The sequence below is a fragment of the Podarcis vaucheri genome (genome assembly GCF_965113315.1).
Source record: "Podarcis vaucheri genome assembly, chromosome: 1".
NCBI classification, from domain to species: Eukaryota; Metazoa; Chordata; class Lepidosauria; order Squamata; family Lacertidae; genus Podarcis; species Podarcis vaucheri.
In genome coordinates this window covers 114461920-114534008 of record NC_138759.1, presented here as the reverse complement: position 1 = coordinate 114534008, position 72089 = coordinate 114461920, and the positions used below count along the sequence as shown (strand labels likewise).

Here is a 72089-nt window from a genome sequence, read left to right as displayed (position 1 = left end):
TGCACGGATCACAAGAATCTGGAGCACTGGCGCACGGCTCAGTTCCTGAACCAGAGGCAGATACGTTGGGCGGAGTTCTTTGCTGACTTCAATTTCCGAATAGAGTACGTCCCAGGCGACACCAACGTCATGGCGGATGCACTGTCCCGCAAACCGCAATACCTCGAAGAGGCGACGCCAGCGGCAGCCATGCACATCTTCGCGCCAACAGCGTGGGCGTGCGCTTCAGCCACAGTAGACCTGGATGCGGTGCGGCGGGCGTTGCAGGACGACTCCTTCGCGCAGGCGAAGATGGCAGAGGTGCACAAGGGCACGGCGAAGGGCGACGAGTTCCAGATACGAGACGGCTTGCTCTTACGTAAAGGGGCCATCTACGTGCCGGGAGACGAACTTCGCGCCAGGGTACTGCAGCAGCTGCACGACGCACCCACGGCCGGGCACTTTGGCACGGAAAAGACGGTGGAATTAGTCGCAAGGGACTTTTGGTGGCCCAGACTGAGAGGGGAAGTCGCGGACTACGTGGCGAGGTGCGACACCTGCCAGAGGGCCAAACCGGTGCACAAACCACCGGCGGGACTGCTGGAACCGCTGCAAACGCCGTTTGAACCGTGGGAGAGAGTGGCCCTGGACTTTGTTACGGATCTACCCAGCTCGAGAGGCAAGACAGCTGTACTAGTGGTGGTGGACTTGTTCACCAAGATGGCACATTTCATTCCGTGTGCGAAGGTGGCCACGGCGGAACAAACCGCCAAACTGTTCATAGATCACGTGTTCAAAGTGCATGGTCTGCCGCGGTCTATCCTGTCCGACCGAGGGCGCCAGTTCGTCTCGAATTTCTGGCAGAAGCTGATGAGTTTTCTAAATGTCAAGGTCGATCTGGCATCAGCAAGACACCCGCAGACCAACGGGCAAGCAGAGAGGGTCAATGCCATCATGCAGCAGTACCTGAGATGCTATGCCAATCAACAACCTGCGACCTGGGTGGATTACCTGCCGCTCGCCGAGTTCGCTTACAACAACACGAAGCACGTGTCCACAGGGGTGACGCCGTTCTTCGCCAACAATGGGAGGCATCCCAGAACCTTCCCGGGACGGGAGAGAGTGGGGGACGGAGAACCACAGACGGCGGACGCGTTCGCGTCAGAGTTGCAGGCGGTACACGATCAACTCAGACGGCAGCTGGAGCTAGCTAAGCACGCCTACAAGGTGCAAGCTGACAAGCACAGGCGGGTTGGCGAAGAGATCCAAGTGGGAGACTGGGTCTGGTTAGCAGCCCACGCAGTGCCGACCAGGTCACTAGCCAAGAAGAAGTTGGGGCACAAGCAAATCGGTCCGTACCAAATCGAAGCACAGATCAACCCGGTAGCCTTCCGACTGGCGCTGCCGGAGGGTTCCAGAATGCATCCGGTGTTCCACAGGTCGGTGCTCACTCCCTACAAGGCACCTCACAGATTCCAGGAGCCAGGGACGGCACCGAGTCCGTTCCGGGAGCGGACGGAGACGCGAGGGGTGACGCAGCAAGACCCCATCAACGAGGTCACGGAGATTTTGGACTCCAGATGGGGGGAAGAGGGAGTCGAATACCTCCTAGCCAGAGAGGGCACCCGGGCCAGCGCCAATAGCTGGGTGCCAGACTACGCTTTGGAGGAACCCCTGCTCAAGGACGAGTTTCATGCCCTTTTCCCACACAGACCCATGCCAGCGAACTTCTTCGACGACTGGCTGTTCACGCCCACACTTTCTTCCAGCACGTTCCATGGATTCGACTCGGACGGGGAACCCGCACTGAGCACCCGTTCCCCAGAAGGATCGCCGGCGGGTTCGGCGTCAGACACCTCGTATTGGTGGGACGATCGACCGGAGGAGCAATGGCGCCGGAAGTGGCTGGAGATGCCAGGTCGAGCGACCGACGCAGAGACTGACATGGACGTGTTCGGGGAGGACCTTGGGTTCGAGCACGGCGGTACAGAGATGGAAGCGGAACAGGTCAACGTCGACGACCGCGAGGAGGAAGACTCGGAGGTCTTCAGTTGGCGGCCAACCACGGGGAGCGAACTGTATCCGGCATTCCCTCCCGTGATGATGGAGCACCCAGCACTCACACCTGAAAGCGGGGAGGGGGGAAGGGGGGGCTTCGAGGGGGGGATGGATGTCAGGGGTTCAGGAGCAGAGACGCAGAGAAGGGAGGAAGCAGAGAGCGAGGGGGAGGAATCCGAAGGGAAAATGAGTGATGACGACGACCCGAGATCTCCAAGCCTAAGCAGTGAGTCAGAGGACTCCCAAAAGGGAGCCCCAGTGAGCAGAGCAAGGGGGGGATCCGGGGGGACACCCCAGGAGGAAGGGAACAGAGGAGATTCAGAGAGTAGCAGCTGGAAGTCGGGACCCACGCTCAAGACTGAGAGCAGCAGGGAGGAAGGTAGCCAGGCATCGGGTTCCGGAGGCTGTCAGCAGGAGGGAGGGCACGAGTCAGGGGTGGTCACGCCCTCCTCAGAGAGCGAGGCAACGGTTAAGAGGAAAGTAGAGAGTTGGGCGCGCGCGCCAAGTTCAAATGCAGCGGAAGCTGGAGCAGTAAGCAGCCCGGAGAGTGAGCCAGGTCCTAAAGCCCGCCGCAAGGAGGCAGAAGGATCAGGGGGGTCAGCGTCAGAGGAGAGTAGAAGGGAGGAGGCCCAGGGGGGCAGAAGGACCCAGAGACGTAGGGAGAGGCGAAGGAGGTGGAGCAAGGCTAGGGTATTAAGCTGGTGTGCAAGAGGCGGGGACTCAGACGGGTCTTCGCCGACCTAGGGCAGAAGGTGTAGAGCTGCACGCTGCAGTTCGGAAATGAAACCTGTAACTTAATAAAGACTCTTATAAAGTGAACGCTGGCGGACTTGGTCCTATGTGAGCTGGGACTGGGTGGCAGCTCTGACAGTTTGTTATATATATGTAGATTCCTCCGTGGTGTATCTAAGGTCTTTTGCTGGTTTGCCTTGAAATCCCACAGATGTTTCACTTCAATCTTCACTTTAGACAAAATTCAGCGGCAACTCCAGATAGGATGAATGGAAAAGCATGGGCAAATGAGGTGCTTCAGGAATCTTCATGTTAGTCATTTGCAGAACACCAGCAGCAACACTTTAGCCCTCTCCGAGAAATCTGTGAGTGTGTATAGTAAACATCTGAGGGTGGGGACAACAGGAATGAATGTGTTCCCTTTGTTCATCTTCATTGTTGTTCTTGCTGCCTCCTATGAGATGGTGCACAAGTACATGAATTTTAGACCTCATTTCATACTGATGCCCTCCAGCTGAAGGAGGAGAAACAGAACAACAAGGGGGGTGGCCTCAACCAGCATGCTCATTCATGATGCCTCCTCTTTCAGTAGCAGCCTGTAGGGTGGGATGCAGCCATCCTCTTGTCACAAACTTCCCAATGCCTTACTTGGACAGGGCTGGGGCATTGCAGGGTGGTGGCGAGCTCACAATTCCACTGGCACTCTGATGGAGCCATTCCCAATGGTGTACTTGCACAGCCCTGACCTCACCACCACCCTGCTCCATCCAGATAAGCCGCAGCAATGCCAGTGTTTGGAAGGTGTTTCAGGAAGAACTACTCTTACAGGCAAATTCAGAATAACAGGAGCAAGTGGTTCAAAGCCAGGTGTGATGTAATGTTATATGGAAAGTCTACAAAATTTTGGATTCATTTCTGTAATGTTTCAAATGTATATGTAGAGGCCAAAATGTTGTGTCCTGCCATATATACTAGATATCAAGATATTCTTTTTTTCCACTTAAACATAATGAATTTATGGTTGTGTTCCCGCACCAATTTCTAATCTGTGAAAGAGCAAGATCGCAATCTGTAAAACTGATCCTGTGGTTTTATTTCAATGTAGTGGATCATTATATGACTTAATTAAAGTCAGCACCTTCCAATAACCTCATCTTTCTAAGACATATATTCTAATGCTCACAGAGCAGTCTAATTGGCTTTCAAAACTGCCTCAAAGCAGCCATTCAGCAAATGATTCATATATAACCTCTTAAAATATTTAAGCTGTTTCGAGCCTTTGAAATATAATCACTTCTGTAAACAGAATAAATCTCAAGATACTTCCTAAATATATTATGTTTCATTATACAAAAAAGTAACTTTTGCTCTGTAAAATATACGCTGTAAAATATATGCAGATTTATATCTATGCTTGCTATTTAAATGAAATTTAAGGGTTGTTCGCCGCCCCCCCCCCCCTTGACTTAGGCCCACAAGACTTTAGTTTCTACACAATAACTCTACTAGGCTGTTGGTTGTTGCAAATAGGCTCTCCCCCCCCCCCAAAAAAAAGAAAATATAAAAATGCAAAAATATACACAAAACAAAAAGCAATTAGAATATGTAAATGATGCAAATCTGTTTACACTTGCAAGACAGCCCTTTTTGCTCTTTCTCTCCATGCAATCATTCTTAACCATGTCTGGCTACCCCTTCATGTGGAGAAATGCAATGTGTATAAAGGCATATATTGAATCATAAATCATCTGTTGTTTAAATTACAGAGAACCAGTTTAAATTGTTTGCGGTGCAATCCTATACATTGTCTACTCAGAAGTAAGACCAGTTTAGTTCTTTCTGGAAAGTGGGTATAAAGCGTGTTCTCATAAAAGAGAGAGCACGTGTTGCGGATGGGGCCGAACAAAACCCCCAGTTAGTGACCAGGCCATTGATGGCAATGGGCTGGAGCAGATTGGAAGAAGTTGTTACTGGGGCAAAATTGATGTTGCCAATTTAGGGGTGGGGTCAGACCCCTTATATAAGCAGGGTCCACAGCTTTCTCTTTCTCTTTCGCTGTGGACATCGGATCACATGGAGCACTTGGACTGTCTGGAGGACAGTGATGCAAACTTCTCATTGTCTGGTTACATTTCTTTATTTCCCCCTTCTTTTAATCCTCTTTAGTCCCTTAAATAATTTAATTCCCCTTTTTCCTGTTCAATTTCCCACTCCACCCCTTACCCTGCCCTGTGAGAAGATTCTCCCTGTATCTGTGGCTTGCCTTTCTTTCGCAAAAAGGTTTCCCCCATTTCTCCTGTTGTAAATTGTGGGGCTAGTCAGGGCTGTTCCCAGCTTAGCTGGAATCACTTTCGTTTATAGCACCCCGAAGGTTGGCTTTATTTGAGTGTGTGCAGCGCTGTTGGCCAAATTTTAATCTAGCCTTGGGCGGGAGCACTATTTTGAGTTCCTTTAATATTGCTATGAGACTAAGATTCTCAAGAGCAGAGGCATGGAGCCCTATTCAGCCTGTGCATAACTTCCGAGCCTAAGTATGCTACAGGTAGCAGTTAATTGTTAAGTCTCTGACCTCTCTATAAGAATGTACCTGCTTGCAGGCTCAGTTGCCGCTAATGTATATCTGAGGCAGACAGAGGGCGGCAGAGGCTCTCTGTGCCTCCAATGACTATGAGCACTCCGTATATGCTCTTGAACTATGCTGTTTCTGAACAAGTTTATTTTCTTTAAGTTTGTTTTGCCCTGATAGTGGCGACTGCCATTTTAGAGGCGAGCCATTGTGGTTTAGTGGCTAAAGTGTAGGACTAGGACCTGGGAGACAGGGTTCATATCCCCCTCTTAGCCATTGTTATAACAAAACAAAACAAACTGCTCCTTTTGGGCTATTCTGTTGCTGGGTAGTTCGGCCCATTTGTGATAAAAGAACTTTGGGTTTCTTGAAGGGGTGCTTCCCTCTAAAAGGGCAAGCAGGGGTACCTGGACAAGCTGTGGGCTGCCTCAACTCTGCTATTTCACTGGAAACATTTATGCCTGGCCTAGCAGGTGATCCTAGGGCTTTGCCCTAGAATTCGATGGCCTGGAAGCATTTCCTGCCTCAATAGTGTCCCCATGTGGTCCATGAAGCATTGGTTTCACCGGTTCCTTACATTGTTTAGTTTTTACGGACTATGACTGGGCTTCTGCAAATGCCTCAAGAGCTTGCCTCTCCTGCAGGGGATGACTTGTGGACGCCCCAGGTGTCTTCTTCCAGAAGGAAGCATCTTCGAAGGCTGCAATCCAGGAGGAGGGCAAAGAGGAGCAGGGATCATGATTCAGACATCACCTAGACCTCTACAGGGGTCAGGGTGAGGCTGTCCTGGGTCTTTAGGGATCATCCTGGATAGCTCAGCTGGTCAGCGCATAGTGCCGGTAATGCCTAGGTTGCAGGATTGGTTCCCTATATGGGACAGCTGCATGCTCCCCCATTGCTCTACCTGGACACTTAGGTCCAGTCTCGAGGGCCTTTTGGTGGTTCCCTCACTGCGAGGGATGTAACAGGCGCCACGTTTGCAATATGCAAGCGGGAGAAAGCACCTTTGTGTGCCCGCACTGCAGTTTGCTCTGTGTGTTGCAGGGCTCAGCGCTGCACGGGCTGCATTTGCATTGCATTGCGTGAGAGATTTGCATTTGCATTGCACGGAGGTTGTGTGCATTGCACAGAGGGTGTGTGTGCATTGCACAGAGGGTGTGTGTGCATTGCACAGAATGTGTGTGTATTGCACAGAATGTGTGTGTATTGCACAGAGTGTGTGTGCATTGCACGGAGGGTGTAGTGGCATTGCACAGAGTGTGTGTGTGTTTTTTGTGTTGTTGTTGTTGTTGTTGTTGTTGTTGTTGTTGTTTTTGCATTGCACAGAGAGTGCATTGCACAGAGTGTGTAGTTGCATTGCATGGAGGGTAGTTGCATTGCACAGAGTGCGTTTTGCATTGAACGGAGTGTGTAGTTGCATTGAACGGAGTGTGTAGTTGCATTGCATGAAGTGTGTAGTTGCATTGAACGGAGTGTGTAGTTGCATTGCATGGAGTGTAGTTGCATTGCATGGAGTGCGTTTTTGCATTGCACGGAGTGTGTAGTTGCATTGAACGGAGTGTGTAGTTGCATTGCATGAAGTGTGTAGTTGCATTGCATGGAGTGTGTAGTTGCATTGCATGGAGTTGCAATGCGTTTTTTGCATTGCACGAAGTGTGTTTTTGCATTGCACTGAGTGTGTAGTTGCATTGAACGGAGCGTGTAGCTGCATCGCACGGAGTATAGTTGCATTGCTTGGTTTGTGTGTGCACTGCACGGAGTGTGTTTTTTGCATTGCACAGTGTGTGTCTGAAAAGGAAGCTGGCTCGGCGGCAGTTTTGTCGGGACTTTTTTAGGGGTTCTGGCCAGCGTCGGCCCTGTAAATTTACGTATTATGATGGCAGCACAAGATGCCCCCTGCCCAAGCGGGGCTGGAAGCTGGCAAGCAATAGCTCAATACCTTTTGCCCATATTCCATTTTATTTAGGGATCCAGTTGGATATCGTTGCTACAACATACCACTTGCCTATGGAGAAGCTGTCTGCCTTGAAGGAAGTTATTTTGTAATACTTCCTCTGTAGCAAGTGATGCTTCATCAGATCCGATCTTGCTGGGTCACTTAATTAATCTTGCATGCAGAGTGGTTGCCCCAGGCCGCCCCTTCCCTTCCCACTAGGCCAGGCTGCCTGCGGCCTGAGGTCCCCTTACCTTTCTCATGCAATGGTTGCAATTCCTAAATGTTGAGGTCCCCTTACCTTTCTCATGCAATGGGATCTCATGCAATGGTTGCAATTCCTATATGTATGCAATAGTAGTTGGCCATGGCAGGATACTTGCACAGGGATTTTCAGGTTCATGCTGATGCTGCTGGATCTTTGCCCTTTGGTTTTTTATTTCAGGGGCTGCTGGTGTGCAAAGCTATGGCCTCAAGCCCGGTATGGTGAGGCAATCATGTGACCTAACTTTTGAGTTTTCCCCATTGTAGTAGCAGTTCACATGTGGCCCACGGAGTTTCAGTGACCATTGGATCTGCTTTTGGTCTGATAACCAGGTAGTGGTGAGCGTCTTGGCTAAACAGTCCTCACGCTCCAGCAGAGTCTCCGCCCCTCCACTCACGCTTTTGAGCTGCACCGCTTAAGGTTTAATATTGTGCTTTCTGCTCTCCTGATTACGGGATCCTCTAATGATGTCTCTGACACTCTATCCCATTTTCAGATTGAGCGCTTCAGATCCTGGGCTCCAGACACTCAGCTATTGCCAGACTTTTCCAGACCACCTGTGGCATTTTGACAACAATTAGTAATTACAGAGAGCAGCAGCTTCCATTTCCCCTTCTGCTTTTAGCTCTTATGGGAAGGCCTGGATGGATTTCTTAGCCTTAAGCTGGCAGTTCTCGGCCATTCAGATGAACTGGCCCCCATCCTCTGAGCAGATCCTGCAGTATTTGGTCCACCTGCCGCAGATTGGGCGTGCTGTTATAACTATAAGAATTCAGTCCGCTGCAATGTCTGTTATACAGAAGCTTTATTTTTCAGAGACCCTTGCATAAAGTTTGTAATGCGCAGGGCCTTGGAAGGTTGGAATAGGCTCCAACCTCATAGGACAGTGGGCAGGAAATCGGTCAATTTTACCTATGCAGGATCTGCAACAAGTTAAAACTTGTCTGCTGGTAAAAGATCAAGGCGAGACTCCTTTCAGTATTCCATTGCATTTTGGGCACTGAGGGTTGGGGAAATGATTGTTGGAGCCAGCACAGGGCTGAGAGTCTGAAGGCTTATTGCTTCAGGACTTTTCCTTATCTGCTTTGGAGCTTGTCATTAGAGTTGGGAACTCTAAAACAGACTTAGTGGGCAGGCTTCCCATTACAGATGAGGAGGGCCCTTGCACGGTTATGGATACCAGAAAAATTTGGCTTTTCATTCCCCTGGGGGCTGGCCCACTCCTAGTGCATGAAAATGGGTTCCCATTAGCCAGGCATCAATGTGCTTACATCGTGCACCAGTTATCACGGCCTGCGGCTTGCCTACCACTGAACACGCCTCATTCCTTACGATTAGGTGCTGCTGCAACGGCTGCACACTGGGGGCCTGTCAGTAGACAGGATTTTGAATACGGGTCATTGGAAGTCTGACGCTGACAAGGGTTATATCAGGAAGTGTCACAATGATGTCTGTGCTGATGCTTGTCTGTTATTTCCTTTTCTCATAGGAGCAGCTGTGCACATTTGGGCCACAGCATTGTAGACTGGGCTGGCAAGCGCGCTGACAAGTCTGGACTGGGGCGCCATCTCAGTCTTCCTGCCCATGTGAACATAGGCTGGATGTCCAGATGGGGAATGCTTTGGGAGGACGTCCTTCCTTTGGTGCGGTCGAGTGTGACCTGTGCAGGTCCTCCCGCAGTGCTGGTGGTACAGCTAGGCGGGAATGATTTGCCGTCTTCCTCCAGCATAAGTTTGCATTCCTGCATGCAAGAGTGCTTGGTTTGAGTTGATGGCAGCTCTCCCTGGACTCAAAATAACTTAAGGCATTTGGTTCAAGGTGGTCTGGAAGGGGGGTTGGAGCACCTGTCCCCTCCAATGCGCAAATATATTCCATTAAAGGAAACCAAGGATTTGCCATGCTTTGTCAACCCCCTTTCGAGGGGTAGGGCCACGCAAGAGTCCCTGGGAGCATTTGGGGTGAGCTTGAGTCTGATCCTGGTTCATTGCTCCCCCATGCTGTTTACTCGTTCTGACGATATGGTGGGGCCCAGTCGTCAGTGCTGCTCTGCTGAGGTCAGATGCAGCTAGTCGGGAACCAATGCCTAGACAAACTACCACCGAGCAGGCCAGAAAGCATGTTAATATGGCGGTGGAAAATAAAATAAAATAAATAAAGTAAATTAAATTAAATAAAATAACATATAAAATAAAATAACAAATAAAATAAAATAGGTCCTTGCTTTAGGTGGTTCTGTGATATTGCACCCTGCTATTTTCTTCAAGACTGTTCCCCTCTTTGGGGCAGATGGGGGGTGCATCTTTCCCCTATGGGGAACGACACCTGGCGGGATGCGATTGCCTTGGGATTCATTGCTCCCCCACAATGTTGCTGGTACTGACGATATGGTGGGGCCCAGTCGTCAGTGCTGCCCTGCTGAGGTCAGGTGCAGCTAGTCAGGAACCAGTGCCTAGACAAACTACCACCAAAGAGGCCGGTAAGCATGTTAATAAGGAAGTGTAAAATAATAAAATAAAATAAATAAAATAAAGTAAAATAAAATAAAATAAAGAATAATAAAATTCTTCAGGTCGGGCTGCTATCCGTATCTGGATAGTAGGGCACAGTATTGTGCATTGGGCTGCGGACAGAGCTCGTCAGTCTGGACTGGGCGATGGCCTGGGCTTTCTGCAGCACGTACAGGTGTCCTGGATCTCCAGAAGGGGGATGCTGTGGAGGGAATTCTTACCTCTCATGCAACGGCGTGTCCTACGGTTTGGCCCTCCTTCGGCGATCATGGTGCAGCTCGGGGAGAACGATATGGTTTCCTCTTCCTGCTATGGGCTGCGTGCTGCCATATTACAGGACCTTGGAGAGCTGGCGGCACTGGTGCCGTCAACTAAGCTAATTTGGTCACAGCTATTGCAACGCCACATTTGGCGAGGTAGTCCTTGCCCAGCCGCCACCGAACGTGTAAGGAAGCGGATTAATTCTGCGGCAAGCAAGCTGGTGGTGAATCTGGGCGGGTCTGTGATCCCTCACCCTCTGATTTCATTCAAGGCGATTGAATTTTATAGGGATGACGGGGTTCATCTCTCGCCAGTTGGGAATGATGTGTGGTTGGATGCTATGGTGTCCAGGCTGAGGGTGTGGCTTAATTTGTGAGTGGTTGGCGGCGAGCGTAAGGGCTCGAATGGCGGTTAGGCATTGGTTAAAATTGGTTGGTGGAGGGGTATGGATTGGCTGTGCCTGCCCCTCCAATGCTGCTGCAGACGGGTATTCCGTTAAAGGAATTCTGAAGCTTACCATCCCCCTCGTCCAAACCCTGACGGCAGGGTGCGGGCCGTGTAAGCTTCAAGGAACATGCGCGGAGCAGTGAGAGTCTGTGACGCAGCTCCATCTGACTCTGACCATGTTTCCTCCGGGACTGGCTACGGAATCAGTGCTGTCCCCCCAAGGCGGGGGGGGGGGACAGGTAGTCATAACCAATGCCTAAGCAACCACTCTCAATTTGTATAAAAATAAAGTTGTGGCCAAAATTATGCCAAAAACCTTAAACAAAAATTACGTGTGATGTCTGAGTTATTGGGGTAGGGGTTTTGGGGGACCTCAGCACGCAAAGCGTGTTCTCATAAAAGAGAGAGCACGTGTTGCGGATGGGGCCGAACAAAACCCCCAGTTAGTGACCAGGCCATTGATGGCAATGGGCTGGAGCAGATTGGAAGAAGTTGTTACTGGGGCAAAATTGATGTTGCCAATTTAGGGGTGGGGTCAGACCCCTTATATAAGCAGGGTCCACAGCTTTCTCTTTCTCTTTCGCTGTGGACATCGGATCTCCCGCCCGCCCTCCCTTGATTTGGGCTTGCGCTTTGACCTTGCTCTGCCTGTCATGGGATCGTTCGCCTTGGTGCGGGGGCCCAGTAGGAATTTGTCCAATTGGCTGATTAGTGCGTGCCTTTTGGGTTTTGCCTACTGCTTAGCAAATCGTCACAACTTGTAAGGTTGGCGGTTAGGCATTGGTTAAAATTGGTTGGTGGAGGGGTATGGATTGGCTGTGCCTGCCCCTCCAATGCTGCTGCAGACGGGTATTCCGTTAAAGGAATTCTGAAGCTTACCATCCCCCTCGTCCAAACCCTGACGGCAGGGTGCGGGCCGTGTAAGCTTCAAGGAACATGCGCGGAGCAGTGAGAGTCTGTGACGCAGCTCCATCTGACTCTGACCATGTTTCCTCCGGGACTGGCTACGGAGTCAGTGCTGTCCCCCCAAGGCGGGGGGGGGGACAGGTAGTCATAACCAATGCTTAAGCAACCACTCTCAATTTGTATAAAAATAAAGTTGTGGCCAAAATTATGCCAAAAACCTTAAACAAAAATTACGTGTGATGTCTGAGTTATTGGGGTAGGGGTTTTGGGGGACCTCAGCACGCAATAGCATTGCATTTGGAAATTCAATTGTATGGGCATAGTTGCCTCTGTTGTAAGTAGTGTCAGTTTCTTCTGGCCCTCTGTTTCCAATTCTTCCACCTGATTACAGGAGCAGTCTTCTTACCCCGTGACGATTAGGCTCAGCAATGAACATTTGAGAAGAGGCTCAGTCAAAAGTGTTTGGGAAGTCCAAGTATATCACAGAATCATAGAGTTGGAGGGGACCTGAGGGTCATCAAGTCCAACCCACTGCAATGTAGGAATATGCAGCTGTCCCATACGGAAATCGAACCTGCAACCTTGGCATTATCAGCACCACGCTCATCATACAAGGATGGGGAACCTGTGGTCTTCCAGAAGTCATTTGACTCCACCTCCCAACAGCCCCAGTCAGCATGTCCCATGGCCAGGGATGATGGGAACTGTAGTTCTACCAACATTCTAGAGAGCCACAATTTCTCTGTCCCTGGTATAATATCTAGTGGATTATATCCACATGCCAGTTACACCCTAAAAGACAATAAGGCAAGTAAAGCAAGACTGCTCATTGCACAGTCTACATGGATTCACCCACAATATGGTTTGTTCTTGTGTGTTTAAACACTCTAGCTTAAATCAAACTTTCTACCAATTTACCATGGACAGAAGTTAAGCTGACAAGTCAGCAATTTGTCGCACACCCTCTGCGCCTCAGATCCTTTCTTTGAGGAAAAAAATGGTGTAACATTGGCATCCTTCCAGTCTTCTGGCAAGGAGGCTGAATTTAATTACGCTGAATATTTTTGCTAAAACAGTCAGCAATTTCCCATTTGAACTCCTTAAGCACTCTTGGGTGGATGCCATCCAGTCCCAGTGACTTGTTCATTTTGAATTTTGAGCTCTAAAACTCCATCCTTGGCCACCCCTTTCCAGCTCCCCAATCAGTAGATTCAAGTATGACTATCCAACCAGGGCTTAGCTGAAATTCAATTTTTCCTCTTCTTTGAGCTCTTACTAAACTTTTAGAGAATTTCAGTTCTCCCCTGAAGGAAGCAATGGGCTTTCTCCCCTTTTCTTCCAGTTTATCTCTATCAATTCATGTCTTCCTCCATATACCAACATGAATTAGCTATAAAGTTTCAATCAATTATGAGCGAGTTAACATATCACAGAATATCATTTTTAAGGGGGAAAACCAATGTTGAATCCAATGGGCAAAGCAACCCCTCTTATGTCAGGCTCTGCATGTATGGATTGGGCAGAAACAACTCTGTTGGCCAAGTAAGCCTCCAACTGGCTGCCAACTAGATAATGATGTAAGCATTACTCTGCCATTCTACAGCTTCTGCTTCCACCCACTGAAAGTCAAACAGAAGTGTCACTGGCAAGATCCCTATCAGTGGAAGGCCCTGGAATGGGGCGGTTTCTGGAGACAAGGAGGAGCTGAGGCAACCCAGAATTCCTTGGATCCCAAGCCCTACTGCCATCATGGGATAGCACTGGGCCCAATAGCTGTGCCAGATCCAAACTGGTACATTGATAATCTTGTATTCTGGCCACATCGGGGCCAAGGATGTAGCAGTGGTCTCACTGGTCTGTAAAGCCCCATTGGATATGACTAAGTCCACTGAGTTCAGTAGATGTACTTACTTGGAGACAACCTTTGGAGAACTTTTATCCCCACACCACAGGGGAGCCAACCATAAGAGGCTCTAGGTGCCCGAGCACCCCAAAAAAATTGTTGTGGATGCTCAGCACCCACACTGCAGGGCCCCTGACACAACTTTTGGTGCTTCATGAAGTCACGTCTAAGGCCTCGCAAGACCTCGGAATCCAGGTTCCGAGCCTGGGATGCACGTATGACATCATGATGACACATTGCAACATGACATCATGATGTCATGCACACTGGGCACCCATAAACTGGGGTCCAGGTTGGCTCCTCTGCCACACCATGAATATTCAACAAAACAATCCCATCCCCAATTTGCTCTTCACTAATAAGAGAGCAATTCTTCTACAATTCTTCATTCTTCTACAATGAAGATCAATGAAAAAGAAGAAGAATTCAGCTTCTCAGCAATCTCCCTGACATCCTTCCTCACTCCTTCCATTGTACATGGCTGCAATCTTTTGCTTAGTAACCTGGTAGGAAACGCCCCTGAAGTGCTTGCTGAGACTTATTTATGAGTAAACGCATATACATAGAAGTGTTCTGTAGAAGTCCTACAACCGCCTTGGTTGTTCTTGTCCCCTAACCCCTGCTCTTTGTATTTTTAAAGAAATGTTTGTTTTCATGCTTCTAGTATAGTGGTTTTAAATCACCTCCAAGTTCAATCCTCCTGACTCTTCCCTACAACTTCTTCATAACTTACGTCTTTATTTCCGAAGCAGTCCCTCTCCTGAAATTAAATGTGACTGCACTGGACTTCCTAGACAGTTTCTCATTCACGTAAACATTGGATTTCATAGTGTTGTGGGCACTCTGCCCATGCTGTTTGGCAACTCTCTGCATATATAAGAACATAAGAAAAGTCCTGCCGGATCAGACCGAAGATCTACTGAGTCACATTGGTCAACCAGATGCCTATGGGAAGCCAGAGAGCAGGATCTGAGCATGGGGCATAGGTTTGTACTGTTTGTCATGAGTCATCATGACGTTTTCCACTAAGTTGTCTTTGTCAACTAAGGCCCCATCTGCACTGTACATTTAAAGCAATATCTCTTTAAACTGTCATGGTCCTTCACTCCCCACAGTATTATGGGAGCTGTAGTAGCTGAGGCTGGGGCAGTTCCAATCTTCATTTAATTGTTGAGCTCTGATTTTTAAAAGTCCAACAGCAAGCTGTTTGGGCACTAGGTAACATCACCACAGACTGTTCTGACTGCCTTGATTATGTCCTCAACTGTGGATGCTGAAAGTTGTAAGGGGACTCCTATTCCCCATAGAAATCTAGAATTCCCAGAGTTCCCTGGGAAGAGGGACTGATTGATGCTGAGGATTATAGCTCATTGTTGTAATCATTTTCAGTTTGATGTGCAGGTATGCACTAGCTGAGTAAGCTACAGTTTAGGGCCTCAGAATATGTGGCTCATCTAAACGCACACTTGCACTGAAACACACAAACATATCTTCGCTGAATTTCAAGTTTAACATAATTGGATAAAAAGAAAAAAGAAAACAGGGAAAACAGACTCTATAATAGACATTATCGTTCTGAAAAGAAAAAAATATACTTAATGGCTACAATTATCTGTCATATTAAATTCATAAATCTGTGCAGTAAAACTACAATATCATTTTCGTGTATGCTAAATAAGAAACCGTGAGGTATTTTCATTTAAAGGTATTTCTTATGCAAATAGGCTAATTGCAAAAGATATGTTTTAGCTAGATGGTTAGGTTTTAGTTGCATCTTCACTGGTGTTTTTTTTTAGTACAACTATGGGCCCTCTTAAACTTGGCACAGCCTAGGACCTCAGCATGTCTTAACCTGGCCCTGAGTGCAATCCTATGTATATTTGCAAACAAGGATGTCGCACTGTGTTCTGTGAGGTTTAATGCCCCCTAGTGAGTGGAGGGGTGTTTCCAGCCCAACTAGGCACAATGATTTGTTTCATTGTATCTAAAAAGTTCATTTATTTGTGTGAATGTACATTTACACAGACAATAGGAGAGGACATGCTCTTTCTTGTAGCTTATTGCAACACTGCCATCTAGAGTAATCCTTTGATGGAAGAAGCACATGGCCACAGTGGATATTGGGGCTTTGGCCCCCAGACCAGCTCTGCTGCATCAAGGAGTTACCTCATCAGCTTGCTTGTGTAGTTCATTTGTCAAGTTATTGCCAGAAAGGCATGGGAAGGATGAACAGGAGAGAGGCCTGGATTCTGCTGGGGGAATGTATGTACAGTGTTCTTCTCTGCAAAGAAATATGTGAGCACAACTATATTCATGGTGGCTTGGACATTAAGGGAAAACATGCACAGTAAGCTGATGTTTTTCATGTTCTAAACGGTCAGGTTTTTATTTTACTTCTACACACTGTCAGCTTCATGGTTTTGATATGCTGATTTAAGACTTTTGGACTTTTGGGGTTAAAAACGTTGTTGTTGTTTAGTCGTGTCTGACTCTTTGTGACCCCATGGACCAGAGCACGCCAGGCAGTCCTGTCTTCGTTAAAAACATTAAGGACACTGAAAACCATTTAAAAACTAGCCCCTTACCATCAAGGAAGATGGTGTGGAAGCTATAGCTAGTGCACAATGTCAGGGTCTGGATGAGTTTTGCTTCACTGGCTGTACCACATACATATAAAGTCCTAAACAGCTCTGGAGCAGGTTGTCTGAAAGACAGTCTTCCCCTCCCAGAGTCTGGTAAGGGTGTTAAAATCATCAAATGGAAACCAGTCAGTTTTGCCTAATGATTATGAACCTGCAAAGGTGGAATTTTTTACTAGTAGCACCAGGAATATGGGACACTTTCCCTGCTGAAATACAAGACATTCCACCTTCTCTTGTACAGATAGGCATTCCTCTAATCTCCTGACCCAAACCTCCTGATCTAATTGTTTTAATTGTTGCTTTAACTGTTATAATGCTATAATGGGCTTGTATTATTTTACATTTTAATTATGGATGTTTTTAAACTGCCAGTGATTTTTATTGTGCATTTTAATTATGTGTTGCTTGAAAACCACTTTAAAGACATTTTGGCAAGTCACTGGGATATAAATAAATAAATATAATAACAAAAAGATACGGGGGAATCTTGGCCATCTCATCTAAATTAAGGTAAATCCTCTCTCTCTCTCTCTCTCTCTCTCTCTCACACACACACACACACACAATTATGAAAATGTTGCCTGCCTCCTATATAGTTGTCGTTGTTACATAAGTATATCCCACCTCTCTTTCAAGGAGCTCAAGGTAATGTTCAAGGTTCTCTCCCTCCTCATTTTATCCTCACAGAAACCCTGTGAAGTATATTAGTCTGTGAGATAGTGACAGGAGAAGGTGACAGGTGAAAGATAACAGGAAACCACACTGAGCAAGCTGGAACTAACTCTTCATTAGCAAAAACAGTATCTGCATAGGAGTGTCAGGCCTAATGAGCACAGCAACTCTTCTCTGGCAGGTCTGGCCCCCATGAAGCAGTTATGGGGACTGATGGTCCCTGCCTCCCCACAGATGCCTAAGTCCCCTCCTCTCCAGGGTTTCCCCCAAGCAATCTGAGATCATGCCTGCGTGAAGCTAACTTCTCCTCCACCCTTTTCACACCTCTCCTGGTTCTGGGAGACTAGGGAGGAGAGCAGCTCATTGCTGCAAGAGGGGGAGACACCCATGCCTTTTCACTAGCTGGATTCATCTCTGTCCCTTGGCCTCCTTCCCTTCCTGCTTCAGCTTTTGCCTCGGAGTCTGGACTGCTCTTTGCCACAGACCCACCCACTGGCACACTAAGCCCTGTTAGTTCTTCAGCATCTGACACCCTCCCCCCGTCTTCTCCCTCTGACCCCTCATCATCATTCCACCACCAACCCCCCAATTCTGAGCCTTCTTCCCTTGTGGGTTCCCCAGGTGGTTCCTCCCACATTCCTCTGCATCCAACCAGTCCATGAAACAAGATCACCCAGTGAGCTTCGTAACTGAGTGGAGAATTGAACTCTAGTTTCCCTGGAGTTAATCCAACACTCCAGCCACTGGACCCCACTGGCTCTCTTTTCCATTTTCTGACTGGTAAATAGTCATGTGGGGACACGGGTGGCGCTGTGAGTTAAACCACAGAGCCTAGGACTTGCCGATCAGAAGGTCGGCAGTTCGAATCCCCACGACAGGGTGAGCTCCCGTTGCTCGGTCCCTGCTCCTGCAAACCTAGCAGTTTGAAAGCAGGTCAAAGTGCAACTAGATAAATAGGTACCGCTCCAGTGGGAAGGTAAACGGCATTTCCGTGCACTGCTCTGGTTCACCAGAAGTGGCTTAGTCATGCTGACCACATGACCCGGAAGCTGTACGCCGGTTCCCTTGGCCAATAAAGTGAGATGAGTGCTGCAACCCCAGAGTCATCCGTGACTGGACCTAATGGTCAGGGGTCCCTTTACCTTTACATAGTCATGTGAGCGAGTGGGAGCTAGTTGTCCCAGCATTAATGCTGGGTTGCCTGAATTTCAAATGTGGATTGTAAATGTGCCTGAAAATCAAACACCCAAACTTGGTATGTGTCCCTCCACTTCCAGATCATTACTCAAGAAATTTACTTGGAAGTAAGCCCAACTCACTGGGACTTAAAGCCACTAAGTATGGCAACCTCAATTAAAATGCAACAACAGCATACCACACTTTGGACTTTTAAACCCTTGCTCAATGAAGTAGGAGTGTAGATGAATGGTTTAGGCATTAAGGAACCAAATCTAACATTTATATTAAAACAAAACCACAGTTTTATCCAGCTGCCTATCACTTCATTTTACAACTAAAACGGAAATGTGAAGCTGCCATCCCACTAATTAATTAGCAATTCATTTATTATAGTCTGAAATAAATTTTCTCCACTTTGCTTACTCTGTGGGCTTTGAAATGTGTTCTACATTATCCTGCAATCAAGTATGCTATAATGAAAGAAAGGCGGTGGTGGTGGGGAATCTTCACCTAAGCACAAAAGCAAGCTGTACTGGGAAGGGACCGCCACCTCCAATGCTCCTAGAGGAATGTGACCATCTGTGCCACTAATGAGCTTGGGATGCCTGCAGTTCACAGGTCAGAGAGAGCTGCCAACTTGTTGAAAGCAAATGAGCCAGGCGGGGATTCTAAAGGTCCTGAGGAGAACCCTGGAGGGCTGCCTCCAAGCTGTCAGTTGACTTCAGAAGAGGTCCAGCAGGAACTACACAGAGTGATGGAATCAGGGCTGACTGGAACAATGTAGCGAATCTGTGTCGTGGATGACAGCTCCCATCAGTCTCAGTGAACGGGCCGTTTCAGTTGCGCACACTTTTTGGTCCAAAAATTATGAATGGAAAAGAGAGAGCAGCACCCTTGATACACAACAATGCCGCTCCAGAGTCCTGTGGGGCATCAGTGCATATGTGGAAGCCCTGAATGAAGTAATGGCCCTTCACTTCCACACTGAATAATGCTCCCCCTTTTTCATTCAATCCCATATACTGCGGAGCATTCACTGAGAATAAAGTGAATGGGCAACCATTGTTCACACATAACTTGTTGCTGGCAGACAATGAAAGTCGGGAACTTGTTCGCTGAAGCTCCTGTATAGGGGCTATTTTGCACAGCAATCTGTGTACATTCTTCTTCAAATGACAGAAAAGCACAAGGTTTGCTTGGGGTGTGATGCTTTATTGTTGGTTTTTGTTTTGCTCTTTAGAGATTGCACTTTCTCCTTACATACACCCATTCTTTGCCCTTTTCGAAGCATGACAGAAGGTGAGAAAAAAATGGCTTCCTAAAATGTGCAACTGTATTTAGGTGGAGTGGTCTGTTCACCAGCTCTACAGAGGGGCAGAATTCAACAGGGGTTGTTTTTTTTGAGGGGGGGGGGACAGCAGACAGAAAATTCTCAGATTTCTTGAGAAATTCTCTTCAGATATATTTGGACTCCATTAATAGTGAATGGAGGTCTTATTTCTTATCAGTAGATGAAGTCAGCAATGGACTAAGAGAGGAGGACATCAAATGATTGCTTGCCTGCATTATGAGGCCACCCCAGATTCAGCACCATGGACAGAACTTTCAGAGCTCTTCCTGTATCCCTCTGTGTCATTTCAAACACAGTGTTATTTTCCCCCTTAACTGAGGCAGTTCACACATTCAATCACCAGCCATCAGGAAAAGACAGCTCAGCCAATTGCCTTGAGCGGCAATGGACCAACCCCCATCTCTGGAGGTCTTCTCAAGCTCCATGGCTTTCTCTGGCTAAAAGGCCTTCTCCAAATCTAAGAAATCAGTGTGATTATATGAAATAACCCACGGACTAGCAGAGCAACATCCACCCACACAGCTTTGAAACCAAATGCTGAATTGTGGAAGTCAAATCCTCTTCTTCCTAAATCCAAGTTTGTTTCTACAATGTGGGTCGTGTCCCCCCCACCCACCCCCGAACATTAACTAATCAACAGGAAGTTAGAGATGGTAGGTTTTTGTTTTCCCTCCAGCTGAGCAATAGCTAGAGTGAGTGAAAAGCAAGCTCATCTTGAAAGTTTTCAAATATAAAACTTTAACTCAGCAAAATTTCAGGCAAATTCAGAACTATCACACATTCTACTACTGCCTCTCAGTAGGCCATTATTACTTCGGTACTAATGCTCATCCAATCTATGCTTGACATTTGATAGTGAAATGATTGCTCAGCTCTGAGAGGGGAAACAAAAGCAATCAAAAGGCAAACAGGAATTTCCAAAAGCAGAGAAACACAGCGTTTAGATGATACATTGATGGATGAGTTCTAAATACACGGACAAATAGATAAATCATGGCAACTTTCGAAAATGGAAGCTTTTATGAGTACTTTGGGAGACTTTAACAAGCAACCTACATATACATTCACAAGTTCTAATCACAGCAAACATCATTCACTTTTTTATATGTAAATAGCCCTAATTCTCATTCCATTTCCAACTGTTTTGTAACTCATAAAATCACAATAGCTCAACCTTAATTATCCAGATTTTCTCATTATCCAAAATAAGCATATATCCCCCAGAGGGGCCCACATCAATGAGAGCAGAACCTTTGATATCCAGCAATGCATTTATTTGAATATACAAGATGTCAAGAAACCGTCCACTACTAAAAGACAATATGTTTTGCCATTTAGTATTTGCCATCCTGCAAAGGTATTCCGAGTAGATATGTAATTGACTTGCTACTCAAAAAACATGACCTACACCTGGCACATTCAAAAGCCAGGAGCTGCATTTTAAGCAAACCAAAGCAGTCAAAGCTGTGAAGGTTATCAGAAGCAAAACTTAAATCAGGAATTTAATCATGTTGGTGTCCCATTAACTTCCTCATCTGGACTCTCCAACACTCAGGTATGACAGAAACCTTACTAAGCAGAAACAGGTGATTGGCAGGAGATGCACAAACCTCTCCTTAAGCCCTCTTCCTCTTCTGAAAATTCATGTAAAATTGATTAGGACTGTCACTAAATTAAAGAAATTTTAGCTGGCCAGGCATATGAGTTTTAGGCAATTTAACAAGAGTAGTATTCCATTCACTCATTCTGTTAGTGCAAGGAATTACATTTGTACAAACAAATTATGCCCTCCTTCCCTATGCACACCCCATGCCCTCCCCAAATGTGCTATGGGGGTTTGAGGAAATACATAGAACAGATTTATGGGGTGCATGGGGGAAATGGCGGAAGTATGTTCCATTTTGCAGGCAGAAATCCTTGTGCTGATGAAAGCACAAGCACTACTTTGGAGACAAGCCAATTGTTTGCATAAATCTGCATATGCATAAAATCAATAGTTCAGGAAAAAAGTGATTCACACAAACACTGGTCATTATTTTATAAAGGGTGTGTGTCAGTAGTCATTTTATTTCTTCTCAATGGTTAGACTCCTCCATGCAATCAGGGATCCTGCTTGATCAGGATCTCTGATGGTCTGGAGAGTGACATTCAAGCAAACACAAATTGAAGGCCCTGCAGACCTTCCCTCCACAACACAGGAAAGGTTAGGGACTGAGAAGGGTGAGACATGCACTTGGTCACTGCAGGCAGCATGTCCATGTTTCTACTCTTCTTTTTAACCATTGCGTGCTCAGGCAAAAGGCTAAATAAGTTATTCACCATTACTATTAATCACTCCCTCATTATCACGATGCTGCTCATCATGAAAGACTGCCTCTCTACATTGGGAGGCATTAAGGATGCATTCATTTTCTCTGACAGAGTAATTACAAAACTGAAGTTTTGTGATTATAGAATATAGAAAGTTGCCTTATCCAGAACTATTTATCCAAGTGGTCCAGTACTCTGAATAGCAGCAGATCTGAAGAGTCTCAGGTGAATGGCTTTCGTAACTTCTGGTACCCAATATCTTTTTCACTAGAAATGCATTGGACCTGGGACTTTCATAAAGGAGGTTCCACCCACTGAGCTATAGAAAACACCTTCTCTGGGTAGCTAAGACTGAACTGGTGCAGTCACCACACCCTGAACATGAATTCCTTTAGTGGAGACTGGTCCATTAGGGACCGCCTCTCTCCATATGAACCTACCCAGACCCTGAGATCATCTTCTGAGGCCCTCCTGAGGTCCAGAGGGTGGCAACATGAAAATGGGCCTTTTCTGCAGTGGCTTCCCATTTTTGGAACGCTTTCCCCAGGGAGGTTTGGCTGGCACCTTCATTGTATGCCTTTAGGCGCCAGGCGAAAATGTTCCTCTTTAACCAGGCCTTTGGTTGATTGACATCCAACACCCTTTTAAAATATGTTGGGGGGATTATTGGGTTGTTCTTGTTCTTGTTTTTATTTTTATTACGTATTTTGAGTTTTTATATTGTTATTTTAATCTTGTGAACCACGCTGTGAACCAGACCGGTATACGAATTTGATATAATAATAATAATAATAATAATAATAATAATAATAATAATAACCTCCATCGTTCTGCCGGACACTGAGGTCCAGTGCCAAGGACCTTCTGGCGGTTCCCTCGCTACAAGAAACCAAGTTACAGGGAACCAGGCAGAGGGCCTTCTTGGTAGTGGCACCCGCCCTGTGGAATACCCTCCCATCAGATGTCAAAGAGAACAACAACTACCAGACTTTTAGAAGACCTCTGTTTAGGGAAGCTTTTACTGTTTAATAGGTATTTTAGTGTTCTGTTGGAAGCCACCCAGAGTGGCTGGGGAAACCCAGCCTGAGGGGCGGAGTATAAATAAAAAATTATTATTATTATTATTATTATTATTATTATTATTATTATTACCTTTAGCCTTAGCCTTTATCTAGCCTCCCATGTACCTGCTTTCTTACTTGCAACTAGTCAAGGGGGCAGCACTGCCTGTCGGCTTCCTCTTCTTTAGTTTCGGTGTTGCCCTTGAAGAACTTAGCAGGGAGGAGGATAAGGACAAAATAGCATTAGTTGGCTCTGCCTGCCATTGGCTCTGGCCTCACCTACCCTTGACCTCTCTGCCTTCTGTCCCATCAGTTTCAATAGGCACCAACCATAAATGCCAACTCCCTGGGGCCCTGGCTGCCAGAGCAAAATTCTGGGGCCCTGGCTGCCAGAACAAAATTCCCCATGAAGAGGCTGGGCACCCACAAATTTGGATGCCAGGGCCATGCATGCTGCACGGCACCCACAGCCCCCAGGCACCCACGGTCATGGGGCCAAGTTGGCACTCCTGGCACGAAGTGGTACTGTATGCCTTCCTATCTCAAAGCACAGGGTCAGCCGTGCTATTTTTCTAGAAAAAGAGGTAATGGCACTCACCATGAACACCTCCTTCTCTTATAGTAGCAATGGCGCCGGAACTAAGTTCCAGTGAGTTCTGGCTGGAAAAACAATAACCTGAAGAGGTAATGGAATCCCTCCCCCAAAATAAAACTCCTTTAACTTTCCCCAGGTAGTGTTGCCCTGCAGGCAAATCTCCAAATTTGACCTGTTGGCCACTCCTGACATGTGCAACTTTGTAAGCAGCAAGGGGGAAACTATGGACCCTGATGCTTGGCAGTGCTTTTGAGGTGTTTGGATGATTTTTGTTCTTACAGCTTAAAAAAAAAAAGTCACAAGAACCACCTAAATATTCATGCCTATTATACAGAAATGCTCAGAGCACACTTTTAACAAGCAGCAGTGGAAATAAGGGGAATACGGTATGCTTCTGAATGACGTTCGTGCAGGGGGATGATACACCTTCCTCATTAGGCTAATTGAGGACTAGACGAGGTAGCAATTGTGCAGATGTCACTAGGAATTCTGTACAGACATGCACAGCTGTCAGCATCAACTACAATGTCATTGTGCTTAATGCCTACATTATCTGCATATGACAGCCTCAATAATGAGATGTTAGTCTGAGATGGAGAAGAAATAATTTCTTTGCTTGTTCCCAATAAGCTAGATGGATTCCTTATAGCCTCAGAAGATGCGGTCAGAAATCCGTCTTGAGTTTAACAGGGCTGCAGAATGGGGGATTTGCAGCAGAGGGGAACCTACAATCAGAAAAGAGCTGAGGCAAAATTATCAGGAAGCGGTAATCACAGCAATCAGAGACAGAAATGTGACCAAATTTTGTCTCCAGAGGGAAAAGGAAGCCAGAATATTTTAGCAAGTGCAAGGGGTAGGCATTTAGTGAGTCCGAGATAACAAGCTCCCCAAATCTCAATCTTATTTGACAGTGAAACTCCAAAAGTTGTGCTCTCGCACAACAATCATGATGAAAGAGGTTCCCAGGAGCACATGATGAGCTTAAAAGAGCTTGGAAGAGTGAAGCATTCTGAAGTTCTTATGAAGTTCAGCAATAATAATAATAAATGAAAATTTACTATTGAGCTTTAATAAACTCCTGGCAAAAATATATCAGTTAATTCTTATGGACGGATAGGAAAGCTCAAATATAATTTAAAACAATATCTCAATCAAGAAGGAAAGGTTTGCTAAATTTAATCACGTGTTACAAACGCAATGAAATTAGCAGTGGCTAGGGCATGGTTTATAGACTTTAAAATGTTAACCTTTCAACATGTAGCTATTAAAACAAATTTGCATACTGCATAACGGCTTCAGGTGATAAACAGATTTTTAGAAATCCAAGAAACTCAACTATTGATGATGTTATGTGAAGCTAGATGTTGTACAGATCAAATTTGAATGCCAACTTTCATTGTTAACATCAATGTTGTATAGCTAGGAAATAGCAGATCTGGGAGATATACACATACAGAAAGCACATTACCAATAGTGAAAACATAACATTTATTATCCTATTTCATCTATATTTTTAAAGAATACTTTTTAGTCTGTCTGATTTTGAAATGCAGACAAGAAGGGACCAGATCAAATTTTGAGAAAGTTATGTAACAACCATCTGTAAAAAGTGCTATCGCTACATAAAAAGGTTTATGGAACTGGATTCCATGGCTGTAGTGGTTTGGAGTTACTCGTGTGTAAACTGTCCCCTTTTGGAGCTTGGCTGCCTGGGTTAAACTGTCCTGACTGCACAGCCCATCTCAGCGTGGCTGCCTCAGTCGCTCGCAGAGTCTGTCTGTGGGCGTTTCCTAAACCGTTGCCAGAATAAGAGTTGTTTGACTCCCAATCGTCTCCGCCTCTCATTGCGCGGGAGTCTCCTGCGCAAGGAGGGCGTGGGTAGTGGAGGACCAGGGCTCCCCTCACTGACTTCCAAGGAAGAATCCCGGAGCCCTTCCACCTCTTCTCCCATTTGCTCTCCTGGATCCTTGGTGTTACGCTGATTTCCTTCCCCCTCCATCAAGTTGCGTCTCCCCCTAGTGCTTGTTCCTTCCCCTGCAGAATCGGAGAGCCTCTCCTTCGCCTGTTGCTCTGATGGTACCTCAGTGGTACCTCTAGTTACGAACTTAATTCGTTCCGGAGGTCCATTCTTAACCTGAAATTGTTCTTAACCTGAGGTACCACTTTAGCTAATGGGGCCTCCCGCTGCCGCTGCACAGCCAGCAAATGATTTCTGTTCTCATCCTGAGGTAAAGTTCTTAATCTGAGGTACTACTTCCGGGTTAGCAGAGTCTGTAACCTGAAGTGTTTGTAACCCGAGGTGTTTGTAACCCGAGGTACACACTATACACTAAATCCATTTCTTTAGAAAGATGCATAAACTGCTAAATCAAAAACTCTCTAAGTGACATGCATAATAAGCTTATTGATAAAAACAGCCCAGCATTTAAAAAGCAAGGATACATGAATTATCAATAAAATCAGTAGAACTTTTAAAAAGCAAATATGGATCACTACAAATAAGGTGACTACATGCACCTTAATGTAAATTATAACATATGTTAGTGAAATCCTATACATATCTACTCAGAAGTAATTAAGGCTTACTCCAGGGTAGATGGGTATAGTCTTGAAACCTAACAGTGCAATCTATCTATGTTTACACAGTAGTAAGTCCTATACTCCATCAAGCTAAATGAGAGTAAGATCTAAACCAAGAATGTCTGAATTGTGGTCTTTCAGATATTGCTGAACTTCAACTCCCATCAAATCTAACAGGCCTGACAAATGGCCTGAGATCATTATAGTTGCAGTTCAGCAAGCATCTTGAAAGCTACAGGTCGGACATTATTGGCTATATACTGTCATTGCCTAAAATGAAAAACAGAACCAGCAGACTTCATACACATTTAGTCATCTCATGGAAAGCTCTAACCATATTGAGATGGGAATGCATAATTGGGCTCATTAGAGAAATGTAAATTACTGAAGGTCCCAATGATTTTATTTTTGAAATTCTTGAAGGATAAAATCAAAACATAAGATATTAAGTTTGTTACACATCTTTTATACACTGCAAGATTTTTATTTTATTTTTTGCAGCAAAATGTAAGGTTAAGGAGACACCTACTTGAGATAAATGTTTAAATGAAAATTTGGCAGATAGCAGAAATGTTAAGACTGACTAATTATGTCGGAATAAGAAAATGGACAACAAGATTAATTAATCAAAAATGAGAAATGTTTCTTCAATATTGAAACAACATACATAATGATTTAGAGCAAATCTTTTCAGGGGCTTTTTGTACTGATTATGTAATAATTACAGTAATCATCATTTTGCTTCTTAAACATAAAAAAACACTAGCTTGGCCATTTAAACAAAAAAGAAACCTAGGCAGATAATTCCTAGTAGCGTGCCAAATTGGCTGGAAAATATGTCCACATATCATTAATGTGAAAACAATGAGGGACTGGGAAGCAGGAAGGAAAGAATAGTGAATGAATGTGGGTGATTATTATAATTTGTACCACACCCAGAAATACAGAGAGAAAGGGAAGGGCCATAACTTAGTGACAGAACAACTGCTTTGTACTGGGTGACTGGGAGCGGCCGCCGAGACCATATAACACTGGTCTTGAAAGACCTACATTGGCTCCCAGTACGTTTCTGAGCACAATTCAAAGTGTTGGTGCTGACCTTTAAAGCCCTAAACGGCCTCAGTCGAGTATATCTGAAGGAGCGTCTCCACCCCCATCGTTCTGAGGTCCAGCACCGAGGGCCTTCTGGCGGTTCCCTCACTGCGAGAAGCCAAGTTACAGGGAACCAGGCAGAGGGCCTTCTCGGTAGTGGCGCCCTCCCTGTGGAATGCCCTCCCACCAGATGTCAAAGAGAACAACAACTACCAGACTTTTAGAAGGCATCTGAAGGCAGCCCTGTTTAGGGAAGCTTTTAATGTTTGATGTATCACAGTATTTTAATATTGTTTTGGAAGCCGCCCAGAGTGGCTGGGGAAACCCAGCCAGATGGGCGGGGTATAAATAATAAATTATTATTATTATTATTACTCAGGTTCAATCTCCAGACAGGAATAGGAAAGACCTGCATGATGCCTTGGGCCTTTGCTGCCAGTCAATGTAGGCAATGCTAAACTAGATAGAAAAATGGACTGACTTCTAATAAAGTAGCTTCCTATATTCCTGTGAGTTTTAGTATGTGAACAGATGAACCACCTCCAATGTTTTATCAATTAATTTCAAGGAAGGCTACCGATCTGCTAAACCACATCCTGTTTTGTTGTGGCAGCAAGATAGCATGCAGCTTCCTTCTCCAGAGAGGTTTATCAAGGTTTGATTCCTTTAGGATAGCAGAGGTAGAAAGGAGCCTAAATAAGACTCAGGGCAGGATACCTCCCTCCACATCAATCTGGCTCTATGTAAAGATCAAACTCTCCAAAGTGCCCTTGTTGGCAGGAGAGATATTGCCTTCTTAGGCACCAGCAACAGTACGTCGTAACACTCACTGCACTGCAAGGATCTCGAACCATAGCATTCCTGGCAGATAGTTATTCAACCTCTGCTTTGAAACCTTCTGAGGGAGCCCGTTCCACTATCAAACAGCTCTTACCACCAGAAAGTTCATCCTCATGTTTAGTCGGAATCTCCTTTGTGATTCAAGGACCTGCCACCCGCTTCAGGATAAGAAAAAACACATGGACGCAGAATATTAAGTTAATGGGCTAAAAAAGACCACAACTTTATTGATTACAGCATGTGAGAGGTATTGGCTTAGGCACTGGATAAAACAACGGAGCGTGACTCCACTCCCTCAGGAAGGGGTGAGTCTAACAAGGGTTAACCACCAGTAGGAGGATCCTGTTGATGCAAATACAACTGAAAGCTCCCCCTGATGTCACCGGGGGTCGTGCCATGGCCCTAGCTACCAGCAAGGGCATTGGACAGGATCCACGACCGCCAGATTCCTTTAACGGAATACCCATAAAGCAATGAGGTGAAAGCGTTGCTGCAGCCACATTTTGAGCGGCACATTTTGACCCCGCCCCCAAGCCTCCCCCTGATTGGATGGCTGCCAGGAGCCGAGGCGCGGCAACAGGGAGAGCAAATCAGGGGACGGTACACCCCCTGCTAAAGGCAGGAAACGGCTCCCGCTCACAACTCCTCCCGTCTGGGAGAAGGAGAGGCTTTCTTATAACTTGAAGCCACTGGTTCAAGCCCTACTCTCCAGAGCAGGAGAAACACAAGCTTGCTCCATGTGACAACCTTTTAGATATCTAGCCATGAAGATGGCTATCCTACCTCCTCTCGGTCTCCTTTTTCCCAGGCTAAACATACCCAACTCCCTCAACCGTTCTCCATAAAGATTGGTTTCCAGACCCTTAGTCACCTTGGCTGACCTCCTATGCACATGTTCCAGCTTGTCAATGTCATTCTCAAATTGTGGCACTGAGAACAGGACACAGTATTCCAGGTGTGGTCTGACCAAGGCAGAATAGAGTGGTAATATTATTTCCCTTAATCTGGACTCTATACTTCTGTTGATGCAGCCTAGAATAGCATTAGCTTTGAAAGAGTGGCCCTACTGTTGGTCCACCTTACCAGTCTCAGTGAGCATTTTGTACTGTCTGTTGCATAAAGTATAACGTAATCACAAAACAGTGTGTAGTTCCCTTTTCTTGGAGAGAGAAAGCAATATCTAAATCTCAGGGGCTCATGAAATTTCTCTGTAGAATCTGGGCTAGCCAACGTTTTCATTTGCCTTGAACTCCTGTGCCTTAAAGAACAGCCGAGCTGTTCAACTTCCTTAGTTTCCACATGGGCGTACTAATAAGGCTAAAAAGATAATGGCCATATCATGGTGCTTCATACAAAAAGGAACTTTACAGTAAGAATTAAATGGTTACATCTAGATCTGGCTGTATGTGTTAATGCAAATGGCCAGCAGACTGAGCCTACGCATATTTACACAGAAGTAAACCCTACAGATTTCAATAGGATTTTCTCCTTAGGAACCATACATAGGACTGCAGTCTCAGACAAGCTTTTAAAATGACTGCAGCGAATAAGCCCAGCAACTTCTTCACTTTTTAGCAAAGTTTTAGTAATAAGTATGCAGGCTCATTCCTTGCCCAGACAATAATATAGGCCTCAGTTTAGCAAACAGTCAGGCAAATGCTTGCAAGCCATACTAAACAGAGATGGACTTAAATGTACGCTTGAGTACTTTTGCTGAGTGCGGGAGCTGCAAAATACAAGCTGGTTAAATGATCCTTACAATGGTGTGATTATATTTACTACTGTTATGAGTGTTTTACATGGGCAGCTCTAATGAAGCCTCCTGACCGTAGTGTGAACTAAAAGCCACAAGAGCATTCAATGAAACTAAGAGGATGCAGTAGCCAGCCTCTTTCAAATTAAAAAGGTTCTCTGTAATGAACTAGCTTTAAACTACTGCGGTAAGGACGAGGAGAAGAAAAGTTTGCTTGGATTTTGTTCTCCAGTCCTTCAAAGTAGGGATCTTAAGAACAATAGAGGAGCGTTCTACACCACACCAATGACTCATATTGTCCAGCATCCTTTTCTCACAGTGGCCAACCAGTTGCTAGTGGAAAACCCCAAAGAAGGACCTGAATGCAGCAGCACTCTCCCTTTTTGTGATTCCCAGCAACTGGGATTCAGAGGCATTCTAATGTGCTGAAGACCATTTAGTTTGTTGCTCTAGGACTTTCTTCTGCTAACTGTACTGGTAGCACTCACAAAACCATTGGTGGAACACCACCACTGCTTATACTTTTTCTGTTAGTGTAAAGTTTTATACAGCCCATTGACATGGTTTGCATAAAATGCCAAGTCATGGTTTGCTTAGCCGGAGGGTGCATTGTTTGAGCATTCAAACCCAGCCCAGCAGACTAACCACAGCTTGTTTTCTGGCAACTAGCCACACTGTGAAGCCACACTTATTTGCTGGCTTAGAAAACACAACTTATTTTAACTCCAGTTTGTCATTATAAGCCTTGCTTAGCTATGGCTTGTTTGGGCACTGCGCTCCAGATCCTGACAAAGCTATGAGGGAAGAGCAGCAAGAAAACATATCAAGTTGTAAGGAAACAAGCCGTGACCAGTTTGCTTATCTGTGACTTGGTTTGTTGAACAAACGATGGTTAAAACTAACCATTGCTTTGCACTATGTGCAGATACAGTCACTGTGTTCAAATACGTTTACTGGTTGTGGGAAAGTAATATTAAAAGGGGCCCTTAGAAGAGTACTTAAAATGTAGTGGTGATCAAAAAATAAAATAAATCGCACTGGCCATAGACAACACCACAGGAATGTCTAATTCCTCTTCATTTCTTCGCCATCCCATATTTTATAGCTTCCTTATGAAAAATGACTTCTTTCAAGTCCTGTCAGTTGTAAAGTGTCTCCTGGCAGAGTTTGGCACAGCAGGTTGTTAAAGGCGCTATTATCTTGACAGCTGCTGCAGGTTTTACAGCTCTCTAGAATGACAATAATTTGTTTGTTTCATATTTATATATTTAAAGAAAGAATAAAATGTTTTTCCTCAAAAAATATCATTAACCTACACCAGAAATTGGACAGAGTACTGGCCTCCCTTGAATTTATAAAGCAAGTCATCCCCCTCCCCCATTCCAACTTCCCATAATTTTTAAGTAGCCAGTTTTTAATTTTAGGAATACTCACATCTTTCTACACTTTAGGTGTACTAACTTTGGCAGCCTCTGATATAATTTGAATAAGATCTTAGAATAAGATCTTAGACTGAGGTCAGAACAGGGGCGTCAATCTCCTAGGGGCCAAGCCCTTTTGGGCCAATATTTTTGGGGAGGGGCCACCCCCTAATGTTCAATGCAGGTGGAGGATTCTGAGTGTAGGAGCCACAGAGGGGAAGGAGTAGAGAGGAAGCCCCCAATCAGTGGCAGCAGCAGCTGGAGGAAGAGGGGCCACCAGCCATTGAAGCCACACTTTCGGTGCATCCAGCTCCGTCCCCCGATGTCCTGAGATCATGCATGCAACTTCACACATGCAACTTTGGGGGCCTCGTTCTCCCTCAAAGTTGGCACTTCTGAGTCTAAATAAATCCTGAACAAAACTCAAGGATTAGAAGGTATGGAGCATCATCAGAAATAATATGGGACATTTGTAGTACATTAATAATATAGGTTTCACAGTACTTTTTCAATGACCCACCACATGTACCATATATTTCCCCAATGAAACAATCTTTTTCTGGCACCAAAAAATAGCAAAAGAAGCACAGGCAAGTCTTGCTGGGGAAAGATTTTTATAAGCAGGGAGTTAAAAAAACAAACAAAAACCTCTGCCTAGTAACAACTCACATTGTCTCCAATGACAGGGGTGCCCTAAGAAAAGCTTCCATCGATGACCTTGGAAATTGAGCAGGATGGTGTGGGAATAGACCAGCAGTGGGAAATTTCTACCACATGGGACAAATTAAGCCTGTTTTGTTGTTGTTTAGTCATTTAGTCGTGTCCACCTCTTCATGACCCCATGGACCAGAGCACGCCAGGCACTCCTGTCTTCCACTGCCTCCCACAGTTTAGTCAAACTCATGCTGGTAGCTTCGAGAACACTGTCCAACCATCTCGTCCTCTGTCGTCCCCTTCTCCTTGTGCCCTCCATCTTTCCCAACATCAGGGTCTTTTCCAGGGAGTCTTCTCTTCTCATGAGGCAGCCAAAGTATTGGAGCCTCAGCTTCAGGATCTGTCCTTCCAGTGAGCCCTCAGGGCTGATTTCCTTCAGAATGGATAGGTTTGATCTTCTTGTGGTCCATGAGACTCTCAAGAGTCTCCTCCAGCACCATAATTCAAAAGCATCAATTATTCGGCCATCAGCCTTCTTTATGGTCCAGCTCTCACTTCCATACATCACTACTGGGAAATCATTCCTTTGCACCCACTGTTTAAATCTGGCACTGAATGCAAGCTCCAGTGGTTTCAGGCAGGATTAGTTCAACTCAGAGCTCTCTCTACCTTGCAATCAGCACTGTTTAAATTTGCTGCTGAATGCAAGCCCCACTGACACCATATGATTGACAAGTCAAATATGGCCCATGTGAGGTGGCCACTTTTTGATCTGGCCTACCAAACAAAAGTGGTTCTGCATCCTTTGAAATGACACCTTTTGGTTTCCAAATCATGGCAGGGTTTAACCCTAAGCACTAATACTGATTCCCTGTCCCCTGCTCCAGAAACAAATTTGAGCACAGAACTACACTGGGGGGGGGGCTGAAGCTCGAACTGATATGGCGCCCCCTTCACAACCAGCAACAACGTCTGGGTAACCACTCTTATCTTCTTCAGTGGGTTTGTTCCATAACGGATCACAACTTTTTAAAAAATAATAATAATTGGCTGCTACATCTTAGATCTTGATTAGAATTGTTGTTCTGGATTATCTCACATGTCAAAGGCACTGGAGTGAATAAAAAAATCCCATGCCTTATTGTTTTTGAATTAGAGCTCAGTTGGCCACACAGATTGCAGTTCTTCAACGATTGCACAAGTTTATTTATTCTAATTGTGATTATATCCCTGTGGATTTTTGGTGGTGGTAAAGCCACTCCCGACATCCGGAGGGGGGGTTGCGGGCTCACGCCCCATTCACACCCTCGCGGGGCTGGCTGCAGCCCCACAGGACCTGGGGAATCCCGGGGTCATTAGTATTCATCATTCACCGCACCAGCCAATTGGCTGGCGGCAGGGGCGGGACTCGTAGGGGGCATTTAAGGTTGGGGCAGCCCATGCTCGCCCCTTTCTTTTCTTTCAGCAGCTGTGGTTTCCCACCCTCCCGCCCTTTAGGTTCTCATCTGGACTTTGCTATGGGCTTCAGCTGGTCGCCGCAAGGGGCCTGGTAGGAGTTTTTCCATTTGGCTAATTGGCTATATTTTGGAAGCCTACCTTGTAGCAAAACGTCACAACACCTTGGTTTTGGCGGTTAGGCATTGGCAGGGGTATTATTATGCAAATGAGATGGGGGAAGGAATGCCATCACCTCCCCCAAATGTTGAAGGGTAGTTCATTAAAGGACTCCGGGGGGCATCGCCTTGTCCGAAACCTACGGAGGCTAGGGCCTAAAGCGCGCTCCCGAGCGGTAACCCCTCGGGGAGCACCTAGGGATGTGCATCTTGGGGGCTCCCCCTGTTGGTGCTTAACCCTTCCCGGTTATACCAGTTAGTCTGATAGGGCCAATGCCTAAAGCCAATACCGCTCTTACCTGTAATCAATAAAGTTGTGGCCATTTTTCGCCCATTAACCTAAATTCTGGTGTCCTGTGTCTTTATTTATTCCATCTCTGGGAGGGGGCGAGAATAGCCACACAATTTCTAATGGAGGAAATCCCTTTAGTGTTCTTTTTAAAGCAGTGCTGCTATCACAGTAGGACTCTTTGGGGCAGAGATATGAAACCCCACCACAGAAAATGAGCAAGAGCCCCCCCCCCATGCTAGGCAGCCGATGTGGCACAATTTGAAGCAAATGATGTAACATGCATTACCAAGGGATGGAGCTCTATATAAAACTATAAAGTGCAGCATCTAAAATTATCTCGTTGTATCCACTGTTATAAAGAAGCACGATGGTCCAAGGAAAGAAGTAAACAGGCAGCACTTAACATTGATTGACTTCCCTGGCACAGACATGGGAAGAGGATTTGCACTAAGTTTAACTAGAACCTAAGTCCAGACAGAATATCTCAGCAGGGATTCTGTTTGCAAAAGCATTTATAGCCCATGATCTTTTAAGAAATAGTATCAATTTAGTTAAATAGATTTTAGTAAGCTTCAGCAACCTATGGATATGTGTGTGTTTGCGTGCGCGCGCGCGCACACACACACACACACACACACATATAAATGTGTAAATGAGCCAGCTAGCTCCATACTGTCTACAATGACTAGAGCTGGTATCGTTGACTAAAGTGGTATTAAGGACATAAAGCTAAGGTAAAACTAATCTTTAAGTACCCAGTTTTTCAGTCATGATTAATGGCCCTTCCTTAGATCCAATTTGTTTACAAATTCAGCTGAGACTGAATGCCCTTTCCTCCCTTGCTCTGCACTTGCCTTGGAACTTCTTGCATGTGTCATGAGGGCAGGATTCTTCAGAGACTGGAGGTATAAGAAATGGAGATCAAGAATTCAGGTTTATGCTAATGATGCATTTCAAATTCAGTTTGATCAATAGCCAAACTGCTTCAAGTGATAGACTTCTTTGGACTGCACTCCGGCTACAAAATTAATTGGCCCCAAATGTCAATTGTGAAGCCTGGATATGTTTACTCATAGGCAACCCTCCGATAAGTGGCTGTCAAAATGGCAGTATTGGTGATTAAAATATTTAGTGCTTAAGATCCTGCAGTGTGAGTCAGGGACAGCCACTACACAAAGAGGTGGTAGCTGGTTCCTTCCACATTGGGAGTCTTCCAAAAAGCCACTCAAGAGGGTCTCCAGTTCTCTGGAGTCAGTTTTCAAGAACATGGGTGTCTTCAGGCAGGGGGCACAAGGAGAACCACTCCCTACATAAGCATATTTTCCTTCTGCTCACAGAGAAGGATAATTGAATCCAAGCCATTATTAGCACCAACTTGGCCTCTGTCTACAATGTAATGTTTCCAACCATCAGAACAGACAGAGGAAAATGGCAAAGACTCTCTCTGTGTGTGTACTGGAAACAAATGGAATACATGTTGTTAGGACAAAGGGAGAGTGGCTTTCAACAGGGTGTCTCTTTGATGCTTTATTTAGGGGCTGTATAGACGCTGAACCTGTTTAGTAGCTAATATTAGAATTCTTCCAGGCTTTAAGGAGTTCATTGTGTTGAGAAATTACATATCATGTCATGAGAAAGGGCTGTGGAAAGACCACTGCACGAGAGAGCCCCTTGGCTATTAGCCAATCCTTTGAAGTCACACACTGAGTAAGAGTCAAATTGGAATGTTGGTGACTTCATCTTAAGGCACCAAAAAAGTATGTAAAGCCCAGTACAGTTAAGAACTTAATTCGTTCTGGAGGTCCGTTCTTAACCTGAAACTGTTCTTAACCTGAGGTACCACTTTAGCTAATGGGGCCTCCTGCTGCCGCCGTGCCACCAGAACATGATTTCTGTTCTCATCCTGAAGCAAAGTTCTTAACCCGATGTACTATTTCTGGGTTAGCAGAGTCTGTAACCTGAAGCGTCTGTAACCTGTAACCTGAGGTACCAGCTTAGTGGAGATCCCAACACAGAGACCATAAGAGAGTGCGAGGAGTTTGGTACCATTACTTGAAGGAAGGGATTTCCCACAACTGATAAAGGACCCATAAAATATACCTGCTTTTCTATGCTTTGTGCTTTATGTTATCTTCTGAGAAATAAAACTTGTTAAAGTGCAACATGTTGTTACTTTTCTTGCCTGAATCTAAAAGAACCCCTTGCCTCTTGACAAGTCAATGTGGTTGGTTAACAGAGCATCTTTACCCAAGAAATACTGCATTTGCAACGGATACACCCATTAACTAATCTTTCTAGCCCTTACACATGTTCTGTCCCTCCCATATATCATTCCTTCAGAAAGCAAGCACTTTGAATAAAGGTACTGTATACTATTTGTTTACAAGCTCTTAAAAGTTGCCTCTGCTGTGCAACTGTACCTATTTCACTGTTGTTTGTTCAAATCTATGGAAAACCACACATGTTACTAGATATCTCTTTGGTTCGGATCCAGCTGAAGGTATACCTCAGAGCTTACTGGTTTCCAGACTAAGGGAAACCAGCAAAAGGAAAACCCTTGGTGTGGGTTTCTGTTGGGGAAGCAAAATAAATTACACTCTCTCACACAAATTATAGAACTGCTTAGCCATTGATCCTTTTTCAATTACGAGCGAGCAATTCCACCTTTAAATACAAGCAATCTTGAATTATTTCCCAGCAATTTGGGCTTTGGCTGTATCAGAAGAAGCCTGGCTTTGGAGAACATGCATAGTTGCCAAATGAATCATGTGCTACCATTGGAAATCCTCTGTGATACCAGTGGCCTACTCACTGCTGGCACAATTATGTCTCTGAGTACCAATTACAGGGAATCCCAAGTGGGCAGAGAGCACTGTTGCACTCAGGTCCTGCTAGCAGGATTCCTACAAGCATCTACTTGGCCCCTGAAAATTGGAAAGGATTGTAGAACAGTGGCAGGGAGGTGGTCTTGCATGAAGAAGGTCTCAAGTTCAATCCCTGGCATCTCCAGGGAGGGCTGGGAGAAACTTTTTCCTGAAACCTTGGAGAGTCACTGACAGTGTAGTCAGTAGTGACCTGGATGAACCAGGGCAGCTTCCTGTTTTCCAGAAAAATGTTGGTCTAGATCAGGGGTCTGCAACCTTTAAGACAAAAAGAGCCACTTGGACCCGTTTCCGAAAAAACAAACAAACTGGGAGCCGCAAAACTCGTCATTATAAAAATAACTTTTTTGTCACTTTTTTATTATTTCTTTGTTTGACCCCTCAGAATTACTCCTCCTCATAGAAATAAACGTTAAATTAACAAGTTCCCTTTTTTGTGTGTGTGTTCACTCCCCTTCAAAACAGTGACCAGCGTACATGCCCCCTTTCAATGCAGTGACCAGCGTACATGCCCCTTGCATGGGCCCCCATGCGACGTCACAGCCAGTACAGCGCCCGCCACAGTGGGGAGTGTCGGGGCACACAATGCGCCTCCTCCCCTCGCTAGTATCCGCCCCGGAGCCGCGGCAAAGGTGTAAAAGAGCCACATGCGGCTCCGGAGCCGCAGGTTGCAGACCCCTGGTCTAGATGGACCAAGTCTCTTCTTAATTTCTGTGTGCAGTAGGGAATAATAATAATAATAATAATAATAATAATAATAATAATAATAATAAAAAAATAAATGTTTAGTGTGTTGTTTTAAGGGATAGAATTGAAACAATATGGAAACCATTTTGGTATCTGATATCTTCTTTATTTTTAATGCTTTTATTTAGTTTTTGATTAGTTTTAGATAGTACAAAACAGAGATATATTATTGCCTGTCTTGAATGAGCAGAAACACTTGCAAAAGCATTGTACTGTAATGGGAAGGAAGATTTAGCAGGTAGGAAACAGAAATGAGGGCTGTATAAAATATACGTCAAATCTGCCATCTTCCTTAATGCTCCAGTGATCTGTTAAGTATGTTGACTATATGTAGTGTATTGAGGTATGTTCCTAAAGTCTGAGTGAATACTGAAAATAATTCCAAAAGAGACGAAGTATTGAGCTAAGAAGATCACTGAACAACCAAATAATGTAAAAACCAAATAAATCTAGAATTACCATAACAACAGCTTCATGATGATAGTTACTTGAACTATCATTACGGATCATATTTCTGAGTATTTAACCCCAAGGTTGCCATTTGAAAGCTTATCAATTAATGGTCTAATAGGAACTGTTTTACAGTATCCCTCAATATCTGGAACTATAAGTCTTCTCATTTCCAGTAGACAATTTTGTCTAGCTGAATACATGGGTTTTGATATGGCAATATGACTCCCTGTAATTGACTTTTTCTTGAAATAAATCTTCAGGGGGAGTGAAGGGAATAATTGTAAAGGAATATACTATCTTGACAGAATGTTAATTCTTAGACCTATCCCACAGTGAGTTGGCACTAAGAGGAATCCAACATGAGACACACACACACAAGTCCTTGAACCAGTTGTATGAATGCCACATTCTGACAAAAATATTTTCTCACATATGCACCCATGGAATTGATTTCAGCAGCCACCTAATGCAAAAGACTCTTAAGGATTTGTGCTCAGGTAACTGCCTGCAACTCCACATGAATATTTGTAATGCTGCTCTGCTGTGTCAGTCAGTAAATCCCAGACAAAGCATTTAATTACTGAAACAGCCAATCATCTTTTCCATTGTCAAAAATAATTGATTACTATGCCTTGTGTCTTTATATATTTTCAAATTTCTGCTAAGTTTAAAGCATTGTTTTTTTAAGGTATGGAAAAAGCCTATAGGGTTTTTTTCTGGCACAATTTAAGATTAGTCATGCTGCGTCTACATGCATCTTAAAAGTGAAGTTGGCTAGAGATGTTGCAAGCAAGCTTAGCATCAAGCATTGGTCACACATGTACACACCCTGGAAAGGACTTCTCCTGATGAACAGATGGTTGGCACTATTACTGGTCACCGGTTTGGGGCAAAGATGAGGAGGGATGCCTAGAAGCAAGTCCTCTGTCTCCTGAACAGGTGAATGGCACTGCCAGGCTGAAGATGCTGATGATATGGTAACTGGTGTGCAAAAATGGAAGTGGGAAGCTCAGTGTGTGCTATGAGTGTCACAGCCAGTGTGGTGTAGTGGTTAAGAGCAGTAGTCTTGTAATCTGGTGAACCAGGTTCGCGTCTCCGCTCCTCCACATGCAGCTGCTGGATGACCTTGGGCTAGTCACACTTGTTTGAAGGCTCTCAGCCTCACTCACCTCACAGAGTGTTTGTTGTGGGGGAGGAAGGGAAAGGAGAATGTTAGCCGCTTTGAGACTCCTTAGGGTAGTGATAAAAGCAGGATATCAAATGCAAACTCTTCTTCTTCTTTTTCTTTTTCTTCTTCTTCTTCTTCTTCTTCTTCTTCTTCTTCTTCTTCTTCACATAAACATAAGGCAATGAAGACCATGCTTACTTAGAACAGTGGTAGCAATGTCTCTCATAGAACCTGGGGAAGAATTGGCTTCCCACTGGTATTGTGAGGCCAGAAGACAGGGGTGCCAACTTGAATATAAAATATTGAGGGGCACAGGTAAGCCTCACTCTGCATCATCAGTCACAAGTTGTGGCACATGCACTCCCTAGGAGTTGGCTCTTATGCCAGAGGAGATGTATATATAGGACGTGTATATATCGTCTATATATGCATATCTCATATGAGTATTTTGGTAGCATGTGTAACACTACATTGGCATAGTGAGGCCATATGGGACATGTTCAGCTCTATTTCAGGAAGCACGAAGAATGATAGGAAAAAAAATATAGGTTCAAAATGGGGGGGTTGGGGGGGAATCACTCAGGAGGACAATATGGGGCTTGAGTGAGTTACACCACTCTATCAAGGCTGGTTCAATACATTTTGTTGCCTGAGGCAAAGGACAAAGTGGCATCCCTCCCTATTCTATGCTTATGGGACTGGCTGTTGTCCACTGTGCCAACAGACCATGATTCATTCATGGCTCTGTCTTCCAACATATGGGAGTACTTAGGAAGAACAGCCAATAGGTTGTTGTTGTTGCCTTGCAGCATCTGCAACCTGAAGCAGTTGTCACACTTTGCCCGGAAGGGTTGGCCTCCCGGACCTCTTCAGCTTATGTATGCAGTTTAGGAAACTCCACCCCCAAACACACACACACACACACACCACATCCATTTACATGATTGACATGACATCCATCCATAAAGGGGATTTGCACTATCTCCACTTGGTTGCATGTGTGCGCGATTCTTGCGGGATAGAGGCGACTGACATTCATTAATCTGCAATAAAATTGAGATTTAAAAAAAAAATAATCACAAGAAAATGGCAGAGTTCTTCCCACCAATTTCGGTAAACATCTCTAATTAGTCTGCTGGCCCTGTGAGTTTGGTTAAATGCTACCCTTAAATTTTATTGACAGCATACTACTGGCTGCGGGTTAATTTCCTTCAGGATATTAACAGAGCTCATAAATGAACCTGAAATATTAAGGAAGCTGAGAAATCCAAGAGATGAGGCATTAACCAATTCTTTGCCAGGCCACAATTTGAACATCACAAAATAAAATGAATTATTCCCTGGCATGTTTTATCATTCTACTACATGCATGCAGTGTTGTCCTTGCTTATTCCTCTAAGCTAGCAAAGTAATATTGTTATTTATTGGTCATTCCTAATTTAACTCAAAAGAAACAAGATGATATTGGTGTTTTCAAAGGTAAACGTGTCCATTGCAACCATGTCCACGGTACACAAATGTCTCCAGTCAAGACCCACAAAGTGATACTTCCATGAACATGTGTGTAAGATATGGATTCAGATGTATTACAGTATGTGTATAGACACACAAGCAAATCTAGTAACAGTTGGGAGTGGCTTAAAGAAAAGAATGCTATGACAGGATATTGAATTTTTCTTCTTCCATAACTAGAAGTGTGATATATTGCTGTCTCTTGTGTTTCCTTCACCTTTTGTATAATAACAAACTTCCCAAGTTTGGATACCCTGAGCCAAGCAGAAGGTAAACCAAGTTCCTCCCCAAAGTTTACCTTTGTTTGTAATTAACTCATCTCAGTTCCTTCAACTGTTTCGTTTCCTCCTTTTCAAGTGGTAGGCAGGGAAGATTTGGAACAGTTGAAGGCTGATCTTTAAGGTTCCAGTCTTTTGTCCTTTTGGAAGGGAGGGGGAGATTCCTACAGGTTCATTTTTAATTGTCACATGTTTATATGATTTGGCTAAACTGAAGCACTTTTAATTCCCTTCGATTTCACTGCAAGATTGGCTTGTGCCTGTACTTAACTCTTCCTTTGAAAACAGAAGGATTTATTGGGCTTAGCTTCGATTGGATTGTGTTCTAGTACAGAGTGTTCTGTTCTTTGGTGTTGTTGAAAAACACTTTCGCAACAACACTAGGAAACATCAGGCGTCTCTCCATCGGTTTCAGATCAAAGCCTCTTGTCTTTGCTAGGTACTTGTATCTCTGTCAGAGAAAACAAGAAAGAGATCTTAAAATCCTTGTTCTAAAGCAGTACTGGAAAGTTTGTGGCCTCCAGATGTGGTTGGGTTGCAACTCTCAGCATCCATGACTAATTACCATTGGCCATCTTGGCTTTGGATGAAGGGGCTTGGTCTAACAACGTCTAGGCAGTGGCGTAGCGTGGGGGGTGCCAGGGGTGCCGGCCGCACCGGGCGCAACATCTGGGGGGGGCGCGCTCGCTGCCTCCGGAGTCGCCGAAGAGCCTCGGGCGCAGGCTTTAGCGGAGCCGTATGTCTCGCAGAACCGCCAAGCTGTGCGCGCGTCCGGGCTGAAGGCGCCCGGCAGGCAGCGGCTCTCAGCGCTCGCCGCGGAGGATGCGCCAGGCAGCCCCTCTTCACAGCCCCGCCTCCGCCGGTGCTGCTGCAGCTGCTGGGCAGTTGCATTTTCCTCGCCTCTCTGCCCCCCTCCTCCTCCGGGCAAGCGGCGTCGTTTGGGCGGCAGCGCCAGCGGCAACTCGCGGGTTAGGGGGGGCGCAAATTACTTGCCTTGCCCCGGGTTAGGGGGCGCAAATTACTTGCGTTGCCCCGGGTGCTGAGAACTCACGCTACGCCGCTGCGTCTAGGTCATGGCCAGTCTCAGGATGCTTCTGAATACCAGTTGCTGGAAACCACAGGAGAAGAGAGTACTATTGTGTTCAGGTTCTGCTCGCTGGTTTTCCACAGGTATCTGGTTGGCCACTGTGGGAGCAGGATGCTGGGCTGATCTAGCAGTCTTCTTATGTTTTTATGCCACTGGTTCCTCATCCCTCTTCTAAAACCATGAAACGGAGCAGGACGTATACACAATCACTGTTGGCTGTTGTGTTGAAATGGACCCCAAAGTCAAGAGTGAACTTGGGCTAAATTTTGCCATCAACATGCATGTATACTCCCAGCTGCTTCTGTTACCCTCACCATTAGGGTTGCGATTCTATGAAATGAATCTGAGATACTTAGTCATGAATGAGAGATTTCAGTGGGGTGGGAGGAACACCCACGTTTAAAAAGAAATGACGCTGGAATTATGTCTCTAGTGTTTGCAATTATAGAGTTTTGCAAAGTTTGAGCAATAACTTGTACTCATTAATTTATGCAGCAATAACAGTTTTGGCATGAGGGTAGCTCTGCAGGCCAATAAAACAGATGAGCAGGCAAAAATGTCTCTGGCTAAAAAGACAATGGGCCTCTGAGGACTTCATCGCAAAGCCCATAACTAATAAGTATTTACACAGAGTGATTTTGATTAGGAAGCCTTTCACAAATCCTTTTGGGATAGAGGGAGAGAAAGGTTTGTGTGTGGATAAATGTGTGTGGCAAGATTCCAGGGAAAGGGAGGGAAGAGAGATTTACAAGTTACAAATGCAGCTTCTAATTTGGCTCCATGTAGGGTTTAACTGAAAGACAATAAACACTACTGCCAAACAAAGAGAAAAGAACCTCATACAGACAGAAAACCAAAGGAAAGGAGGGAAAAGGAAATAGTCAGTGTCTTACTCATATAGACTCCCAGATTCCCGTGAGAGGTTGGGATTTAAAATGAATGGAAAGAATCAGAACCTCTAGATGTGGCAGCCATAGTGACTGTGGCAGCTAAATGAGCACAAATTGGAAATGAATTGGCACATTCTAGCATGGTTTAGACATAATGATAAGCAATAGTCTTAGACTCCTGCACTCTTTCCTTAGCTCTCCCCCTCCAGTGCAGCCACAGGGAGGAAATTGGAAGCTTTCACTTCACTTTTCAATTAATCACACTTTAGTGTTACAACCATACCCTAAACCGTGGTTAATCTTAACAATGGTTAGCTGAAACAAACCAGCTTCACAACCTATCGCTTGAAATTAGCTTGTTTCAGCTAACCATAGTTACTAACCACAGTTTAGGGTGTAAGGCTACCATGCAGCTAGTCTAATGTGGAACTGAAAATTTATGAACTCCCCTGCCAAGCTGACCGGATGGAGAGAATATACGCATTTACCTGAAGTATACTTCTAAGTAGACATACAGTGGTACCTCAGGTTACGTACTTAATTCGTTCTGGAGGTCCGTTCTTAACCTGAAACTGTTCTTAACCTGAAGCACCACTTTAGCTAATGGGTCCTCCTGCGGCTGCCACGCCGCTGCTGCACTCGCCGCTGCTGCCGCGCCGCTGCTGCACAATTTCTGTTCTCATCCTGAAGCAAAGTTCTTAACCTGAAGTACGATTTCTGGGTTAGCGGAGTCTGTAACCTGAAGCGTATGTAACCTGAAGTGTATGTAACCTGAGGTACCACTGTACATAGGATTGCCCTGTGAGAGACAAAGCCTGAGAGCTCAACATTGGTGCATACTGGAGTGAGAGGATAGAATACTGTGACTTTTTAAAGAGACCTCACACATCTTTTCCCACCTGCTCCAGTGCCACAATATTGCCATCTTTTCCCACAGAAAAAGGTACTGAGATAAGGGAATGTGGGGGAAATGAATTGTGGCAAAAGATCCTAAGGGAAAAGAGGTTGCCTCTGTGTTTCAGATTCCTGGTTTGAGAGCAAATTCCTTCCCCTGAAGACCTAACACTTCAGGGTAAACCCTGAAATGTGGCAGCCACAGGACTGCCACACTGGCAAAGCTGTCAATTTCAGTTTATCATTTTTCTAATGTTAAGTATAGTTCTCCATTATTTTCAGATCAGTTTTTGATTTCATTATTTTTAAAGGCCTCGTGAAAATTCAATTTGCAACCTGAAATACTACATTCAATGTATATGTTTACCTTTTTGTCTGTTTACCTCAAATGTCTTTGTTATTATATAACAAAGACCCAACTCATTCTGGTCACCATTGGCCATGCACCCTTCAAGTTGGCCCTACATATGAAAGACTCCAGTTCTAGGTTAATGCAGACAACTGGTGGGGAATATGTGGCAACCTATGTGTTGTTGGACTCCAGTTCCCACCAGCCCCAGGAAGCATGGGCAATAGTCAGAGGTAATAAGAATTGTGGTCCAATGACATCTGGTGGCCCATCCTTGGTGTAGACCTTCTGTCTACAGCCCTCTGGATTTTCTGTTCAACAATACGCTTGTTTGTTGGGGGGTAGGTAACATACCCAATGAATGGCCAATTGACTTGTCTTTTGGTGAAGCAACCCTGATTTAAAGCAGAGAAAAGTATCGTGCGATTGAGTCTCTGCTGGTACACTTGGAGCTGCTTACCTTCCACCAGAAGCAAAAACATGTTTTAACCCAGCTATGAAATGTTTTAAATTGATCTTAGCTAACAAGCAATCTGAGGTGTCTTTCATTTGATGACAATATATTAAATGGGTTTTTTTAAAAAAAAAACCAAAACCTGAGAGTTTGGGAAATCATTCGCAACACAAAAACGGACTGTTTTCTAGAACCATAGCAGAGTTGGGCCAATTAATGCAATAAACACATTTTAATTGGGAAAACATCTCAGATTTCTGTAAAATGTAAAAGATATACAATCTCTAGAGAAGAAGCAAGATTTGAAACTAAATGATTCATACTCATAATCCAAGAGCTCGTTTTCTGCTAGTCACATAATTGGCATCGCTGTAATTGTTTACTCTTTTATGAGGTAGCGCAAACCAGAACATGCAAAAATGATTAATTCTCTTTCTCTGCTAAAGGATACAGGCAAACAGCACAATTCAACTAAGGAAGACTCATACGTATAACCAGATTTAGGCGCACATGACACTAGGCTGGATCAGAACCACTGGTGTAAATAAGAGGCATAGAATACACTGCCAAGTGTAGATAAAGCTCCTGTAACCCCCAGAGATTATTGGACACTAACTCCCATCAGCCCCAATCAGCATGACCAAGGGTAAGAGATTATGGGAGTTGTAGTCCAGCATCTGAAGGGCCACAGTTTTCCCAACCCTGATATATTCTGTTGGCAATGCATGGCTTAAAAGAGGAAGTGCAGTCACCCACATTCTACTAAGCATGGCTTATCAGCTTGCTTATGCATTGACTACAGGTGGATCAGAGCCAAAGTGCCATCATATATACATAGAAAGAAGGGGGTAGGCAGCAGTGAATCTTATTTTACAGCTCAATATTTAGACTAGCAATCTCAATTTTCTGAGTGCCACTCCTTATGTAGCCAAAATGGCACCACTTGCACAGAAGAGGGAGGTAACAGGCTGACAAGAACCCCAAGGTTTTAGTAATACAGAAATACAAAAAGCTCTGTAGGGAGGAGGAATAAACTCAGTCTGGATGAAACAGCTTCAGTGTACACTTCCTATCTGCTGGAAAGAAAACAATGGGAAGAAAGTGGGGAGGATGGAATAGAGCATCCTGGAAGAAGGATGAAACACTGAACAGCAGTACTCCAACATGATATTCACTCTTCCCTATGCATTGCGAGTATGCATGAGTGGTACTTTCCAGTTCTTTACTCTTTAATATGAAAACTTGTCTAATGCTTGTTAAGGGGATCCTGAACCTCTTTAAGAAAGAGAAGCAAGGAATGCTGCAGGCATTAATTTTCAAGTTATTTAGTCCCTCCTTTTGTCTTAGTTTGAAAAGACAAGGAGTATCACTTCAGGTGTCCAAAGCACATTATCCCATTCCTGAATGAGGGACTGAATACCTATATTTGTCAATGAATAATCTGTAGCAGCATACAGGTGTGTGAATAGCACTTGAATGAAACAAGAGAAGAGGGGCAGGCCATTGGTCAGATGAGAAGCAGAGTGAATAAGTTATTGTCTTAGCACTGCAGATTCCATTTTTTACCAGAAACAATCCTCTGAAGGCCAAGCTACATGTGGTGTTTTGTCAAGGGGGCAGTTTTTCACCTGCCACAGAAAGCGAAGGAGAAGGAGAAGGAGAAGGAGAAGGAGAAGGAGAAGGAGAAGGAGAAGGAGAAGGAGAAGGAGAAGGAGAAGGAGAAGGAGAAACCATATACAGGCTTTCAGTCACTAATATGGCTAGTTAGTGGATTGTGATGGCCATGTCATAAGATGAATCTGATCAGAATACATACCACTGATGTATGATGATCTTCAGAGTTTGCAGGGCATCAGTTGAAGAAGGAGCAAAAAGGGTTTTCTTGTGTGTGTGTGTGTGTGTGTGTGTGTGTGTGTGTGTTTCTTTGTGGCTGATTAGCTGTTTTCCCTGTATAAAGGTCAGAGGGGGCAGGGTTTCTGTTGAGGCAGGGGATTAGCTGTGGGAGGAGCTTATCAGAGTTTGCAGGGCATCAGTTGAAGAAGGAGCAAAAAGGGTTTTCTTGTGTGTGTGTGTGTGTGTGTTTCTTTGTGGCTGATTAGCTGTTTTCCCTGTGTAAAGGTCAGAGGGGGCAGGGTTTCTGTTGAGGCAGGGGATTAGCTGTGGGAGGAGCTTATCAGAGTTTGCAGGGCATCAGTTGAAGAAGGAGCAAAAAGGGTTTTCTTGTGTGTGTGTGTTTCTTTGTGGCTAATTAGCTGTTTTCCCTGTGTAAAGGTCAGAGGGGGCAGGGTTTCTGTTGAGGCAGGGGATTAGCTGTGGGAGGAGCTTATCAGAGTTTGCAGGGCATCAGTTGAAGAAGGAGCAAAAAGGGTTTTCTTGTGTGTGTGTGTGTTTCTTTGTGGCTGATTAGCTGTTTTCCCTGTGTAAAGGTCAGAGGGGGCAGGGTTTCTGTTGAGGCAGGGGATTAGCTGTGGGAGGAGCTTATCAGAGTTTGCAGGGCATCAGTTGAAGAAGGAGCAAAAAGGGTTTTCTTGTGTGTGTGTGTTTCTTTGTGGCTGATTAACTGTTTTCCCTGTGTAAAGGTCAGAGGGGGCAGGGTTTCTGTTGAGGCAGGGGATTAGCTGTGGGAGGAGCTTATCAGAGTTTGCAGGGCATCAGTTGAAGAAGGAGCAAAAAGGGTTTTCTTGTGTGTGTGTGTTTCTTTGTGGCTGATTAGCTGTTTTCCCTGTGTAAAGGTCAGGGGGCAGGGTTTCTGTTGAGGCAGGGGATTAGCTGTGGGAGGAGCTTATCAGAGTTTGCAGGGCAGCGGCGCGCGCAGTTAGATCCACCTTTTAGATTTAGGGGAGCTAGTCTCAAACGTTTGTTGGGGGAGATCTAGGTGTTTTTTTGTGGGGGGGGAAGTTATTTGTCCTGTCTTCAAGCTTTTTATGACGGAGGACCTCGGTAGCCAACCCCAACGACACGATCTCCAGATGGAAGGGGAGGGAACAGCTGCAGTCGCCTGCGATTCCTGCGCAATGTTTGCCATCTTGCCAAAGGTTGCAGGCAGCTTCACCTGCAGCAATTGCATGTTGATTGCCCTCTTAAAAGACAAAGTCCAGCAACTGGAGGAACGTGTAGCTACGCTCCAAAGAATTAGAGAGCTGGAGCTCTTCTTGGAAGCAACAGAGCACACCGTCTCCACCAAGGAGGAGACAGGGAACTCCCCTGAGAAGGAGGATAGTTCACCAACACAGGAGCCAGATATATGGAGAAACGTGACTCAAAGAAGTAGGAGGCCCAGGGTTCACTCTGATTGCTTAGAAATACACAATCGCTTTGAGGTCCTCTCCCCTAGCATGGAAGACGAAGAGCAGACTCCATTTGAGGATCTCTCCCTCATTACAGTCGATCAGGTATATGAAGACGAGCAGCAAAATCAGTCCTCAGGGAATGTGCAGGCGACCTTGGAACGGACAGCTCACGGAAGAACCCCGACCAAACCCAAGAGGAGGCGTGTAGTGGTGATAGGGGATTCCCTACTGAGGGGAACAGAAGCAGTGATCTGTGGGCCTGACAAGATGTCTCGGGAAGTGTGCTGTCTCCCCGGGGCTAAGATCCAAGATGTAACTGAACGACTGCAAGGAATCATAAAACCCACTGACAAATACCCCTTCCTCTTGGTTCATGTGGGAACCAATGACACTGCAAGCAATAGCCTCCAGAAGATCAAAAGAGACTACGAGGCTCTCGGCAGGAAATTGAAGCAACTAAATGCACAAATTGTCATCTCATCTGTCCTCCCAGTTGAACGACGTGGCCCAGGGATAGAGGGGGAAATAGTGGAAGTGAACAGCTGGCTTCGCAAATGGTGTAAACAGGAACGGTTTGGATTCTTAGATCACGGACTGCAGTTTCTTGAAGATGGACTTCTGGCAAGTGATGGGCTGCACCTCACAACGGTTGGGAGAAATGTTTTTGCCAAAAATCTCAGAAACCTCATCAGGAGGGCTTTAAACTGACTAATGTGGGGGAGGGAGACAGTGCTCCTGAAGGTAGGAGTCTATCAATTAATGAAGATGATCATCCAAATGTCATAGACCAAATGGAGCAAAGAGCACGCGGACCTAGTGGTGGGAGGAAAAAATCCTTAAATAAGAGACACGGGGGAATGATTAATGGACTTCAATGTCTGTACACTAATGCGCAAAGCATGGGAAATAAACAAGATGAGCTTGAGCTCTTGGTACAGCAAACTAAATATGACATAATAGGCATCACTGAAACCTGGTGGGATAAGTCCCACGATTGGAATGTAATAATGGGGGGATACAATCTATTTCAGAGAAACAGACCAGACAAGAAAGGAGGAGGAGTGGCGTTATATGTCAGGGATGTGTATACCTGTGAAGAGATCCAAGATTTAGATCCTCAAAGCCAAAGTGAGAGCATTTGGGTCAAAATTAAGGGAGAGAAGAATAACAGAGACCTCATTGTGGGAGTTTACTATAGATCCCCAAGCCAAACGGAGGACATAGATGATGCCTTCCTGGAACAGATGGCCAAGCATGCAAAAGGAAGGGAGATAGTAGTAATGGGGGACTTCAATTACCCGGATATTTGTTGGACGTCAAACTCAGCCAAGAGCATAAGGTCAAACAGATTCCTCACTGGCCTTGCAGACAACTTCATTGTCCAGAAAGTGGGAGAAGCAACAAGAGGAACAGCCATTTTAGATCTGGTCCTAACCAATGTTGATGACCTGGTTAGTGGGGTAGAAGTGGAAGGATCATTAGGCGCGAGTGATCATGCTCTTCTGAAGTTTACTATACAGCGGAAAGGAGCAGCCAAGCATACTAGGACTCAATTTCTTGACTTTAAGAAAGCCGACTTCATAAAACTTAGGGAAGTGCTGGGTGAGATCCCATGGACAACAATACTAAAAGGAAAGGGAGTTCATGATGGCTGGGAGTTTTTTAAGAGGGAGATACTAAAAGCACAACGTCAGGCAATACCAATGAGACGGAAACATGGAAGGTGCCTAAAGAGGCCAGGGTGGCTATCTAAAGAACTTTTGACTGAATTAAGATTAAAAAAGGATGTGTACAAAAAATGGAAAAGGGGGGAAACCACCAAAGAGGAATTCAAACAAATAGCCAGCACGTGTAGACACAAAGTCAGAAAAGCTAAAGCACAGAATGAACTCAGGCTTGCTAGAGAGGTTAAAAGCAACAAAAAAGGCTTTTATGGGTATGTTCGTAGCAAAAGGAAGAGCAAAGAAACAATGGGGTCACTCAGAGGAGAAGATGGTGAAATGCAAACAGGGGACACAGAAAGGGCTGAACTACTCAATGCCTTCTTTGCCTCAGTCTTCTCCGATAAAGAAAACAATGCCCGACCTGAAGAATTTGGAGCAAATGATTCAGCAAAGGAAACACAGCCCAGAATAACTAAGGAGATAGTACAAGAATATTTGGCTAGTTTAGATGTATTCAAGTCTCCAGGGCCAGATGAACTGCATCCAAGAGTATTAAAAGAACTGGCAGATGTGATCTCAGAACCACTGGCAGTCATCTTTGAGAATTCCTGGAGAACAGGCGAAGTCCCGGCAGACTGGAGGAGGGCAAATGTTGTCCCTATTTTCAAAAAGGGGGAAAGAGAGGACCCAAATAATTACCGCCCAGTCAGTCTGACATCAATAGCAGGGAAGACTCTGGAGCAGATCATTAAGCAAACAGTCTGTGAGCGCCTAGAAAGGAATGCTGTGATCACCAATAGTCAGCATGGATTTCTAAAAAATAAGTCATGTCAGACTAACCTGATCTCGTTTTTTGACAGAATTACAAGCCTGGTAGATGAAGGGAACGCAGTGGATGTAGCCTACCTTGATTTCAGCAAGGCATTTGACAAGGTGCCCCATGATATTCTTGTAAAGAAGCTGGTAAAATGTGGTCTTGACTATGCTACCACTCAGTGGATTTGTAACTGGCTGACTGACCGAACCCAAAGGGTGCTCATCAATGGTTCCTCTTCATCCTGGAGAAGAGTGACTAGTGGGGTGCCACAGGGTTCTGTCTTGGGCCCAGTCTTATTCAACATCTTTATCAACGACTTGGATGATGGACTCAAGGGCATCCTGATCAAATTTGCAGATGACACCAAACTGGGAGGGGTGGCTAACACCCCAGAGGACAGGATCACACTTCAAAAGGACCTTGACAGATTAGAGAACTGGGCAAAAACAAACAAGATGAATTTTAACAGGGAGAAATGTAAAGTATTGCACTTGGGCAAAAAAAAATGAGAGGCACAAATACAAGATGGGTGACACCCGGCTTGAGAGCAGTACATGTGAAAAGGATCTAGGAGTCTTGGTTGACCACAAACTTGACATGAGCCAACAGTGTGACGCGGTAGCTAAAAAAGCCAATGCAATTCTGGGCTGCATCAATAGGAGTATAGCATCTAGATCAAGGGAAGTAATAGTGCCACTGTATTCTGCTCTGGTCAGACCACACCTGGAGTACTGTGTCCAGTTCTGGGCACCACAATTCAAGAAGGACACTGACAAACTGGAACGTGTCCAGAGGAGGGCAACCAAAATGGTCAAAGGCCTGGAAACGATGCCTTATGAGGAACGGCTAAGGGAGCTGGGCATGTTTAGCCTGGAGAAGAGGAGGTTAAGGGGTGATATGATAGCCATGTTCAAATATATAAAAGGATGTCACATAGAGGAGGGAGAAAGGTTGTTTTCTGCTGCTCCGGAGAAGCGGACACGGAGCAATGGATCCAAACTACAAGAAAGAAGATTCCACCTAAACATTAGGAAGAACTTCCTGACAGTAAGAGCTGTTCGACAGTGGAATTTGCTGCCAAGGAGTGTGGTGGAGTCTCCTACTTTGGAGGTCTTTAAGCAGAGGCTTGACAACCATATGTCAGGAGTGCTCTGATGGTGTTTCCTGCTTGGCAGGGGGTTGGACTCGATGGCCCTTGTGGTCTCTTCCAACTCTATGATTCTATGATTCTATGATTCTATGATTCTATACAGGGGCTTGTGCAGCACCAATAAAGAAACAGTACCATGTGTAGAGTTTCATGAGAAATGTAAACAATTTACTATCGTCAAGCATATACTATAGTCAAGTATAAGGAGTGGCTTGCAGACTAGGCTAAGCCCTGTCACCTCTCGTGGCTGTTGTTGTTGTTGTTGTTTTAGCATTACTGGCTTTTTTAAAAGATGCAGATGTGCAATCATTGCCTATATCAAAGTAGCTTTTGATTTTGGGGAAATACCTGTTCCTTGTCGCAGTCAAGCCACCCCATGCACAAAAAAACACCATTCACCTTCTTGAAGTCAAAAGATTGTTGTTCCTAAAATTAAGCAGCTAATTACTTCAATCATGTAGTGTAGGTAAAAATAAGTGGTTCAGCTGAGCTAAGCTATACAGTGGCACATGACCCAGAGAGCAGTGAAGGAGAGTCAGAGTTCTGCCTCCAGATCAGGGCTCTCATGGGGTCCCATGGAAGGATCCTACTACAGGATCTCATGAGAGAGGGAAGGTGGGCAGAAGCAACAAAAGGCCTTACCTGCCTGGGTACGGGGCCATATTACCCTACAAACTTCCCATGTGCCCACCCTCATGTTAAAGCCTTCACCAAGCTTCTTGGGTTGCTGGTTAATGGGTCCAGAAAGGAATTTAATTGATTCTTGGTTGGGAGGTGTGGCATCTGCCCATTCGTTTAGAACCTGTCTGTACAGGGGGGGGGGGAGATAGGGTGAAAAATATAGACTGATAGGAAAGCCGGAGGCGGAGCCTACTTGTGTATAAACGGGCTTAGCCCAAGGTTTGAGTTGGTTGTTGTTGGGAGTTGTTGGTGGGTAGTTGGTTGGTTTTAGTGGGTTGGCTGGTTGGGAAAGGTAGTTGGAGAAGCAGTTCGTAGGCAGTTGGTAATAGACAGTTAGGGCAGTGGGTTCTTGAGTGAGGGGAGGTAGAAGAGATAGAGAGAGGAAAATAAGACTAAGAAAGTAAAGAGCAACAACATTTGGAATGCCGATAAAAGTTTGTGTTTGAAATAAAATACACTCTTCTTTATTAATTGAGAACCTGACTGAGACTGAAGTGATTTTACCAGGGAGGACCTGGTTGGTGGCAGCGGATTAATGGTGTACGTGTCAATAGTCTGTGAGACGACCGGGGGCTCCGTACAAACGCCACAGGAGGGTTTCACCTTTCCTTCAATGAAATGAAGGCATTAATAATGTCTGTTATGTAGAAGGCAGAAATGGCATTGGGCAGGATCACCATAGTGAAGGGGGGGCCATAAGGGGTCTGTGGGGAAGATTGACCATGTCATGTCCTAAGCTCAGGTTGGGATCTCTGCTTGGCTGAAATCCTCACCCCGGTTATGAGATCCTGGAATCTTGGCTTGCTCCACAATAGGGTTCAGACAGGTGGCTGAGTAGAATGACAAACTGATCTTTGCTTTTGAATTAATCATATGATTCAACTGGGCCTGCATGAGGGACTGTTTTTTAGTAAATGTCTAAAATAAGGGTAAGGAACCTTTTTCAGCTTGAAGGCCATTTGCTTCCTCTACCCAGCCTTCCTTTGGCTCACTACCTTTCCAAATCAGACTGTGGATGACGTCAGAGCAGTTCAGCCAATGGTGGCAAGGCAAGAGGCTTTGGCTCTGCGCAATGCTGAAATTGCTGACAAGCAAACCAGGAGGGAATTTTCAGCTGCAATTAATCTTTATATATACCCTTTCCAAAAAAAATCTGCCCGGTGACATCCTTCAGTAACTGTCACAACAAGGTGTTTGCTTTTACCTTTAGCACAGATGCCAGATGCCTTTCTCAGGGTTAATTAATCAAAGCGACTTGTTAATTAAGTGACTTTCTACTGTATAGGTAAGCTATATGGAGTTGGCAGTGTCCCCTTGTCCTGTCAGGGCATATAATTGCTTTAAAGAGGCATAGCCTGTGCCAGGCAGCAGAGCGTGTGATGGAAACTGCAGGGGGGCTGGCTCTGGTGCAGCTTATTAGCCCATCTGCTTCGTAAAGTACATTGTGATGCACTTGCAGAAATGATTTCTAACAGGAGATGAAAAAATGTACTTTGCAAAACTGTTCACAGGTGGAGGATGCCACCGTTGTTACCCTGGATCAAGAGGCAAGTTTGGTTCTGAGTATTATTGTTGTTGACAGTGGTGTGCCTATTCTTCCTCTTCACTTGCATGGATGTTTGTTTTAATATTGGGAATAGGATGCATGTGGCGCTGTGGTCTAAACCACAGAGCCTTCTGGGCTTGCTGATCAGAGGGTTGGCGGTTCGGATCCCCGTGACCAAGTGAGCGCCCATTGCTCTGTCCCAGCTCCTGCCAACCTAGCCTTTCAAAAGCACACCAGTGCAAGTAGATAAATAGGTACCACTGTGGTGGGAAGGTAAGCCGTGTTTCTGTGTGCTCTGCTTTCCATCGTGGTGTCCTATTGCGCCATAAGCAGTTCAGTCATTCTGGCCACATGACCCAGAAAGCTGTCTGTGGACAAACGCTGGCTCCTTCGGTGAGATGAGTGCCACAACCCCATAGTCACCTTTCACTGGACTTAACCTTTACCTTTTCTCTTTTTTCAAGAGAGAAAGGAATGGTATGGGATTGGGCTGTGTAATGATTTATCAGCATGCAGGCAAATTCCTACTAAATAATTTCGTCCCACAGCTTCTTCAGGCTAAGTCCCCTATCAATTTACATGGGAGAGAAAGCCCTCTGTCTTCTTAGGAGATGGGGTTTTGACCCACTAAACAGTTCTTTTGATAAATGCCAAGGATAAAACATCTTATAGGAATGGGGAAACCCACATGCAAATCTTCACTCACCAGTGGAGCTCACTGGGTGACCTTGGGCCAGTCGCTACCTGCTCTCAGCCTTGCCTTCCTCACAGAATTGTTGTGTAGACGAAATGGAGGAAATTGTGTTCACCACTGTGAATTGCTTTAAGGAAAGGTGAGGTGTCAGATACAGTAGCATATGTTATGGTGGAGCTTCAACATTCACTGGATCTTCAGATAGTCACTGCAGCTTACTGGGAGCGAGGAAAGGAGGGGTAAGGCTGTGGTAAGCTTGGTGCAAACCACACCAACAGAACCAATGCCACTCTCACTGCCTTGGGTGTTAGGTGAGTGCCACCCCCATACACAACACCAATCACAGCTGATTTTTTTTTTAAGTACCGTATTTTTCCGTGTATGACTAGGTTTTTTCCTAAAAATAATGTCAAAAATTAGGGGGTGTCTTATACACGGATTCATCTCCTCCAATTTTCTTAAATCTGAGTCCCCAAAAATAGGGGGCATCTTATACATGGGGGCATCTTATAGATGGAAAAATATGACAATTTTATTATAAATGCATAAACCAGGGGATCATTAGCCCATGACACAACAGGATAGTAAATGATTAATTTGATCTGTGTCGGAGCAATTTCAAGACCAGCTTACCATGCTTTTTTTTTTTTAAAAAAAAAAAAAGCATTCACAATCTCCCTCCTTAGGTATCTTTCTTTTTCCTGTGTGAAAGAGTGACAGTTCTACACCAATTTCATTTGGAGATGATGGTTTAATTTGCATGAGCCCTCATGTGGCAAGAGATGCTAGTAGTTACTATGCGAGGGACAACCATTGGCTGTGTGGGAATAATTCAAGATGGTAAATAATACCTGATGTCTAGGCTTCCCTTCCAGGTGTCTTGATGAATTTATACATCTTTGTAGCAGCCAGGAGCTCCTATGCTGAGTCAGTTCAGGGCATTGTTTTTATGATGTGTGAAAGCATAAGCTGTCTTTTGTTAACTGCTTTCTCTAAAAAGCTTGCAACTTCATTTATCTTTATGTGGCATCTTATTGTTTAATTGAATTTCTGCACTAGCTTAATAGTTTCCATGTGTGTGTGTTTTATGTGCTAAACTAAAATGTTGCTAATGCTTATTTCTACCTTGAGAGAGAAATTATCTCTGAAAACCAAAGCCATCAAAAACAGATTTCAGCATTGGTCTCAGTAAACTGCATATCAAAGTAATTAAATTCAGCACCTTAATGAACTTCAGATTCAAAACTTGCACTCCAGAAGCCCTATGGGGATTATGCTGATTTGAAGAGATATAAAGTCTGTCTAAAAGAGATAGGAATAGACAGAGAAATCAGATAAACACAGACTGGCAAATGAAATGTGATATGTGCCGCTGATATTTTCATTAATGTTTTTCCTCCTGACAAGTTTTCCCATCATCTGGGAAGATCACATTTTGCTATCTCTGATATTTATATGTCATGTCTCCCAAAGCTGCTTTTCACGATCTGAGGAGAAGCCAGAGTATTAAAAAGCTTGTTATATTACATGTGCTGGTATACAATGTGTAGTTTGATCAGTGTGCAGAACCAAGGAATTGGCCAGGACTGAAGATGTCCGTTAGAAAGAATCACTTCTGGCTTGAAACAGTGGGGGAAGCTCTCTTCCCTATTCTACACCCTTGGTGCCCTCCAGCAGAGGTTGGCTGGGGCTGATGGGAGTTGCAGATCAAAACATCTGGACATCATGAGGTAGGCAAAGGCTGGCCACTCTCCAGAACTTTACCTGTTTAGTTCCCACCATGCAATAAAACAAAAGCAAAAATGTGCTCCTCTGATTTGCAAGGCATTTCTGCTAGAGATTTTCCTGTGGCACACTCCATCCAGCAAAGCAAATCTTTAAAATACCTCCTTCTTAAGAAGATGCTGAAAGGGGGGGGGCGAAGAGAGAGGTAAATCTTCCTTGTGAAAAGCTTAGCACTTAAATTCTTTAGACTGTCATGACCGTCACTTTGCTATTAATCCAAACCTCTACTGTGCAGCATTAGGATTTCACACACCTTTGGAGCTTAAAAGAGGATGGCATTCATTTTTCAGGCTAAGTCAGGATCAAAGAATATCCTTCTCCTTCTCTCAGTCGCATAAATATGGCTCACATGCCGCCCGCCTACCAACAGTGTTTACCCTAGACGCTCCATGGGCCCCAAAGCATATGCATACAGGGGATTGTCAGGACTTTGATTCATGATAAATTTCACACAAAGGAAGAAATAGCCGACAAAATCAGAAATGCGGGTCAGTTGATGCTAAATCAGTGGCATTAATAATGCTTATTTCAGAAGTGGCCTGGATTCAAGAGAAAGAGGATTTGAAAAACAACAACAATCAGCCCTGGAAAATTACAGAAAAGAGTGCAATGCTCATACTTAGGAAACAGGTAAGCATTTTATTATTGGAAATTCCTTAAGTACGTTTTATGATATTGTGGTCATATTTTTCAATGTATATCTTATCAATGCACCTTTCCATCCTCCCTATCATTTTGCCCCATGCTCTACAGTGCATAAAAGCCTGAGAAACTGTTGTCTGTTGTTCGGGTGAATGTGCCAGTTGCATGCCAGAGGCAAGGTTGACCCAGGAGTGGAGGATTATGATGTGAAACCATTGTTCAAATAACAAGGCGACCCTACCATTAAGCAGTGACACAATCCCTTCTCAAGGCAGCCATGATGCCCCCTATGCCATTTCCCATGAGCCTCTTGGGCCATTTCAATCTGTTGGAGATAAGTTCTATGTGTGGCCCATGCCCGTTAATGTTACCACATTGCCATTGTTGAAGTAAGACTCAACTGTGTTATATGCTGGGATGTGTGTGTGTTATACGCTGGGATGCCTTTGAAGGCAGTTTGCAAACAGCAGCTGCTGCAGGATTCAGCAGCCAAGTTGCACACTGGGGCAAGGTGATTTGAACACATACCACCAAATCTTTTTTATTGATTTTCATTTTTTTCCAAACTGATCACTAATTAAATATATTAAATTAAATTAAAACAAAATAACATTTTCCCAAATTTGAACAAATTCAACATTTTCCCAAATCTGACTTCCTGCACGCCCTCCTGAATGTGTCAATGGTTCTCCTCAATGTTGCATCATATTCCCCAGTTAACTCTAGTTTAACTTCAAACATTACAAAAAACCTTACATTACAATATACACTGGTACCTCTGGAAGCGAATGGGATCCGTTCTGGAGCCCTGTTCACATCCTGAGTAGAACATAACACTCAACTGTGCATCTGCGTGTACGCGGGTCGCGTTTCGCCGCTTCCATGCATGCGTGTGACGTCATTCTGAGCGCCTACACATGTGTGAGCGGTGAAACCCGGAAGTAACGCGTTCCGTTACTTCCAGGTCGCCGCAGAACGTAATCTGAAAACTTATCTTGAAGCATATTTAACCTGAGGTATGACTGCACTTCCTATTTTTAAACTTAACTCCTTTTCAGACAACTATCCACCAACCAATTCCTGCACATTTATTAAATGAACATTTCCAGTTTCAACAAGTGAGTTACTTATCCAATTGTCAATCCCTTGATTAACATTAATTAGCATAGAAAAGAAGAAGAACTTCATCTCTTTCCCATCTGTGCTACACTGGCTACCCATTAGTGGCTGAACCCAAGTCAGAGTGCTGGTTTTTAATTATAAAGCCATATGTTCCTTGGGACCCCAATACTACATTGACCAAATTACAAACACCAAGAAATTTAAGTGGAAGCTATACTAATTTTAAAAGATAATTTGAGCATGCCCAAGTTGAAATGTTTGGTTGCAGGACTTCCGGGTTAGCGCCTCCAGCAATGGCGGATTTCCTCTGATCGGGAGGAATCCGCTCCGTGGAAATCAGGGTCTGGACCGCCACGGCGAGGCGGAGACCCACTAAAAACCACAGACGGGAGAAGCCTGTGGACGTGGGATTCGGCTGGCACCTTTTGCGCCTCCCCTACTCACGGGGAATCCCGGTTTCGGGGATCCGGAGCGACGTGGGGTGAGCGGCGCGGTGCTTCGAATTGACTGCTTCTTTCACGGAGTGAAGCCGCATTGCTGTTGCCGGAGAGCGCTGACTTTTTCCTGTGGACAATTGGACTCTAAACAACTACCCGTGAGTAGAATGGAAAATTGGATCCCTAAACTTCTTAATTTGGCATCGAAACAGGAAGGTTTCAAACAGGAAGTCCGCCTTCCTCTTTTGTAAATAGATTGAAGCAAAGACGTTGCAAGCTAAAGCCTGGAAAGTCTTTTGTAAAGGATTAAATCTCCATCGGTTAAAATTACTAAACCCCCCTTGGAAGCAGGAGAAGAGGGGGAAAATTCTAGATCGTTTAAGCCTGCAGGAGAGAGAGTGAAGAAAGATAAATCACCACCGTTTCGAACCTGGGAACGGGCTGCCAGTAAGATTGACGTTTTGGGAAAGTTCATTGACTGTGAATAAAATGTATGTTGACAGATAGTTAAATAAGAGAAATATATCGTTTCCATTGTTTCCTTTTGCACTTAAAAAGGAGCAAAAAAAGTAACTGAAAATCGAAACTAACTCTGTTGCTGGATCTGCGTTTAAAAGGATGGCTACAAATAGAAATTGTTTCCCCTAGAGGGAGCTTTTGAAACTGTTGCAGGAGTGGAGCTGGGGAATTTTCCAGCTGCAGAGATTAAAGTGCGTGAGAATCAGAGTCTGACCTTGGACAAGAATGTTGACAGAAGAAGCCTTAGTGATTGCATTTTGCAAGACAAGTGCTTTATTGGAACAGCTTCATGAGAAGATGGATGTGATGATTATTAAAATTGACAATTTGGGACAAAAAATGACTGAGTTGGGACAAAAAGGGAATACCTATACAGAAATTACTCAGGAATTGACCCAGGAATCTGTTTTGACATGGCAAGCTGTGGAGAAGACGAAGGAGAAAGTTGTTGTTGAACCTCAAGTAACTCAAGTGGAGACAGCCCCAGCCTCACAGAGGCAATTTGATGAACATAAGCTGTTGCCCTTTATGATTGAATCTAGAGAAAGCCAGATTTGGTGGGATGGAGCCCTGCTTGGATTGGAGAAGGAAAGTTGGATAGATCCTCCTATGCAGGGATGCTCTGGCCTTTGGGATCTGGATTTGGGTCAGGGGGAGAGTGGCGCTCTGAAATATCTTTTGGACTTTAGTTCTGACTATGGAGAATGGGCTGACCTGTCGAGAAGGAATAAAGACATTGTTAGGTTGGAGTTTCCCCGAGATCTACTCCTCAGTGCCAAAGGAAGGAAATTAAGAACAAGATCAGCAGAGGATAAAGTAAAGTGCATGTATAAATATGAAGAAGATCTGCAGAAGGGACATGGAAGAGAGTTAAGAGCCTCAGACAGAAGGTCACCAGGTTGATGGACTAGATGGAAGGGATAGAAAGGACTGACAAAACCCGAGACCAGGAAGAAGAGACGGTGGAAGAAGATTGAAAAAAGTTTTTTTAAAAAATTATTTAGAGAAATGTTGCAAAATTAATGAGTGTTAGAAAAATGTTGGAATGAAATTATATGGCTTTAGTAGAAATGCTATAAGGAGTTAAGTATAAATAAATTTTAGGGTTTAATGGTAAGATAAAATAAATTAAGATAATTAAATGACAGAAAGCAGTGAAAGATGGAAAGGATTTGCCGAAATAATTAATAACTAGAATACAAAAAGGGAGGTGTGAGGAGGTCGATGAAACAAGTTAATGAAAGATAAAGATATGGAAATATTGGATGTGTTTTTAACTGTTTTTGCTTTTGTTTTTGTTTTGATGTATTGTGTCTTTTGCTTTTTTATATGTATTGTAATGTATTGATTTGTATTGTTTATTTTTTCTTTTTCTTTTTTTCTTTTTTCTTTAATTCTTAAACTTTTAATAAATATTATATATTTTTTTTTAAAAAATGAATGTTTGGTTGCAATGGCTCATGAAACCATTTGTGTTCATATGCATTCTACTGTGGGGAAACCAAGCATTTCAAGAAAGATCTGGGGGTGAGGGGCCTATGACTCTCCAGATGTTGTTGGACTACAGTTTCCATGCTGTCTACTAGGTCTGATAGGAGTTGGAGTCCAACAAGTCCCCCCACTCCTGCTATAGGCCATCTTTGTCATTTTCTCTTTGTTTTTCATTCCTACCCCTTTCTCTGTTTTTTTGACATCTCTCACTTCTATCTGTATTTCAGGTGAATTCTGAAAGACTGAAAGCCCAGCACAAGGAGCAATTGAAGGGAGTGCGAGAATCCCTACACAGGTCTTTCAGATCTGCTGTGTGGTTACAGAGATGTTGATATTGATAGCAAACATCTATTTCGGAGATGTCACAATAGAAGCACCTATGTGCAAACATGTACTTTAGTCTCCCTTCCCTCCCTCCTCTTTGTGAAAGCAAAATCAATACCAAAACTATATTGTAGCTGTATTTTTACATCGGAGACATAACATTTTTGAGAGTCAGTACAAAGGCTTTCAACAACAAAAAATATTTCCTTTCAGTTTGCTCACTGGACATAACCACAATGCACTGTGTTAAGCTGGTTACCCAGAGACATGTTTCTAACGGAATCATATAGTTAATAAGCTCAGTGCGAAAAGCTGTAGGTTACATCTTTTACCCACGGCTTATTTATGGTAAACAAAAGACAGCCTCTTCTGTCTGCTGCAGTGTATTCTAAAAAAAAAAAAGTGGGGGGGCTAATAATATAATTTGCCTGTCGTTTCCTAATAGCTGTCACATCTATATGGACTTTTAGGTTGGAAAAAGATGCACTATAAGGAGGCTCACAGCATGTTCATAAGCACCATGAACCACCTTCACAGCTCAGCTGATGGAACATCAGCAAGCCAGCAAATTGTGCCTTGCATCTTTTCCTTCTGACATCTCCTCCTTCAGCTCTGTCTTGGGAAAGTTCTGGGCTTTTTAAAAAGTTTCCTGTAGCTGAAGTGATGTGACCTTTTCCATCCTTAAGCATCTGGCGGTGTGGTGCTTTATTAACATTCCCCAGCTGGAATGTGGAAAAGGAGGAAGAGCATTAATGACCCTCTAGTCAAGTGTCAATGAAGACACAGAATTGGAGATGGCAGAGTCACCAGCTAAGGAGTCAGGCTGGTTAATACCAGTTTCCACCCCCACTGTTCAGCCCAGACACTGAGGTCCAGCTTCGAGAGCCTACTGGTAGTTTCCTCACTGCAAGGAGTGAAGCTACAGGGAAGGAGGCAGAGGGCCTTCTTGGTAGTGGCGCCCGCCCTGTGGAACGCCCTACCATCAGATGTCAAGGAGATGAGTAACTGTATAACCTTTAGAAAACATCTGAAGGCAGCCCTGTATAGGGAAGCTTTTTAATGTTTAATGTTTTATTATGTTTTTATATATGTTGGAAGCCACCCAGAGCCAGATGGGTGGGGTACAATTATTGTTGTTGTTGTTGTTGTTAAAGTAGCAACAGTGGAATCAGTCAAACATGCCTGCTCCCTCCTTGCAGCACCAGTGGTGCTCTGTTGTTGGCAAGTTTGAATCCAACCCAAGTACTGCAAAAGAAAAGAGATTTCATTCACTGTTAACTCCGAAGGACAGCTTATATCCCCCTCCTCCAGCTTTATGGTTCTTTTTTCTAAACAATTCTAATTTCTTAAAAGAGGGCTATTAGGATAATGAAAATATTTTCATTTTCCATTGGTTCTGCAGAAGAAGAAGAATTTCTTTGATGTTTTGGCATGATCTCAATTTACAATAAGTTTTTTCCCCTCTTGCAAAATGCAATTTGCAGTTTAACACCAGTATGTATATTTACAATGGACTTGTTGGACAGAGATCAAACTTTAGAACTTGCGCTTCCCAATAAAATTTATATCTCCAGCTAGCTAAAAGAGTGTGTGGATGGCACCCCTGTTGAGTTTGTTGACAGCTGCAAAACTGCAGTTTCTTTTGGAGTCAGTCTCCTCAAATTTTAGACTCTGCGAAGATGACACTAAATTTTGCTCTTGTCATGAATAATATCATGCTTGTTAACAAGAGGGAACAAACTGACTTTTTAGCGGAGTCCTCCCTCCCCCCTCCCCCACCAAATCCTTTGTTGTCAGTTCTTCAGAATAAAATCAGCAAGTTAACAAAACCGCAGGCATGTTTAAAACTGGTGTGTGTGTGTGTGTGTGTGTGTGTGTGTGTGTGTGTGTGTAGAATGTTGGGGTGAACAATAGGCCGTCCGCAGCAATGTCTGCATCACTTCTAAAGCAATCATTATTGCAGTCTGCCATCTTTGCCAATCCAGTACTCTCTGCGGAAGCATAAACTTTATTCTTAATGTGACATGTGGCTTCTAAATTTGCTTTCAAGTGTGTATGCTTGGAAACAGAGGCTTGAATTCAACTTTTGAACACTGAAAAACATCACTTGGCTAGTTCCTCACATAGCATTGTGTTGTAGCAAAGCCTTGTTAGATCTAGAAATTCACTGTTCTCCTTCTGTCTCTGTTGGTGACGTCTGAATTCCTGCATAATAAGGTTTTTGTGTTCACCTAATATTGCCATTAAGAACCAAAATCTCTATTGTGTGTTTTACTGTGTCAGTAGAAATCCTCCAGTAAGCTGTTGGATAGCTTATGCTTGCATTTCATAGTGCGTTTAATAGGCAGTAAGTCCCAGTGCACAAAGCAAGGCCTATTATTGTGTCAGGTTAACTGAGGCACAAAATATATTTCAACAAAGGTGTAGCCCTACAAAAGTATACATTGCATAGGGATATGTGATGTAGATCACAACCAGCTCCTCCTCTTCTGGCTTGCCTCTGTTTTTATCCTCTCAAGTTATATACCACAGCACACATTACAATCTGTCACCGCAAGAACGGCACTGAAAACTATCTCCGTGTGGCAAGCCATCCCTCTCCTGCTTGGAATGTTCTAAAGCACCGACTTGCTTCCGTCTTGTCATAAGTCCCCAGACTCCCCTCTGGGGCCACCAGCAAGATTGCATGATGCCGTGGAGACTTCGCAACGGCAATGAGGACAAGTCATGCGGTGATGTTTTGTCCTAATGGTATGTCTGCCACGAGAATTGCTTGCCCCGGGGAGTTCCCTGGTTTCTTTGGTATCACCCCCACGTTGACCATAAAGCATGCTCCGGCTCTTCATCTCTTCCCAAGGAGTTGTACGTGCTCAGTTGATTACAGCGATCAGGATTTCTGGCTCTGCAGGTTTCATGGAGTAGGCTGCAAAAGGAAGATATTTTGTGACAGGCAGATAGCAGATCTTGAGGATTTTCTTGTGGTTTACGCAAAAGCACTTCATGGGGGTGGGTGGGAAGGGAAATTGTCATATCTCAGTGGCAGAGCATGCTCTTCTCATGAAGATGGTCCTGGGTTCAGCCTCTGAAATCTCCAACAAGGCTGCAAGAGACGCCTGCCAGTAATTCAGGAGAACTGCTGCCAGTCTGTGCAAACAATACTAGGCTAGATGGACCAGTTGTGTGATTCTGTAAAAGATGGCTTCCAATGATCCCTTGAGCTCTCAAGTGGAGGGAAGTCAGTCAAAGTAATTGAAGCTTTTTGATCTCTTGTGTTTCTGGGTTTTGATAAAGCAAATCAACTTTTCAGTTCAAACATTAGCTAGGGATTCATAACATTTCCGGTGTTTCTTCCTCTATGCCCCCTTATTCCACCAATTACCCCATACTCCTGGACCAGATCAGGTGCATCCAGAGCAATCTGAAGCTACCAAATACGGGGGGGGGGTCTGGCAGCAAAGGGGCAGAGGAGATGCAAGCCGGCTGGGTGTCTCCTCCTCTCTCCCTCTCCCTCACATTTCTTCAGAGCCTATAAGGCTAAGCCTTATTCAACACTGTGCAAGGCCTCTGAATCAGTTTGGAGCCCAGACCTGGGTCAGCCTTGTGTCAACCTGGGTTGGATCGGGATCCCACCAAATCACTGGATTTTGGACGGGGTGTGTGTTTGCTCGCACAGCCACCTGTATGGTGAATGCAAGAGCTTTCTACCATCTCCCAGAGGACTTGGAAGGAAAATGTCCCTCATGAACAAAATTCTGAAATATCTATGAAATATACTCGGAGTCGAGTGTGGATTTCATGCTCTTTATTCAGCTCATAGTAGTGAGGAATGAAAGTTTCCCCAACCCAAAATATCTGCTTTATATACATTATTTACACAATGGGTCGCACGTGATTGGCTAATTCTGGGATTCTCCTGTAGGCCAATCAGGTTGCGGATTCACTTCCACCTGGAGCTGGATTGGGTGGCTCCTGCGGACCAATCATATTGCTGCATTGTTCTAGGACCAATCAGACTGCTGCATTCTGGACCCTATTGTTCTAGAACCAATCAGACTGCTGCTTTTTGGATCCTATTCAACTCAGTACATAACAATCTATTTTTTAAAAAAAAAAGCATGAAGAGTTCTCAGTCTGCACACATGCTTCTTCAGCTGAATTTCACTAGTGAGAAAGAAAAATGGAAAGGAGAGAGGGGTGTCATGTAAGCAGCCTCATTACGAACACATACTATCATAGGATGAAGAAAGGAAGAGCTCGATCACACACTCCTTTAAAAAATGAAATTATTATGGTAGTGCGGGTGGTCTAGTTTCACACCCAACACATCAGGAAAAGCAGAAAGGATGGCACTATAAGAGGTACAATCTGGAAGAACCCTTAGTTACAAGTTTTTCCAATGACCAGCTCAGGTGGAAAAAATCAAGGACAGGAGGACCTCAAAGCTGCTGGTCTCTCAGCTGCACTTCTTTCCCCTCCTTTGCTACAGTCTGATGTAGGCTTGCCATACATCAGGAAAATTTCTGAGATGTCCTGGTTTTCGGCAAAATGAAAATGGCAAAATGTCAGGGAAAACCTGGACGTATGGCAACGTGATGGAACAAGCACCGGAACAATTTCAAAAAAGCTCATTGATTTCGGGGTCTTCCTAAGAAAAGCTCAACAACTTTCTTTGTGGGCGCCAGGTATTTTACTTTTTGAAATAATCTGATGCAATGGTTGCTGCCAGGTGACAGGTGATGGGAGGAGCTGCCTGTCTTCTCAGCAGAGCTGATGATGGGTCTGCTTCTCTCATCCTCCTTCCTCCATTACAGCCTAATAGAATGGATGCTGCTTAGTGACAGATATATCACAATGCTATTGGAAACAAGCGATGCCATGTCTGCATTTGCAGAGAGACAGCTTGTATTCTGGACAACTCTGGCACTATAACAAATACTTCTGCCTAGATGATGGGTTGTTAAGCCCACTAGAGTGCTTTATATGTGGAAGAATCTTTTTAAAAAATAAGTTTTGCAGCTGGTTATTTTTTCATTTTATACTCATTAAATATACTGGGGCAAGCAGCTGAATGCTAGACAAGACTAATATTATTATGACTGGCAGGCGACAGCAACTTTCTGATGAGTTTGTAGTAGGTTGTTCAATGAGAGCTACAGAACGGTCACTTCTCTGGAGGGTCTAGTGTACCAAGTAATACAAATTTTATCAGCTGTAAAGGCACAGCCAGTTCACATTCGATATGTGCATTCCAGACCCTCCAAGTGTCCCTATTTCCCAGGGACAGTCCCAGATTTACAGAAGCCACCCTGGTTTCTGCTTTGATCCCAGAATGTCCTGCTTTTCCTTAAAGGTAAAGGGACCCCTGACCATTAGGTCCAGTTGTGACCGACTCTGGGGTTGCGGCGCTCATCTCGCTTTATTGGCCGAGGGAGCGGCATACAGCTTCCGGGTCATGTAGCCAGCATGACTAAGCCGCTTCTGGCGAACCAGAGCAGCGCACGGAAATGCCGTTTACCTTCCCGCCGGAGCAGTACCTATTTATCTACTTGCACTTTGACGTGCTTTCGAACTGCTAGGTTGGCAGGAGTAGGAACCGAGCAACGGGAGCTTACCCCGTTGTGGGGATTCGAACCGCCAACCTTCTGATCGGCAAGTCCTAGGCTCTGTAGTTTAACCCACAGCACCACTCGCATCCCTTTTCCTTAGGACGTCCCTATTTTCATTGGAAAAATGTTGGAGGGCAGTGCTATAATAATAATAATAATAATAATAATAATAATAATAATAATAATATAATTAATTATTTATACCCCGCCCATCTGGCTGGGCTTCCCCAGCCACTTTGGGCGGCTTCCAACAAAATATTAAAATACAGTAATGCTTCAAACATTAAAAGCTTCCCTAAACAGGGCTGCCTTCAGATGTCTTCTAAAAGTCTGGTAGTTGTTGTTCTCTTTGACATCTGGTGGGAGGGCGTTCCACAGGGCAGGCGCCACTACCGAGAAGGCCCTCTGCCTAGTTCCCTGTAGCTTGGCTTCTCACAGTGAGGGAACCGCCAGAAGGCCCTCAGCACTGGACCTCAGTGTCTGGGTAGAACGATGGGGGTGGTATATTTTGGAACTTACCATGTTCTCTTATATTGGCAATGGCACTCACCTGAGACATGCTGGAACTGAGTTCCAGTGAGTTTTGGCTGGGAAAAAGCCCTGTTGGTGGATATGGTAGGAAGTTTCTATTTTCATCAGATAGATGTTGGAGGATATGGAGTTATCCAACCCACAAGCTGTACTGAAGGCAACCCAGTATAGGTTTTTTAATGCATTTCTATATGTTAGGAGCCACCTAGAGTGGCTGGGGCAACCCAGTCATATGGGCAGGTTGCTCCTGATCTATATTCTACCTTTAACAACGAGTAGAATAAAGGTGGAAGTTACAACCTTAAAAAGTATAGAAGAATATTAACAATTTGGGAATATTGTCACATGGTCACAGTGAAATAATGAGGATAATCAGAGACCGCCCACCCCCACAAAAAAATAATACGGCCTGGGAGGCTGGATGTTCTTTCTAATGCTGTCTAGTTAGCTTGTAAACACACTTGATGTTTATGAACTGTAAGAACAGTTGTGAATCATCAGCGGAAACTTTTATACTCGTTATCATTCCTTCCACAGAAGCTATTTTCTTTCGTTTTGTCCTAAGTAATTACCTAATAATGTCTTAGTAAAACATATGAACAATTATGAACATAACAGCACTTCCTTCAGCAGTTACAAGCAAGTACTTGGAAGAAAAGAAAATGTAGAGCTATGTAGTTTTTTTGTAAGGTGGATACAGCACAACTAATGACAGGGGCAATTCATCTAGTCAGGGCTAGACCAGAGGAGCAGATTTCTAAGGCTAAATCAGTGATGCTACTGGCAGGGATGAGTCAATTTGTTGATTTCAGCTTCTCCTGCTTTATCTTTTTCCATTGTAAAGTTCAGCTCTCCACATTTTCACAGCAGTTCGCAATTTTAACAAATTTGCATCTTTTCTCAGCTCCTAGCTCCAGACCAGGTTTAGACAGACAGGCTAGCTCCAGATGTATTGTCCTTCTATCCCTGGGATTACGTGGCATCCAAGGGAAGCATCACTACTTTGTTGTTTCTATGACAACACATCTGTTCTTGACCAACACTTTAGACATGTAAATAGGGTTTTTACAGGCCTGGCTAGGACCATTAACTTAACAAACAAAAGATAGATTTGAACTATTCAGCAGTACCTTCTATTAAAAACTACAATATTACAGATATAAAATTACAGGCTAGATTATTATCCAAATACATATAAGTCAAACCAACCTCCCCCCAGCCCAATCCTATACAAATATTTGTTTCCTAAGGTATTTGGTTCCTTTTGGATTCCCTTTCCTCCATCATATTTCTGCAATGGTGGCAGAATGAGTTACAGAGATGAGCTAGTGAATGAAGAGGGAAGAGAAAGGATTCCTCACCCATGAAAAGTTTCATTCTTTTGATGCACCCTATAAAGAAGTTTGGGGAATGTGCTGTAGCTTTGTTAAACATCTCCTGTAGAGGGAGAATAGAAAGAAAACCTGAGGGTGCTAATTACAGCATTCCCCCACCCTCCCACCAAAAAAAAGCACAGTGTGATCCAAAATCATATTTCCTAAAGCATCCATATTAGAGCTAGAGTACATTTTTTTGAGCTGCATGGGAAACAGAGAACATTCAAAAATCAGTAAAAGAATTCAAATCAGAAAAACAATGCTCCAACATTCAGTTAACTCAGAAAGCAGTATTAGTCATATTGCTAAGTATGTTGAATAAATAAATGTATATATATCTCCCATCCACTGGAAGAAGGGCATCCTCATTATCTCCCAGCATAGAGATCTTTGTTGAGTAGAAATATGTCCACAGTGTAAGACCATGTGAGTGCCTTTGGCTCCATGAGTTCATGTATTAGAAAGTGGCTGTTTCACAAGCACGGTTGATGCACTGGAATGGTCACACCAGACAACAGCTTGGGAAGAAAGTCATGACTTTGGGGGGGGGCGAACAACAGCAGGAAGCCGCATCAAAGCAAACTAAGCTCAAACATTTGTGTGTAGGGACCTTGTAACATCTGGAGATGTCAGTGCTACCATCACCTTGACTGGCAGCTAGGTGGAACAACCCTGGCCCAAGAGACAGGTCTGCTAGATGGTGCTCCAATGTTTATATTGCCTACTCACTACAAAAGCATACCGAGGGATCTGTCCCTGCTCAAGCCCACTGGTCAGTGTTGAATTAACTGATGCCTCCATGGACCAGGGGGACTCCCATAATGGCCAACTGGAATCAGAATCCATTGATGCCTCCATGGACCAGGGGGACTCCCATAATGGCCAACTGGAATCAGAATCCATGCTATTTCACAGGGAGGGAGGGAGGGAAGGAAGTTACGCCAGAAGGAAAGACACTGGGGAGAAGGTGGGGTTGGGTCAGATAGGCATCTTGCCCTCTCCCACCCAGCCAATCATCCAGTGTTAAGACATCGGATGCCTGCATGTCTCACTATTACATCTTGAAAAAAGGAAGGGGTGAGCCCACCTTGTTGATTTCAGTGGGAGAATGATGCTCCTTCAGCATCATTCTCCCACTGAAATCAACAAGACAAAAGTGTGTAATTTTCATGTGCAGATTACTCCAAATGAATTTTTCCACTTCTCTGCATTTTGATAATAGCATTTCTATTCCTATGTGTGCTTTTCAGCCACAACCTCTGAATTCTGAACTAATGTATGCTGCCCTTCAGCTAGTTAAATCTTTCTAATTATGGCAATTATTATGAGTGAGCTGATCCTCCAGCGTCAGAGACTTTAGGCCTGATCTTCAAAGCATTCCACAAGTGCAACCTGCATACATTTCACGGTCTCCTTTTGCCAACACAAAGTACTTTCAAGATTAGGCTGTCCATGGGATCATAATATCTGGGAGGTAAAAGTAGGAAGCTTTCATGGGAAGCCTTATTTGGAGAAGTTATATCACTGTAATTATTTTTAAAGATCTGCCCCGAAGCTAAAGATTCATCCTTATTACAATAGTGTTGTATCTGCCTTATAAAATTAAATGTAATGATTTCAAAAGACTGAGTCTGCAGTAATGCTGTGCGCATTCATATTTACAACCGTTAACGTTGTAGCAAAGCAATTAATTTAAAAGCCTTCAAAATGAGCCCAAAATGTGAAACAAATTATGGTACACTAGAGCAGACAGAGGTTCTGTACAGAAAATGAGGCACAAAACGTCCTTAATAACTCAAACACTAAGGCTGACTCCAACTGTCTGCATATGGACCATATGTGCTTACTACAGATTACAGTTTATATTAGGCAAAAAATGACAAGGTAGTATTCAAAAAGGTTTTTAGTCAGAGTAGACCCATGGAAATTAATGGACCTAGCGCAGTCAACAGATTTACTCTGAGTAAAACTGAATACCACCCGCAGTGATCTGCAGTAAATGGCAAAACCTAAGACCTAATTTGATTTTTCAGAAATAGCATGTGGTACAGTCCTTCCTGGAATGCTCCACTTCAGATTGAAGGTGTGAGGGGTGCAGCTCATATGAATGGTCATTTACATGAAAAAAATGCATGAGTCAGGGTAGCTAGCATAACTGGGCTAAATCCCGGTCTTTGCCACTCTAACTGCAGTTGATACTTTATTTACAGGACTGCTAGGGCTAGGTTTGCAAGAGGGAGGATAATGGCCCTTTCTGTTTATGTCACAGCTCTGCTTAGACTATAAGATGTCAGATAGGGCCTGGTATTTTTATCAGCCCCTTTATAGATGCTGCTATAGGCTGGCTGAGGTTACTGCCTGCCTCCCCTCTCTCTGCCTGAAATTCTGGATGCTTGAACTGGTATAGTTGCCTCCGTGGTTCCTTTTAAGTGCAGTTTCCTTTGGAAGCTTGATTGATTCTAACAGAATCAGCAGTAAGCGTTCTAATTGGTATTTTCTCCTTTCAGTACCAAGGAGAAGAAGAAATGAAGAAGCAGCATTTAATGACTGCTGTTCGGCTTTAAAGTTGTCACATCATCAGATTTGAATAATCCTAATGGGATTAATGTTTTCCTGTTGTGCTCCATCCATTATATTTATGGTCAATTCTTTTTCTGTGTGTTTGCAGCTCTTCCAGGAGGAAAATCTCCTACCCAGGGGGTGCATCATTGCTAATCTTGTCTTTGGGAAATGAGAGAGTAGAATATGGCCCCAAACACTCATACATTTGTGAGGCATGGAACGTGTTAGTAGAATAACATGCCAGGAGGCAAGGTGGAATGGCCCAGGCCACCTCATAGGTTCAGAGAGGCATGGGCTCCTTCCAGCTTTCGAACATCCTAGCCATAATAAAAATGCAAAAATCACAACACATATAAAAGGATCCCAGAGAGAGAGAGAGAGAGAGAGGGAGGGAGGGAGGGAGGGAATTTTGTTGATATAATCAGCTGATCTGAGAGGACATACTCATCAAGGTATAATTTTGTGCCATCAGAACAAATATATCTTCACTCTTTAATATGACAAAGCAAAATTCTTTAATATGACATAGCAAGAGGGGGCAGGGACCAAATCAGAGCTCTTATTTACTTAAATCTGCAACTCTCAGCTGAAAGAGTGTGGCACATTTTGGTCCGATGTGCATAAATGAAAGTTGCAGAACTCAGCAAACTGAACAATTGTCTAAATGTGAGGAGGGCACACTTTGAGCTTGAGGCCCAGACCAAATGGCCATCCTCACTCCCCCGCTTCTGTTTTGCCCTAGGATGGCCTTTGGGATTTGCAGGTTCCCCCAAGGCCAGCAATGTGGCTGTAGTATAAATATCACCGTGTTAAAGTACAGCAGGAGTGGGGAACCGTATATTGCTGAACTGCAACTACAGTCAGTATGTCCATTGACCAGGGATGATGGAAGCTGTTATTTAGCAACCTCTGGAGGACCAAAGGTTCCCTACTCATGTGTGGCCTTAGCACTGGCAGAGGAAGGGGGTGCAGGGGTGGTAGTTCACCCTGGGTGTCATCCCTGGGGAGTGACATCACCATCCCACCCCCAGGACGCTTGCTGCGCCATAGGCAGCCATACCCCCCCCCAGGTGCACAGCACCTCCGGGTGTGGGAGCAGCTAACTCCACCTCTGGGGCTTAGTAAGGAATCTACGAAGCAGTAGAGGAATCCCTTGGATCATGTGTAGTAATTTGCCTTCATATTATAGTCATACCTCTGGTTACAGACACTTCAGGTTGCATTTTTTTCAGGTTACAGACCGTTGAAACCCGGAAGTACCAGAACAGGTTACTTCTGGGTTCTGGCTGTCACGCATGCGCAGAAGTGCTAAATCGCTCTTTGCGCATAATTGCTGAATCGCGACCCACGCATGTGCAGACGTGCTGCTGCGGGCTGCGGATGCTGCGGGTTATGAACATGCAAGATCACGTTCGCAACTCAAGCGTCCACTGTACTGCTAAGCAGAAACTGAATATTCGTATCAGGGGTGAGGGAAAAGGTACTTCCAGGTCAGAGGTGTCAAGAAAGTTATGAGAAACTGAACA

At 44.4% G+C, this 72089-nt stretch overlaps 1 long non-coding RNA gene across 1 annotated transcript; it reads left to right on the top strand.

Moving 5' to 3' along the window:
* Positions 1-51803: 51803 nt before the first annotated feature.
* LOC309519980 lies at positions 51804-60611 on the top strand. The gene is made up of 3 exons (XR_014214105.1): positions 51804-51897; positions 56486-56583; positions 60392-60611. It is a non-coding gene; the product is annotated as an uncharacterized lncRNA (long non-coding RNA).
* Positions 60612-72089: the final 11478 nt, after the last annotated feature.